The sequence below is a fragment of the Dermacentor silvarum genome, chromosome 8, assembly GCF_013339745.2.
Source record: "Dermacentor silvarum isolate Dsil-2018 chromosome 8, BIME_Dsil_1.4, whole genome shotgun sequence".
In the NCBI taxonomy this organism is placed as follows: domain Eukaryota; kingdom Metazoa; phylum Arthropoda; class Arachnida; order Ixodida; family Ixodidae; genus Dermacentor; species Dermacentor silvarum.
In genome coordinates, this window is record NC_051161.1 from 99,307,642 (window position 1) to 99,379,295 (window position 71,654).

A 71,654-nucleotide genomic window follows, 5' to 3' on the forward strand; every position below is an offset into this window, starting at 1 on the left:
ATAGTATGACAAGAGTGTATGACGAACATAAATGATAGGTTATGACATGAATATCATGACATGTGTGTCATGTAGGTCATGACACAGCTGCCTACGTCTTGGTGCTCTCCTGGTCGTTTCAATAACTTGGTAGGTACCAAAATTGGCATAGTATGACAAGAGTGTATGACGAACATAAATGATTGGTCATGACATGAATTTCGTGACATGCGTGTCATGTAGGTCATAAAACAGCCGCCTAAAATGACAATGACCCAGCGAAAAAAATATGAACACTCAAAAACCACCCAAAATGGGTTCTGACGTGGGCAGTAAGTGAAGGAAACACTGAAGGACGATGTTAGAAGTGATTGTCATGAGCATGATTCAGCAAAAATGACAATGGCTCAGCAAAAAAATTTAAGCTCAAGAACCACTGAAATTCGTTCGGACGTGGGACCTAAGTGAAGGAACCAATAAACGATGGTGGTAGCTAGAAGTCATAGCCATGAGCATGACTCAGCGAAAATGAGATTGACTCAGCCAAAAAAATTTAATCTAGAGAACCACTGAAATGGGTTCGGACGTGGAAACTAAGTGAATGAAACATTAAAGGATGATGGTAGAAGTCCTTGTCATGAGCTTGACTCAGCAAAAATGACAGTGGCACAGCGGAAATGATTAACACTCAAAAACCACTGAAAGGGGTTCGGACGTGGTTACTAAGTGAAGGAAACACTAAAGGACGGTGGTAGCTGTCATAGTCATGACAATGACTCAGCAAAAATGACAAACACTCGGCGAAAAACATTAACACTCAGAAACCAATGTAATTGGTTCAGATGTGGTGCTAAGTGAAAGGAAAAGGCTAAAGATTGATGGTCGAAGTCACAGTCATGAGCATGACTAAGGCTTTCGCCTTAAGGTCTCTTAGGCCTAGCTAAAGGGACTCCTCAGGACTCATGACGTGAATGTCATCACATGCGTGTCATTTAGGTCATAAAACAGCCGCCTAAGTCTTGGTGCTATCATGGTCGTTTCGTTAACTTGGTTGGCTCCCCGCACACTGCTTCGCATAACGTCGACTCCCACAGGGCGTGGGATCTGCCGGCTTTTTTTAAAGAAATCGATACTCTAGATAAAACTAGTGCTCCCACTAGCAGCAGATGATACTCAGATTGCAGTCCTGGAGAGACAGAGAGTAAACTTTATTGGGAAAAGGCAAAAAAGAAGGAAGATGTATATGGAGCCCCTAGTCCAGGGCCCCACTGGCTTGAGCGGCTCACTGGGCTTGGTCCAAGAGAGCCAGCTGACTGTCCTGTTCCTCGTCCCCATGCCATGCCTCCCACTGCCTTAGGAAGCGTTTTTTTAGTAAATTTGTGTGTGTTAGCTTGTGGAGGTCTTCTGGCGCACATGAGTGTGATGTGTGCCAATGTAGGCTTTTCGCCACACCACGGACATTTATGTGCGTACGCTTCGCCATGTATTTGTCTCAGCTTGTGTCAAGATAAGTGTTTGTTTCAAGTCGGCGCCAGTCTGTCGTTTGCCTTCTGGTCAATTTTGGATGGGGCCGGCGGAACTCCCGTCTTTCCTGTCTTTGTTGTTCCAAGATATCTCTCGCAGTCGTTGGAAAGTCCCTACGTGGCTGGTCCGACGCTCGGATATTTAGTACTCAAGCTATTCGGTCCACCCTCGTATTTCCCTCCATGCCTTCGTGTGTCGGGCTGTGAGGCTGTGAAAATTCCATAGCTTATTGCATAAGATCCTAAACAGCGCCCGGGGTGCCGCCCCTGACAGGAAGAGGCGACACGCCGCCTGTGAGTCCGTGAGGACAGCCTGCGGATGTACCTCTGCATTCGGCGTCCTTCAAAGCTAAAGCTACCGCGGTTGCATCAGCCGTTGCCTTGAATGCGATTTTCACTGATGCCCCGTACTACCGTTCCTGACACGTGGCGACTGCGATGTGTATGCCACATCCTGAGTAACTTGCGTCCGTGTAGTAGACGTCCGGCTTGTCTTCTAAACTCCTTCACAATGCTCGCACCCGAGCCTCTCGTCTTCCCCCGTGGTACGTCGGGTTCATATTTTTGGGGGATTGGCGCCACGCATATACGCGCCCGAATTTCCCTATCGAGGAGTGATGTATCGTCTGCGCTATAAAACGGACGAGGTGCATACCGCAGTCTATTTAGAACAGTTCTCCCTTGTTTGGTTTTGCCTAACCTGTCTCTCTCTGAGACACAAGAACGGCCGCTGCGTGCTCTTCGAAGGTGTTGTACACCCCTAGCTTCTCCATCCATTCCGTGCTGGTGCTCTGAGGGAGCCCAAGGGCAGCCTTATATGCTCGTCGTAATATAATGTCCAACTGTTTAATCTCTTGTGCGGTGGTGTTTAAGTACGGGATGCTATACGTGACTCGACTGACGACAAAAGCGTGCACTAGTCTAATTGTCTCGTCCTCCGAAAAGTCTTGTCAACTGCGCGTGACCCTGCGGATCATTTTCGCCACATTCGGCAGCGTGAAAGGTTCCGACCTTGTGGATCCTATTCCTATGGTCGCCCTACGATTACACAGGAAGCTCTTTGCGTATTGATATATTCACCCCCCACAGCCCACTGACTCCAGGCCCTGCAGAATGGCCTCGTGAGATATTGTATCGAAGGCTTTCCGCAAGTCTAAGGCCAGCACTACGTTGTCATCGGCCCCAATATGTGGGTGTAGTACCTCCTGCTGTAAAGCTAGGAAAACATCCTACGAAGATATGTTGGGACGGAAACCAAACACGTTCGCGGGAAAAAGGTCGTTTGTCTCCATGTGGTCCGCGAGTCGAGTTTGTACTACTTTTTCGAAGAGCTTTCCTACACAGGAGGTCAGGGATATAGGCCTGAGATTTTGTATATCTCGAGGCTTGCCCGGTTTCGGAATCAAGATGATGTGGGCCGATTTCCATTCAATGGGGACCTCTCCTCCTTCTATCTATACCTGTTCATTTCTGTATTTGGTGAGCTCCTCCAAACTCTCGTGGCGGAGGTTCCGGATTATGGCATTTGTGATCTGATCCGGTCCCGGTGCCGTGTTCCTTTGAAAGGATTGAGCCGCCGCATACAACTCAGCCACGGTAATTGGGGCGTCCATATCCGGCTGGGGCGGACCCTCGTACCGCTCTTTGCGACGCATTATATGTCACCTTCAGTTGGTCCCATATAAAAAAAGTTGTCGCAGTTTCACCTGAAAGGCGAAGCATCAATTGCGATAGCAAATTTGTAGAGAGCTATACGGAGTAATGATAGTAGCTTTATCAGCTGTATAATTTTGGACATGCAGCAGCACCGGCAACACGCAGAACTGTTGTCGACGCCGCGGGCGTTTTGCCCGCGTTCGCACAAAATGCGTGCGGCGTTGGTGACTGTTGCCGGAGCCTCTGATATAAATAGGCACTTGGTGCCGCAGCTAAACGTCGCCTCCCTTCCCTCCCCCTCCCCCTCCCCCCCACGGCCTTTCGTGCGTCAGAAGAAGGCGCGTTTGCTCTACATATATGGTGATTGTAAAGGAGGAAAGAGACGCCTACTTCTGCAGCCCTTAAGGGAGCACAGCACAGAACGCGCGTTTGTTCTCCGCCGTGCGTTCACTCCCCGTGAAAGCGCGCGTCCCTCGCGCCCTTTCATTCGCACGTACAGCGTTCGGCGGCGCGCGGCGACGATTTCATCTCTATTGACGTCATACGGAACCTCACGGCGACGGCGACGGCGACGCCGACGGCAGAAATCTGCTTTGGAGTGTCCATATAATTGCTATCGCAATAAAATGCTTGAGCTTTTGGATCAAGTCCTCTGGGTCGCCTGCGTACTCGTTTTCTATTAGTTTTAGCGTTTTCTGTGCAGCCGTCTTAGTTCCCCCCAGGTTCATCATGCTGCGGAGGACATACCACGTTTTCTTCGTCCCCAGCGTTCCCCTGAGCGAGTCGCAAAATTGGCGCCAATTCCCCTCATATAGTTCCTGCGCATACGAATTCGCCTGCTCGGCCAGTTGAGCGGTCCTTATCTTAAGCTTGCGGTTCATCCTTTGCCTCTTCCATCTTCTGGGCAACCCACTATGGGCTTTCCATAAGTGGACTAGGTGCTTGTCCACCACGGGGTAATTTTCGGTTGTGGCCACTGTCTTTGTCGCTCGTTTTAACGTGTCCCTTAGCTGAGCAGCCCACTCCGCAATGTCCATGATCGATCCTGCCATGACCTGCTGCTCGCGGTATTTTGTCCAGTCTGTCAACCTAACTTAGGTCACCCTCCGTCTTATTCTCGCAGAGTTTACGGATATTCTCAGTATGAAATAATCGCTTCCAAGGTTATCCCCCAGATTTGTCCATCCATACCGCTTCCTCCTTCCTATTCGTAAAGGCTAAGTCGGGTGATGTGTCTCTGGATACACTGTTTCTCGTTCTAGTAGGCATGTCGACCTGGTTGAGAAGTGCGAGATCGTATTTTTCTATGAGATCTAGCAGCGTCCGCCCCTTTGCAGAGTTAACTCTATAACCCCATTCTACGTGTTGCGCATTAAAGTCCCCTAAAATTGTAATCTTATCCTTGCCCATTTCCGTGTTCATCGTTTCCGCCACTATGCTCCCGAAAACCGCGTGTCGCTCGCTGGGGGGGGGGGGGGGCTGTAAGTATTTAAGATTAATTACCGTCTTAGGGTTAATTGTCGGAGTCATGAGGGAGGAAGTGGGAGGAACCTTCTTCAGGAAGCGCAGCAACAGGAAGTGGACCTGGAAAAGCCCTAATGGAGAAACAAGGAATGAAATAGATTTCATACTCTCTGCCGATCCAAGCATAGTGCAGGATGTAGAAGTGTTAGGTAAGGTTAAGTGCAGTGACCATAGGTTAGTGAGGTCTAGGATTTCTCTCAATTTGAAGAGAGAGAGAGTGAAATTAGTCAAGAGGAAACAGGCCAACCTAGAGGCAGTAAGGGTAAAAGCAGACCAATTCAGGCTGGTGCTCGCAAACAAGTATGCAGCTTTAGAACAGGAAGATGAAGATAACATAGAGCTAATGAATGAAACCGTAACTAGGCTGATCTCAGAAGCAGCAATTGAAGTGGGAGGTAAGGCACCAAAGCAACCTGTAGGGAAGCTCTCCCAAGAAACAAAGGACCTAATAAAGAAACGACAAAACATGAAAGTGTCCAACTCAAGAGATCAGATAGAATTCGCTGAACTGTCAAAACTGATCAACAAGAAGAAAGTAAGGGATATTCGAAATTATAACGTGGGAAAAATTGAGGAAGCCGTAAAATATGGACGCAGCATGAAATCAGTAAGAAGAAAACTAGGCATAGGACAAGGCAAGATGTATGCACTGAAAGATAAGCATGGTAATGTCATCAGCAATTTCGATGACATAGTAAAAGCAGCAGAAGAATTCTATACTGACCTGTACAGTAGCCAAAACAGCCAAGCTTCTTCCATTCGAAATAGTGATGAACCGGATACAGAAGCTCCTTCTATAACTAGCGATGAAGTTAAAAGGGCCTTGAAAGACATGACCAGGGGAAAAGCGCCTGGAGAAGATGGAATAACAGTAGATTTGATCAAAGATGGAGGAGATATCATGCTTGAAAAGCTTGCGGCCCTTTATACGCAATGCCTCACAACTTCAAGTGTACCAGAGAGCTGGAAGAACGCCAACATTATACTTATCCATAAGAAGGGAGACGTTAAAGAATTGAAGAATTACAGACCCATTAGCTTGCTTTCAGTATTGTATAAAATATTCACCAAGATAATTTCCAATAGAATCAGGACAACACTTGACTTCAGTCAACCAAGAGAACAGGCTGGCTTCAGGAAGGGATATTCTACGATGGACCATATCCATGCCATCAATCAGGTAATCGAGAAATCTGCGGAGTACAATCAACCTCTCTATATGGCTTTCATAGATTATGAAAAGGCATTCGATTCAGTAGAGATATCAGCAGTCATAGAGGCATTGCGTAATCAAGGAGTGGAGGAGGCATACGTGAATATCTTGGCAAATATCTACAAGGATTCCACAGCTACCTTGGTTCTCCACAAGAAAAGTAGAAAGATACCTATCAAGAAAGGGGTCAGGCAAGGAGACACAATCTCTCCAATGCTATTCACTGCATGCTTAGAAGAAGTATTCAAGCTCTTAGACTGGGAAGGATTAGGAGTGAGGATCGATGGCGAATATCTCAGCAACCTTCGGTTTGCAGATGACATCGTCCTATTGAGCAACAATGGAGAGGAATTACAACAAATGATTGAGGACCTTCATCGAGAAAGTGCAAGAATTGGGTTGAAGATGAATATGCAGAAGACAAAAATAATGTTCAATAGCCTGGCAAGGGAACAAGAATTCAGGATCGCCAGTCAGCCTCTAGAATCTGTAAATGAATATGTTTATCTAGGTCAATTACTCACAGGGGACCCTGATCATGAGAAAGAAATTTACAGAAGAATAAAATTAGGTTGGAGTGCATACGGCAGGCATTGCCAAATCCTGACTGGGAGCTTACCACTGTCGTTGAAAAGAAAAGTGTACAATCATTGCATTCTACCGGTGCTAACATACGGGGCAGAAACTTGGAGGTTAACAAAGAAGCTCGAGAACAAGTTAAGGACCGCACAAAGAGCAATGGAACGAAAAATCTTAGGAGTAACGTTAAGAGACAGGAAGAGAGCGGTGTGGATCAGAGAACAAACGGGGGTAGACGATATTCTAGTTGACATTAAGCGGAAGAAATGGAGCTGGGCAGGCCATGTAATGCGTAGGATGGATAACCGGTGGACCATTAGGGTTACAGAATGGATACCAAGAGAAGGGAAGCGCAGTCGAGGACGGCAGAAAGTCAGGTGGGATGATGAGGTCAGAAAATTCGCAGGCGCAAGTTGGAATACGCTAGCGCAAGACAGGGGTAATTGGAGATCGCAGGGAGAGGCCTTCGTCCTGCAGTGGACATAAATATAGGCTGATGATGACCGTCTTAGGGCTTACCCCGTTTGTGCGGCCATACTGTAAATCTCTGATGCTGTACTGGTTCCTCCTGACTGTACTCTACACTCAGCGCCACCTCATTTTTAGCGTATGTGGCTATCTGAGGTATAGTCCAGATGCTCATATAAATCATCGCCCTTAAGGCTCCGGCGAAATTCTCGTATCTCCTGTAGGCAAATAATGTCCAGAGGCACTGGCGCCGACTCAATATTGTGTGAAGTTGGCGTGCTTTCTGCCCAACGTGCAGCAGTTCCACTGCCATATCTCAATGCGTTCTTCGGATCTGATCTTCGGGTGCCTAGCTATGATTGGTACAATCGCTGTCCGTAACCTCTAAGTTCTTGGGTCCTCTCGTGGGGGCCCCCGGACTGTGGCTAGTTCTCTTACGAGTTCCTCCTCCCGCTCCCGTCGCGAGGCACTCATTCATGTGTCGTTTGAACTTATGAAACTCTGCGAACAGCAATTGCATATTCTGTGCCAATTGCTCTGTTGTTACCGGTTGCGCATTGTTTTGTCTGTTGTTAGGTTGTATCTGTGTGATCTGTGTGGTCTTTGTCACCGTCCTCTTTAGAGCTTCAAGCTCAGCCCTCAACTCAGATAAACTACTCTTTAAAAGGAGATTCTCTTCTATCTTACGGTATTCGGGGTGCTGCGTAATTAGTGTACTGGGTGTCTTAGGTCTGGCAGCGGGAGACACGACTTGCGCCCAGCTTACCTGATTCTGTTGCGGTTGGCTCTTTGCCAGCGGGGTCCCAGAGGATGTGGTCTGATTCTGCCCCTTCTGTTCACGACCTTGTTGCTTCTGCTGTGGACGCGGTGTGCGAGGTCTGGACAATGATTTCTGTTGATCCCGCTCCCTGGACGGCGACCGGGTTAGAGAATGTCCGTGATGCCCGCTTTCCTAGAGATTCGGGAAACTCTTGAGTTCCTCGTCCTGGTCCTCTGTGGCAAACCAATGCGGGGGCCTCCTCTGGTGGCCACCTTTCGTTGGACGTCTTCGAACCTGTCCGAGAGGTTTGAGGCGTTTGGGGCAGGCCCTATCTGCCGTCGGATGCTCTCCACCGCAAATGGCATATTTGGGAGAACAGTCATGTCCGTCGGCTGGTTCCCGCGCTCCGCACACGCGGCAAACGGGAAGGTCGGGTTGTGAGCACACGTTTGTGCGATGTCCCACAGCGCAGCAGTTTCTGCAAAACTGCACCGCATTTCTGTATGGCCGGTATGTCTTTTTGCCACTGGAATAATAAACACATCATGGCACGACGTCTCCGAAGAAGGTGATCAGGGCACTCTGCCAATCTCCCAACATTCGAGCGTCCACGATTTCCACCTGCTGGGTACGAAGCCTCCGATGAGCTTTGAGCGTTGCGAATGGCGTATGTGGCTCGATGCCGTGAATGAGTGCACGGACCGTTCCCTCACCAGCTGTCCCGTATGCGTTGATGGGGTGAGGTCGCTCAATAATGCTAAGCGAACTGACCACCTGTACCCTGCGCGCCGTAAACTGGTCAGGTATAGAGACGACGGCAATGTTTGACCCCGGCTTGATGCGTAGTATGAAACCATCACTTGGTACCTTGTTTTGGCAGGCCTCCACTGCGGCTCTCACCATTTCTTGGCTGTTCACATTAGAGCACTGCACGGGCTCGGGCTTACCCGAAAGCTCGGACCCGGCCCGGCCCGCGGGCTGGGCCGGGCCGGGTAGGGCAGTTTTGTCACTGGCTCGGGCACGGCATGTGCTTTTTGACCCGGGCCTGGGCCGGGCTCGGGTATTTTGACGCGGGCCCGGGCCGGGCTCGGACTTTCTGGTGGTGTGCATGTAAAGCGCAGCGACTTATTCTCGCGGGTCTCGACTCTGAAAAACCTGTTGGCCCGGCGCAGCTGGAAGCTAGCAGTGCTACTCCTGTGTACTTCCATTTTCTTCTTCCGTCGTATTTTGAGCTGTTTGAACAGAATGAAAAAGTCCAGAAAGACCAAAGTCGCCTAAAACCAAAGGATGCCATTGTATTTTCTTACCTAAATCAGTGTAATTAATGCTTTCAGCACGGTGCAAGCGCGTTCGCGACTTGCTGATTCTTCAAAGGCGAATTGGTAAAACGATGACTGGTAAGATAATTCGTCACGCGGCTGAAATATGGCACTGCGTCTATCCCACACCAAGGAGAATATACATTTCTACATGGCAGACAAATATCCTAACAGACAGTGTGCAGACTGGAATGCACCACTTGACTCAGAACACCATGCTCTGGTCGTGCAACCAAACCAACGAAAATTTAGCCAGGGATCGGGACAGGCTAAGACAGCGATTCGCAGCCCGGACCTGACCGAGCAACTATGGGCCGTCCAGCAAGCCCAGAACGCGGCCAAAAGGCTCTGCCTGCCGGTCCAAACGTGGGAGCAGCCCATTTTGTGAGGCAACTCACAACTTGCAGGACCTAATAAATGTTTTCCTTCCTTCCTTCCATCCATGATTGCACGCATGTTCCCAACCGGCCGCCTAGCAGCAGCGCATTACGCTGCAAGGCGTAAATGTTTCTGGCGTAAATTCGGAGTTTATCGGAGTTTATTTCTCGTAAATCCCCAATTCTTCGAAATTCGGAGTTAAATTTTGCATTATTCTCAGTGCTCCAAAATCTTAGATCAAATGATATCTGAACACGAAAACATCAGACCACACAAACCGTATTTTTGTTTTCTGGAAGGTTTGAACGCACAAACACTTACACACACAAGCACAAATACTTGAACACAAAACACCCACGTTTGTGCGTATTACAACCTTAAAGCTTGTTCTAATAGACGCAATCATACTTTACGAGGTTGCTGTCACTGATGGAAGCACGCTCCTTCCGATTGATGATTATCAGCTTTGAAGATGCCCTTTCAACGTTTGCGCTAGAAGACTCAGCGCACAGCGAGGAAGCACTGGCCACTGGACCGTGTGAAGTATCCAAAGCGACAGGGGTTCAACAATGTTACTGATTAATTAGCTCTGATAGTTCGCAAAATCACTCATGAGTTGGCTCATGTCGTCAGTTTCAAGAAACAACAACTTAAAAATTAGCGCATATGTTTCGAACGCGCGGGGTAACTCATGCTTCACATTTAGATTCATAATTTGAACACTATGCCAAAACGATTCACTGGTGTACTGGAGTGAATCGAAAAGGTTCCTCTCAACTGCCTGGCTCCACTTTTCAGCGACAGCAGCGTAGTATCCATGAAGGTCTGCGACAGTCGGTGAGTGGTCATACGTCTCCCGCTCCGTGCGCGACAAGCCCTTTGTTAAATGTGCGATGGGTGTGGTCTACGAGACACTGTTGACGTGAGGTAAAGTTGATATCGGCCAAACCGGCTGATGTATCAATGACTGCTTAGAACATGCCCTTTCGATATAGAACGGAACAGGGTTATATTGGCCGTTAAAATCGGAGTTTATCGGATAAATCCGAATTGTGAAAAATTTTACCGGCGAGTGTTTATCGGATTTTTTTTCGGATTTATCCGAAAACACGGAGCCCTAAGCCCATAGTGCACTAGAAAGAATATGGTTGAGTGGGACGAGAGGCTGGGGCGGCGCATGCTTTGCAGTGAGGCGCCCGACGTGGAAAAATACTGTGGCGGCGCTGCGATAGAAGTGGATTGGGCCGCATCAAGTTAGCGCCATTGGAAACTGCTGGCGATACTGCTCGGCAGGGTCATTCGCACTACTTCGAGCGCTGGTAATTGCGTTCAGACCGTTCAAAAGGTGCTCATAATTGCATATGGCATGTATTTATGCCTTAAGAATAAATTAATTTCATTCTCTTTTTTATTTTATTTTTTTAATGCCGCTAGTTGATCTTTTTCGGTCTCGGGCCGGGTTCGGGCCGGTTTCTAGCCGGGCTCGGGCCGGGCTCGGGCCTAAGGTAAAGGGGTGGCGGGCCGGGCCGGGCGGGTAACGTAGAATATTTTCGGGCCCAGGCCGAGCCCGGGTCTCGCCATAAAACTTTGGGTCGGGCTCGGGCGGGTAGCCCAACGTAAAAACGGGCCTGGGCCGGGCCCGGGCTGAAAAAATCGGCCCGTGCAGTGCTCTAGTTCACATTTCTGAGGGGTAGGCCCTGGTGCGGACGGATAATTATCTTCAGATCCTCTCGGGGTAAAGGCGGCCGCCGCCGTCTTCTCGGACGGCCGCGATGTGCGCTAGGCTTAGCTTCGGCGCCCTGCGACGCGTTTCCTTCGTGCGACTGCTTGCGCTCCTTTGCTTGTTTCCGCTTTTCGTGTAAAGACAGGACCCTCTCCCATCATGCTTCTATCGCGGCGTCGTCTGTAGGAACGGCGTCTCGCGTATTATCGCTATCTCTGTCCACCGTGCTATCTTCGTGATTGGGTGACGTGCGGTATGTTCGAATGTCATTAAAGTCCATACCTTCGTCGTCGACAGATGACCTCGGAATGTGCCGATGCGGAAGGCCCCCCGGCGCTAGTGCCTGCCATCAAGCTCGTCGTCGGTGCCTTGATCGCCTTCTCCATGCGCACACCCGCCGGCGTCGCCTGTCGCTGCCCTACTCGTCGTTAGGGTTAGCGGGGCCGCCAAGTCGTGGAAGTGGGGAAAATGGTCGTACAATGCCGATAACTAGTCCGGTTGACCCGAAATTGGTGTCGTCGGATTCCGGAGCACTTCCCGGATAAGATAGTCTAAGTCTTTGGTTGGTCCCTGGAGGTGGTCCACCCAAAAACTATCGAGAAAGCGGGCGCGATGTGAACGCATCCTTTACGCGTCCTCCCTCCGTAGCATTCCCAGTCCTGGAGAAAGCGTGAAATATCTCCCACATTTTCAAGCGGCGTGCAGTTCGGCGTGAATCATTACCTTTTTTCAAAGGAAGTGGTAGAAAATGTGAACACACATTGCGTCACATTTTCTTTACGACGTTTATGCAGGACATCCCAGGCTAAAAGCCATATACAGTAACAGAAGGTACTTTCACTCTTTTGGACTCTGCGTTATCAGATGACTTAAACAAGAACGAGTAAGTTGAAAGTCACAGAGGCCACCAGGACGACTGCGATAGTCTACATAACAGAAACCACTACAAGAATAGCGGTTATCGTGATTCATTACTCCCTCGACATGGAAAAATCCCAATAGCTGGTTGGAAGATTATTTGGAATATCCATCGTGCGGGCACCACGGCGGCGAGATCGGTTTGCGAGTCTCGTCTACTACAGCGTTAGCTACGTTTTGTGGTGCTTCCGCAACATTGCAGAACGATCCCGGCAGCCAAATAGAGCAATGTACCCCAGAGTGCGCAAACTAAGGGTGATAATATGGGGTCATCTTGAAGAACAGCTCTTCAAGCTCGGTGAAGCCGAGTTTCTTCGCCGCTGGTCTACGCGGTACCTAACCGTGTCTCGAGACAAAGTTTTGCTGCAGCCAGAATAATGCCCAAACTTTGTTTGCCTGAGTAGAAACTGTACCAGTCTGTGCTTCGGATGTCATTCATGAATCCGAGGCTGACATTTATGATTTTGCATGTACACTGTCGTAGTGTTTGTGATGTGTCGCAAAGTTAATGTCAAGCAGACGCAATTTACTGTTTTGTTTGCCCATCTGTTCTGTTTCTATGAAGTAGGTTGTATTGCATGTGAGGTACGTTATATTGCATTGTATACGTTCATACAACAGTTGTACGCGTGCCTACGGGTAAATAAATTTCCTTGTCAGCTGAAAAGTGCGCAGGATTATGTGCGGCATTTATCCAGCACTTCAAATTTTCTATTCGAAATGACGGCTTTGACTTTTCATGGAAATAGTAAATGTGGCATGCTCGAGGCGCGATCGGGCACCCTCCGCCGCCATACTATCCCGGCATCGACGACGCATGCGCAACCCACACGTGGAGGGTTAGAAGGTCTCTGGAGACGCACACTGCTTTTGGCAACCGAAACAACAAACCGAAGTCATTTCATGGTCACGCTTGGCTCATTCGGCTCTGTTGGATCCAGGGCAGCGTTCTGGCTTCCGCTGCTGGCACGAGCGTTGTGCGCACACACATAGAGGCTAATTCCCAGTTTGACTTTGGCTGAGCTTGAAGGTCAGATTTACGGAACCAGACGTTGTCTGGGTTTTAGCAGAGCGTTGCTGACGCTCCGCTCCGCTAACGTTTCACGCACTCCGCTGGCTGCATGAACTGCGTTGATTTCGTTTATTTGACGCGCGCGTTTTCAGAGACGCCGGCCACGAGCTCTCAGCGTGGCTGTAAAACTACAAAGCAAGCAGTAGACGTTCCTCTCAAACGGCTTCGTAGCGGAGCGTGGGCAGCGTTCTTCGTTCCGCTATCGATGTAAGCGCTGTGCGCACGCGCATTAGTGTTCCCGCTACGGTTCCGCTGAGCGGCTGTGTGGAAATGGTTGGGATACGCTAGTGTGAGCCGAGGGAATCGTGAACGCTCTCATAAAGCTGTCTTTTAGCGTTTTTAGATCTACTAGCTACTCTAGGTGCAAACCCAAACAACGCCTGGTTCCGTAAATCTCACCTTCAAACTAAGCCAAGGTCATCAAATTGGGACTTAGCCTGACACTACCGGCGGCTGCTGCGTACGCCGCGTGGGCGCCCATATCTTGAAAGAGTTCTGCGATGTAGACAGAGTGCCTGGTCGCGCGGGCCTCATCTTCAAAGTGATCTGGGACGTGGACAAAGTGCGCCGAGTGCTGATAGCTTGGTATAATCTGTGGTTTAGACGCTTAGTTTGCGCTAAAGCGAGACACAGCATGAAGGTCAATTCGCTCGCTGCTGCTGCCGCGTCGAGCAACGTCTGTTTGTCGTCTTCTGGTGCAATTGTAGATGTGGTAGTTGCTGACCAAACTGAGCAGCGTCTGTGTCCTTTCCCAAAGCAAACAAGCGTCAGGAGGTCACCTGGCGCAGGTTACAGACACACTCATACCCGAACCCCTATGTATACTCTTACATATACCCGGATAGAATAAGTCCATACTGTCACCTGTGCGGCGAGCTAACTACACTCAGTCACATTCTCTGGGACTGCGTGGAGGCCCCCTCCCCCAATCTTCTGGTCTCTCCCTCACCTTCATCGTGGGAGAAAGTGCTGCTTAGCTCCGGCCCAGACTGTCCCGCACTCAACCAACACCGAATCACCATGGTGGCTCAACTACGCCGCATGGGCCTGCCTTCAGCCTGCAACACGGACATGCTCTTCCCAGCCCGCAGTTACAGCTGGATATCCAAGGTCGTGCTCTGCTACCTTGCCTATTCGATGCTGGCTGACAGACTGTGAGGGCACCCTGCCCGAGACGATGACGACTACCCTCTCTCTTCCCTTCTTCCACTCTTCCTACTTTCTATCCCCTTTTCCCCGCCCCTCAGATGCTGAGCCGTGCTCCCTATAAGGGCTGCAGAAGCATGCATCTTTTCTCTTTTCCTCAACCTCTACTACAACTACTGTAGCTCCGAGCCGTGGAGCGAGCCGAAGCGGTCGCTGCTGCGCATCGCCTGGTGGCCATCTGGGCTTCCTGAGGAGCCCATGAACTAGCTCCCCACTCTGACGAATAAAGTTCCCTCTCTCTCTCTCTCCCAAAGAAAGCAAAACCGTGCTATCGCTCAACAAACTTGGTTTAATCGCGTTCAACACGGCAAATGTTTTTCAAATTTTACTCGCTTTTTCAGACCACTTGCAATTATAATTCACACCGCCGGTCTTTCGGTATCAATTTGATAAAAACACTTCAATAACATACTTAGTTTCTGGCATATTCGCCCTGCTTTTGAAGATGTTATCCTAAAGCAAAATGCAGGAGTCCTGAAAAGTATTATCTTTAATTGATTGCGTTCAAAATTTCCTAAACGATAATTATATATTAAGTATAAGTTTGCTGATTAACCAGAACAAGCAACGAGGCTTTTCAAGACAGCATATGTTAACCGTACGTATGCTTACTTGGCTCCATTAGTGGCGTGTGTGACAGTACCGGTAGTGCAAACCTATTTGCCCCATTGAGGGTGCTTTTTAGACCGATACTCCAGGTGCAAAGCCAGAAATTGCCTGGTTCCGTAAATCTTACCTTCAAACTCAGCCAAGGTCAAACTGGGTCTAACTTAGCCTGCCACTACCGGCTGCTGCTGCGTACGCCGCGTAGACTCCCATATCTTGAGAGCAATATGCGATGTGGACAAAGATGCGCGGTCGCGCGGGCCTCATCTTGAAAGCGACCTGAGACGTGTACAAAGTGCGCCGAGTGCTGGTATAAGTTGTGGTTTAGACGCTTAGTTCGCGTTAAAGCGAGACGCAACATGAAAGTCAATTCGCTCGTTGCTGCTGCCGCGCCGAGCAACGTCTGTGTGTTGTCTTGTGGTGCAATTGTAGATGCGGTAGTTGCTGACGGCGCCGAGCAGCCTCTGTGTCCTTTTCCAAAGCAAGCAAAACCGTGCTACCGCTCGACAAACTTGGTTTAACCGCGTTCAACCACGCCAAATTTTTTGCTGAGCAGCTGTGTGCATAATACACTGTGGTGTATACACTGGTCTGAGTGGAACAGAGAGTAAACATCAAGATAAATCTATCTAAGCTTTACAGCGAAGCTGTTAGCCTCTAGTTGGTCGGGATTTTTCGTGTCCGCGTGTGCGGTTTTGCTCACACAAAAACAAGCAGCAGCTGGAAGGCGTTGTGTTTGAGCTTCCGTATAAGAGAATTATGTTTTTCGTATATTGGAATTACAATCTGATGCTATAATTTCTGCAGGTTGTGTGTAAGTCGTATTTTACGAATTTCGTAATGCATTTATGAATTCAATTTGTTCAATAACGAACTTGGGCTATGCGGAGGACCAACAAGAATAAGGATATATGCTTTGCTAACGGTTCCGTCACCTATTTCAATAACAATCCGAATCTATTATGTCTACAGCTTCTTTGTAAGTCATACTTTACACTTTCTTCTGACGCAATTTTACATTTAAATATTCATTTAGTGCAATAATGCACTTGCGCTTGACGGAGAGCCTAGAAGAATGAGGACGCATACTGCACTTCTGGACACGTGCGTGCGGGAGTGACGTACGTCGCTTGTCGTGGCGGTGTGTGACGTCGGCAACCACTTTCACAGGGTGGAATGGAGGTCGCTTTTTTTGCATTTAGTGAATACAAAAAATGAGCGCAGCTTGCACTAGTGGTCCAAGGCTGGAGCAAACAGTGGAGCTTGTGATCGACCAAGCTACAGCCAGGGTCGCTATCTCGACGACGTCGGATACTTGTGATGATGTGGATAGTGGCGTGCGGTGGCGAGAAGGCCAGCTTGGAATGATGACTGTATGGCAGCACCAAGAAGAGGATTGGTGATGATGATAATGGATGAAGACCACCACGTGCCATGAACAAAGAAGTGGAAAGAGAGCACGCAGAGCGTGAGAGTGAGCGGCAGCCTCGAACGCAAGCTCGCAAAAACGGCGGCTCCAGGCTCGGGTACCGGCGACTGGGTGTCCAGCTACCATGCGGACCTGGTCGGAGATCCAGCTCGTGGCTGGGCTTTCCTGCGCACCAGCGGCCTGCTGTCATAGCGGCCTGGTGCAGTGCTTCCTGCTTGGACCGGGACGCCTGAGCTACCAGCCTGCTGAGCGAGCCCGAGGACTGGCGACCGGGCGTCCTGCTACCGTGCGGACCTGGTCGTGGATCCCGCTCGTGGCTCTGCTCTCCTGTGTACCAGCGGCCTGCTGTGATAGCGGCCTGGTGCAGTGCTTCCTGCTGGCCACCGGGGCGCCTGAGCTACCTGTCCACTGACCGAGCCCGACGTTATAGCGGCCGAGGCGTTACAGGCCAGGCGTTACTGGCCAGCTACAGCAGTGGCCTGGTGTTCTAACGGCCTGCTGTTTTCCTCTTGCTTCCGCGTCGCGACAAGGTGCGGCGCGACAGCAGCGACGTAGCCACAACGACGCTCCACCGTCACAACCATCGTCACGGGCACCGCAACGACGATGCACACGGGCGAGTGTTGAATCATGAGTGCTAGGCACGTGTTTTATATGGAAGGACAACTTCCGAACTATAGGCCACGTACATGTGCATGTAAACCGTCTGTATCCTGTTAGCGTGTTTGTTTAAAGTCTGTGTTTCGTGTAGCAAGCTCCCGTCTGCCGTGTCATTAATAAACGGATCCTGGGCCCAACTGGAAACCGGCGAGTTTGTCGTTGTTTTTCGGCATCACAATACTGAAAGGCATACTCTCGCGTTCTCGTTCTCGGAACTCGGGATCTTAGACTCGACGACGCCTCTTCTCGGCTGCAGCTTCGGTACGGTGTTCTGGATCGGCTCGCGGCCGACGCACAGATTCTCGCTTGGCCGCACGACGCGCTTCAAGACGCGGCCTGCTGAAGCGTTGACATGTCTAGGCGAAGCGAGGCACATGTGGTTGATAGGCAACGCAAAGTGACGTCATGGTTGACGTAGCAGCTCGGCGCAGAAGCGCGGAGCGGCGGCGAAGCGAGGCGCAGCTGCGCCAAATGGTTGCTAGACAACGCGCGGTGATGTCATCGCCGAGCGCAGTTTTTGGTCTACGCAATACAGGCCAACCTCCGGCTTGAACAGCTCCGCTGTTAAAAGCTTAGGGGCAGCTTCACACTAAGTGTTGCGAAGACTGGGCAAACAGCGAAGCTGGTGGGCCTTCCCTAGCTTTACTTTGATTTCAATTGCTTAACTTTGTTTGGCTTGGCTGGTTCTTAGCTTTAACTTTACTTAACTTGGTTTGACTTGGCTGGTTCCTAGCTTTGTCTTGGCTTTACTTTGCTGAACTTGGTTTGGCTTGGCTGGTTCTTCGCCAAACTTAGCCAACTTAGTCTGCGCGCAGTCTTCTAAAGGATACTTTGTATTCCGACATAGCGATGACGCGCGAGCGCGCTCGGCACGGGGAAGTCACGGCAACGAAAACGCAGCCCTCTATAGTCCGGTGCGAGGCGTGGCCGACGAACGCCGAATACGTCGGCTGCGCCACGCGTTGTGGCGAGGGTGACCTGCGAGAGGGTGGTAACCTTGCCGAGTGATGACGTCACGTGCGTCGACTAGCAGCGCCTTGTACCAGCTGTGCGAGGCGTTGCTAGGCAACTCGCGGTGACGTCATCGCCAGGCGCAGTTTTCTGCTAACGTTCCACGGCCGAACCAAATGCTTAAACAGCGCCGCTTTTAAAATTCGGCAGATACACTTAAGACTGCTTATGCGTGGGAATGCGAAAGCATTATAGTCCCGTTAGTGAAATGTTACTTTCCGTGTGTTCCTTGTCCGTGCAAGCTCTCACCTGCGTCCTAATTGCGCCTCGGTAGGGTCAAATTAACACGCTCCAAATGCCGCAACGAGCTCGCTTGCCCGCGAGGAGGTAGAGTTAGTTCTAGTTAACTAGAAAGACTGCTCAGCCGCGATCATTTTACATTAATGATTTTTATTTTATACACTCATTTTATACACTCATGACGTGGCTTCGCCTCCTCCCCATTGGCTGCGACGTGACGTGTGCAATGACGCACGCACTAGCGTATGGTTTAGTCAGCCAGAACCGTGGAGCGTCGGGGAAGCGTGCTCGTCTCGCACCCCAGAGGCTCAGGCTCGATTCCCACCCAGGCCGAAATTTACCGATTTTTCCTTTTCAAAGCAATAAATTTACTTTGTTTGCAGGTACCTCCTTGAGATGTTAGACGTCAATCCGAGCTTTTCTTGACGTGTTTTTGCCCTTTGCGCCGTCGGCCATGTCACTACCATCTTTCGGCCACGCCGACTACGTCGACCAAACATCGCGTAATGGGACATATAATGATATCACATTAACACGCCGAAGATTTGCCGTTGGTTTCGTCTCGCGGACCGTCGATGTGCGACGCCTGTAACGTCCCTGGCGGCGTTCATGATCGTGCCGCCGTTGTACCAAGCGCGGTAACTGCCAGGGGGCTGTTCCTGTCAGCGTTACTGGTAACGTTGGTTACTGCTGCCCAGCAGCTGTTAATTCGCGTGCTGGCTCGTTCCCAAGGAGGTTTTAAAAAATTGCTGCAGTGGAAATGATTTCGCGAAGATGAAGCCGCACCGGCAGCCATCTTAGGAGGCGCACGATAAACCATTAGCTCATGGTGAAGGAGCGCTTTTCTCAAACTTCTCACGAGTTAATCACGTCTTTCGCCAGACAAATACTTCTCTACGTGTATATCTCTATTACTGGTATTAGTATGAAATCTGAACATCTTCGCCAATTTTATTGGAGATAACCTCATCAATACTCAGAAGAATTAAGTTACTATTGGCGTTAGGAAGAAACAGCTTTTATTTTCTAGTTAGCCTAGCATGAAGCAGAGCCCAATCACCTAATCTGTAAGCGGACATCACCAGACAAGGCTATGTTTCAGAGGTGAAGGATGGGCAAGCGTTGGATTCACTGTCCTGGTAAGAAACTACGGGAGCTTCCACTCCAGTAATTTTTTAAACCTCCTTGTTTGTGCCATTGCGCTGCGCCTATTATAAGAGCTTAGATATACCTTGAACACTATGAGAGCTATGACCTCTATGATGATGATGACAGAAACGTTATTTGTGGCTGGGGACGCAAGGCGCTTATTCCAGAGAGTTTGCCTGGCGTAGACCCAGTGCTCACTGGATGCGTGCCACGAGATGCTGCTGGTCTTCTGGAGATGTCGCTTGGGCTAGCCAGGCCGGACCAAGTTGATGCGCAGCTGTGATTGGGGTATTTGGTTAAGATGTGGGGTCAAAAGCCGGGAGACACTCCCATTGGAGGAGCGGTTCGTTGAGGTACCCCGCAAAGTGGGGACTGGTCCGGAAATCAGTAGAGTTGTAGATGTGCTGGGACCGTGCAGGTATTAAAAATGTGCCCGTCTGAGCCTGCCTCTGCAGGATGGCATGCTTGCGTGGAAATGAGGGATGTGGCGGAGGGAAATCACAGCAGCTTGAGCCTCAGCTACTTTAGTTTGCTTTCAGGACGGTTTGAAGGACGTTAGCACGTCGAATGTCTGGCGCCCGTAGTATTTCAGCTCGAATGAGCACGTTAGATATTTCGTGAACAGACATTCCAGCGTGCCATGGGGTGCATATGATATATACACTCTTAGGGCAGTGTTAATGTAGTATGTACGCTTCATCTTTGTGTAATTTGTTGAGCTTGATCTCTCGGCATTCCTCCTTATAGTCTGTAAAAATGAGTGCTGGCTGAGAAAAATAAGGGTAGCTTTGGTGGTGGTGTCGACTGTGATACCACAACGCTTGAGCAAGTGCTTGCAGCTCAGCATTTGTCATATTCAGGTGGACGGATATTTATCTGTAGAAGTAAGTACGACAATGTGGTCGCGATCCAAGACGCAACAGTCACCGACGCTCGCGTCTACATAGTAGACTGCTTCTTTTGCTGTTCATTTGGTCATGCAGACCCATAGCTTTTCTCAGCTGTGTGGGAAAATTGATGGAGAAAATAATTCGTAAGCTAATGTCATGGTTCCTTGAAAGTAGGCGTGCATATCGACAAGAAATGAATGTACGTGTTTTGTCCAAATAGGTCCGCCATCAACAGTGTGATTGATCCGAAGTCATCTGTTGAAGAGGAACTCAATCTTAGACACATTCCAATTTCAATTTTTTTTATGTAAAGGCTGCATTTGTCTCGGTCCGTCACAGTGCAATTCTCGAAGCTTTGGGTAGTCTAGGTTTTAGAGGGGGACTGTACAGATGGATGGGGATTTATTTACAAGGACGACAGCTATTGATGAAGACTCCGAGAGGCTCTACGTCATATTACGCTATTGAGAAAAAAAAAAGGCCACAGTGTGCAGTATTGAGCGATTTAGTGTTTAATATCACTCGTATCCACGTGATGCCCGTGCCCATATGACATGGTATGTGGGTGGCGTCTGCATTTGGAGATGTGTCACGCTTTCGCTACACTACCAAACAGCGACTACAAAAAGCACTGGCCAAGATATCGGCTTATTTGAGACCCAGAGGCATTCACCTTTCCACAGATAAAAGTGTTGCAATGAACTTTACTCAGAGGCACAGGGATCGGTACCAACTGGTACTTGGTAGCCGCGCCATTCGATATGTGAAAACTCAAAGGTTCCTTGGTGTAGTGGTAGATAGAAACCTTACATGGTCGCACTGTTAAAGAAGCTGGGCGGGAAGATCTCCGCCGTAGGTCAAATATTCAGATACATGGTTGGATTGCAATGGGGCAGCAACTGCCGGTCAATGGTGCTTCTTCATAAAGCTTAAGTAGACGGTACATTGCGCTACTGCCTGCATATTCTTCATCGAATCTCTATCTCGAGAACATGAAAACTGGAAGCAGCATGTAATAATTACCTGAGACTGTGCCTTTGTCTTCCAAAAGGTTTGTCGTGGCTGGGTACTGGGGCAAAGGCAGCATGCTTACCACTTTGTGTTAAGGTAACAAGAAATATGACGTATTCATCATCGCCCATTCTAGATGTTTACGCCACATTCTCCATTCTCCATTTCTTACGCCACATTGCTACAAATGCGCACCAACTCCAGCTTTGGACAGGATGTTGAAGACATCTTCGTTGTGCCGCCAAGCTAGGCGTCATACCTCATACAATCGAATTTTCCTGCTGGGACACTCTTACCTCTTCATGTCGAATTAACTATACCGGGAATCAGGGCGAAAAAGAACATGCCTCAAATCAATATCCTTCAAGCTGGCTTGAGCTATATCATCAAGCATTACTATCATGTGACCCAGGTCTTTATTGATGGTTCATCAAGCCATCAGAGCCCTTCTAGTGGCGTTTTCGCTCCGTACATAGGTCAACGGCTCTGGTACTACCTTTAGAGAACAACGTCAAGTGCTACAGCAGAGCTTTATGGAATAAAAAAAGCTGCCCACTAGACATTGCGGCAGCCGCCACTTGTTTGGGCTATATTTGAATATATTTGCAGATTTAACAGCAGCTCTACAAAATGTTTGCAACATGAACAGAACTAAGAACCATGATTATGTAATTCGAGATATCGGCTACCTTCACCACCAGTCCAATGCTGCTGGCAACTCCATTAAATTCCAGTGGGTTCCAGGACATTGTGGTTTTTACAGAAAAGAGATAGAGGATGCTCTTCAGCACAAGAAATACATTATCACATACTTAACGAAGAGAGATGCATCAGCGATGGTGAAATGTCATGCTTGTGTGCAAAAGAAGCGCGGCTCGACCCAAACAAGTCGCAAGCATACCTTCCGTCACTCGGCAGACCGAGATTTGAAATATAAATTTCCGCGTCAACTTCCCTCGTGGCAATAAATTCTGTGTCGTCCTCGCCTGAACACGGCATTTACAAACAGTTATTTGTGCCAACTCGTAAAATCTACCAATTCATACTGTCACATTAGTGGTGCTACAGAAACTGTAGATCATATCATTTTAGAACCCCGGTCCCGTATAAATAAACGAACATTTTATGAAAACAAAATGGACAAAGTTAGTCAGGCATCACTAATGCTTCTTCTTCTTCTTCCTGGGGTTTTACGTGCCAAAACCAGTTCTGATTATGAGGCACGCTGTAGTGGAGGGCTACAGATTAATTTTGACCACCTGGGTTTTTTAACGTGCGCTAGAACGCAAGCACATGGGAGTTTTTGCATTTCGCCTATATCGAAATGCGGCCGCCGCGGCCGAGATTCGATCCCGCGATCTCGTGTTCAGCAGCACAACGCCTTAGCTGACTGAGCCACTCCGGCGGGTATCACTAACGCTGAGAAGCGCCTTAGGTCCTATGACTTGTACTACTAAGAAGTGGCAGGCTTTAAGGTTGTTTGCTTATCTTCGGGATACTGGCTTGCTTGAAAAAGTTTAGAAAATGCTTTATATATACATGCTGTGGGCTAATATGATTTCTGAGGCCGAATAAGACATGACTGGAATAGGGCCAGCATCGAAACGAATAGCTTTCAATAGATTTAGAATAATGAACAGCCGTTGTCGCAGTTATTATAAAACGATATTCACATCCTAGTATTCTTAAATTTAGTTAGTTTCTGCCATTACATAGTACATAGTATGAACGTTGTTTAATGAAAACACAAATGGGGCATTAGGATCGAACAAGTGGTTTCTTCGCATGCAGAGGAGTCTTCAGGAAGTGCGAATGCTCACTGTATAGCCTGTAAAGTGCGGTTACCAAAACGACCTAGTCTGCTCTAGTACGCAAGTTTTCACGTTTATAGAATAGAACACTGTTTATTCTGACATGTGTACTCATACATCAATGTATCATGGCACCGAAATGACACAAATGGAAACAGACAAAGCATTATTCCTGACTATGCCTTCTCGAAGTCTATGCTATGTTCGGGGGGGTAAAGACTGGCCTAGCGTTCGCTCCAATTTTATCCTTAATTTGGTCTACTTGACGCTATGATATTGTCACGAGCGGCGATCCTGTGGTCGGTGCTTGGACGATGACGACGACGACGGGTGGTTTTCTGGTGTGCACGCGCTCTCCTGAACGATTGCTGCAGCGTTGTGCGCCTTACCCTGTAAATATATTCATTGTATATATATTCTCTCCGTAAAAATGTTGTCATGGGAAACGGTATAACTGAAAATATATTTACAAAATATCTACAGCGAGCTGTAGCACTGCCAAGATGGCCGAAAGACAATCTCTTCAGTCGTCGTCTTCTTCACCCAAATGGTCAACGTCATCTTTGTCCCATTGCGCGCAGTCTCGCAACATTACCCTCCGGCCGGAAAAGCGCCGACTCAGCGCCTAAGCAGGGTGGTGGGCGCGAGGTATGGTTTGAGGCGGGCCACGTGCACGACGTCTGAGGAAGGAGAAGACGTGTTAGGATCGAGTGGAGCTGTTTCATAAGTGACATCTGTCAATTGTCGCAGGACGCGATAGGGGCCAGAGTATCTCCAAAGTAGTTTTTCAGAAAGGCCAACGCGCCGAGACGGAGACCAGACAAGGACAAGATCACCCGCACTGAAGCGGGCGTCCCGGTGGTGGGCGTCGTACAACAACTTCTGCCGTGACTGCGACGCAGTGAGGCGAAGACGGGCAATGTGACGTGACTTTTCTGCTGTAGCAATGGCGTCGCGCGCGTAGGCAGTGCATCAGGGGTCGAAATAAGTTTGTCGAAAGGGAACGTTGGTTCTCGTCCGTATAGAAGATAGAAGGGAGAGTAGCCGGCGGTGTCATGGCGTGAGGAGTTAAAGGCAAAGGTGACAAAAGGTAGCGCAGTGTCCCAGTCATGGTGATCAGACGAAACATACATAGAGAGCATATCAGTGATAGTGCGATTTAGACCTTCAGTAAGACCGTTCGTTTGGGGTGGTACGCAGTCGTAAGTTTGTGTTTGGTGGCACAAGAACGAAGTAAGTCTTGAATGACTTTAGATAAGAAGTAGCGACCCCGGTCGGTGAGAAGCTGACGAGGAGCGCCGTGATGTAAAATTACGTCTTGCATCAAGAAGTCGGCGACGTCTGTAGCGCAACTGGTCGGGAGAGGTCTTGTGATAGCGTAACGGGTCGCATAATCCGTAGCAACGTCAATCCATTTATTGCCAGCGGTGGAGAAAGGGAAGGGGCCGAGAAGGTCGAGGCCAACACGAAAAAATGGCTCGGCGGGTATGTCAATAGGCTGGAGGAGCCCAGCTGGAGGAAGAGATGACCTCTTCCGGCGTTGGCACGACGCGCAGGCAGCGACATAACGTTGAACAGAACGGTAGAGACCGGGCCAGAAAAAGCGTCGCCGTACACGGTCATACGTCCTGGAAACACCAAGGTAGCCGGCTGTTGGGACCTCATGCAGTTGCTCGAGTATGGTCGCCCGAAGGTTTGCGGGAACGACGAGTAGTAGTTCCTGTCCCTCGGGGTGCATGTTACGGCGATATAATGTGCCGTTTACAATGACAAACAGGCGAAGTGACCGGTCTGACAAGCCAGACTGCAGGCCGTTGATGAGATCATTTAGAGACGTGTCCCGCCGTTGCTCGTCACCAATGTGGCTGAAAGCGGAGAGCGAGAAAAGGCCAAGTGGTGTATCCTCCGTGGTAGCTTCGGGGGCATCAACGTGGTGCCGAGACAAGCAGTCGGCATCCTGGTGTAGTCGGCCAGACTTTTACACCACAGTGTACGTGAATTCCAGGAGGCGTAGAGCCCAGCGACCTAGACGCCCAGTTGGGTCCTTGAGGCTCTAAAGCCAGCACAGAGCGTGGTGGTCAGTGGTAACAGTAAAAGGCCGCCCGTATTAGTAGGGGCGAAATTTGCTAACTGCCCAAACAAGAGCGAGGCACTCGCGCTCGGTAATGGAATAATTGTGCTCGGCAGGGGAAAGAAGCCGGCTGGCGTACGCAATAACTCGATCAAAACCACATTGGCATCGCGCTAAAACAGCACCAATGTCATAGCCACTCGCGTCTGTGCGTACTTCAGTTGGAGCATTGGGATCAAAGTGGGCGAGAATCAGCGGGGTAGTGAGTAGCGTGATAAGGTGTGAAAAGGCTGTGGCTTGAGCGAAACCCCACGAAAACGGAGCGTCTTTTCTGAGAAGATCTGTTAGTGGACGGGCTATGTGAGCAAAATTTCTGACAAATCGTCGGAAATACGAGCACAAGCCCACAAAGCTCCGAACATCCTTGGCACAAGTTGGTACAGGGAACTCGATGACAGCGTTCGAAAGGGGCACGCAGTCGGAAGTTATTTAGCAGCGACATTTCTAAATACATTAATAAAAATACAGGCCCTCAACTTGTATATTGCGCGGCCTCCTGTCTCCATTTCTCTCGCCCACTGACGCAACCCCTCGCTGCCAATGGCAAGAGTTTGAAGTTACTACGTTGCAGAAATTTGCTCACCATGGTTGCCCGTTCCATGCTTATGTACTCTGGCTTGATGGTGGCGTCGTTACCATGGTAACACACCACGTCGAGCCGCACCACGTCGCTCTGTTTCAGTGTTGAAGGGAAGGACGCTGTAAGTAATGAGCTTCCCTGACCATAACGATTGAGAAGCACGGTTGCCAGACCCGGCCGAGCATCCTGGGACTGCGCAGTCTCCTTTTAACGCGCTAGCGTTAAGGGCCCCGTGTCGCAGAAAATACAGTGTCGGCGTCTGGCGTCGGCGGTGTTGTCCATCAGAACAAAATCCTCCCGAACCACAACCACGCAGGCCCTCCGCGTGGCGCCTAGACGTTACTGAACTAATCGAATTTCTAAAAGTAAAATGCATCCCAAAATTAGCAAAGTAAAACTTAAACACAGCCTACAGACATGACAGCGTAGGATTGTAATTTTAATGTACGAGAAAACATAATTATGTTACGCGGGAACTCACACACAAACCCCTTTTTGCTTGCGATGAGTCACTGCTGGTATCTCCTCTGCCTTAGTATGAGCCATTGCGCTACGCTGCACTGTCGACCATGCACCAAGAATTAATCACGGTCTTCCTAGCCACAGACAGCTGCGCTGTAAAAAGAAATGGAGCTGGGAAGGCCATGTACTGCGTAAGGCAGGTAACCGGTGGGCCATTAGAGTGACAGAATGGATGCCAAGGAAAGGGAACCACATTCGAGGGCGGCACAAAGTTAGGTGGGCGATGCCATGAGGGAACTTGCAAGCTAAATTCGCAATCAGCGTGTAAGACTATCGCGTTCCACTCTTAAAGGTGAAGCTTAGGCGTTTTTCTTTTAGGGGCGAAGCACCTTAGGGCCGAGCCTTGTCCCTCGTCGTCCGTTGTCCGTAGCTCTGGTTTGCATGGAAACCGCGAAGGGCGCTGCGGTGCACAAGGGCTATATAAGCGCTGTATAAGCTGTAGTAATGTACAGTATGTATATGCATATGAATATATATATATATATATATATATATATATATATAGTTCACCGTCACGTAGTAGTGACGGTGAAGAAAACAATCGTAAAACTGTGTATGACGAAGCTGGTTGTTTATTGGGCGAACCTATGCCCACAAAAGAAGCAAGCTACACTCAAAGCACAACGATAGCGGCGAACACAGTCGGCGATCGTCAAAAATCTGATCAGCGGCGCGACGCGTCGGCTTTTATACCTGAGTAATCGAAGGTTCCAGATTAATCCGTGATGCCCGCGTGTCTTCCAGAAAGTTCTAGACAATTCGTGTCGGTCACACAATCAGATAACATAAGCGTCGGTGAAAACAGGCAACGAAACGAAGCATCGATAACGTTCTAGAAACTTCCGATACAGGCGCGTCCTGCGCCGAGCGATAACGTTTAACATTTGTCAGCCGGTGGAAAGCAGCCACCGGTGAAAGATAAACATGTATACGTGTCAATACCCTCCCCTTAAAAAGCATCGTCCCGATGCTACAAACACGAAAGCGAAAACAAAACCACGCGTGCAGAAAGGGACAAAAATAACAAAGCAACAAAGCACCTAAGTTCCTCAGCGGGCGTAGAAAGGCTTAAGACGCACCACGTGTATGACTTCAGGTCGTGCGCGGCGCCGCTGAGATTGCGAAATACCGTCCGGCACGACCTCATAGTCCAGTGCGCCAATACGTCGGATGATCGTATATGGTCCGAAATAACGACGTAAGAGGTTCTCGCTAAGTCCTCGTCAGCATATCGGAGTCCAGACAAAAACACGGTCTCCGGGCTGGTACTCGACGTAGCGTCGTCGAAGATTGTAGTGTCGGCTGTCGGTTTTCTGCTGGTTCTTGATGCGCAGGCGGGCGAGCTGTCGACCTTCTTCGGCACGCTGCAAATAGGTGGCAACGTCGAGATTTTCTTCGTCAGAGACATCCGGTAGCATGGCGTCAAGCGTCGTTGCCGGTTTCCTTCCGTAGACCAGGTTGAACGGCGCCATGTGCGTCGTTTCTTGCATGGCCGTGTTGTACGCGAAGGTCACGTACGGAAGGATGGCATCCCACGTCTTGTGTTCGACGTCGACGTACATTGCCAGCATGTCGGCGATGGTCTTATTTAGGCGCTCGGTGAGGCCATTCGTCTGCGGGTGGTAGGCGGTGGTCCGGCGATGGCTTGTCTGGCTATAGCGCAGGATGGCTTGAGTTAGTTCAGCCGTGAAGGCCGTACCTCTGTCGGTGATGAGGACTTCTGGGGCACCGTGACGCAGGAGGATGTTCTCAACGAAGAATAGGGCTACCTCGGCGGCACTGCCTTTGGGCAAGGCTTTTGTTTCGGCGTAGCGGGTGAGGTAGTCCGTAGCTACGACGATCCATTTATTGCCGGACGTCGACGTCGGAAAAAGCCCCAGTAAGTCCATCCCGATCTGCTGGAACGGTCGGCGAGGTGGCTCGATCGGTTGTAGAAGTCCGGCTGGCCTTGTCGGCGGTGTTTTGCGTCGCTGACAGTCTCGGCATGTCCTTACGTAATGGGTGACGTCGGCAGAGAGGCGAGGCCAGTAATATTTTTCGTGTATCCTCGCGAGCGTGCGGGAAAAACCGAGGTGTCCAGCCGTTGGGTCGTCATGGAGAGCTTGCAGAACCTCTGGACGCAATGCTGCGGGTACCACGAGGAGGTAGTTGGCTCGGAGAGGCGAGAAGTTCTTCTTTAGGAGAATGTCGTTTTGCAAGAAAAACGACGCCAATCCTCGCCTGAACACCTTCGGCACAATGGCGGTCTTGCCTTCCAGGTAGTCTACAAGGCTCCTTAGTTCCGGGTCGGCTCGCTGTTGTTCAGCGAATTCGTCGGCACTGATGGGTCCCAAGAAAGTGTCGTCATCCTGGTCGTCTTGTGGCGGCGGTTTGACGGGGGCGCGAGACAAGCAGTCGGCGTCAGAGTGCTTTCGCCCGGACTTGTAAACGACGGTGATGTCGAATGCTTGAAGTCTTAGACTCCATCGTGCGAGGCGACCTGAAGGATCCTTCAAGTTAGCTAGCCAACACAAGGAGTGGTGGTCGCTCACAACTTTAAAGGGCCTGCCATAGAGGTAGGGACGAAACTTTGATGTAGCCCAGATGATGGCGAGGCACTCCTTTTCTGTTGTGGAATAATTTGCTTCCGCCTTCGATAGCGACCGGCTAGCGTAACTTACAACCCTTTATAGTGCGTCAGTCCTCTGCACAATAACGGCGCCGAGTCCTACGCTGCTTGCGTCGGTGTGGACTTCGGTATCGGCGTTTTCGTCGAAATGCGCAAGTATTGGCCGCGATTGCAGGCGTCGCTTCAGTTCTTCAAATGCTTCGACTTGCGGCGTCTCCCACTTGAACTCGACGTCGGCCTTCGTGAGGTACGTCAGTGGCTCAGCGATCCGCGAAAAGTCCTTGACGAAGCGCCTGTAATAGGCGCACAGTCCAAGAAATCTACGCACGGCCTTCTTGTCGGCGGGCGGAGGAAAGTTGGAGATGGCTGCAGTTTTCTGAGGGTCGGGGTGCACTCCAGACTTGTTGATGACGTGGCCCAAGAACAAGAGCTCCTCATATGCGAAGTGGCACTTTTGTGGCTTTAACGTGAGTCCGGAGGTTTTGATTGCTTGAAGAACTGTTTCAAGGCGCCGCAGGTGTTCTTCGAAGCTTGAGGGAAACACAACGACGTCGTCCAAATAGACGAGGCAAGTCTGCCACTTCAAGCCTGCCAGTACTGTATCCATGACGCGTTGGAAAGTCGCAGGTGCCGAGCAAAGAACAAACGGCATGACCTTGAACTCGAACAGTCCGTCTGGTGTTATAAACGCAGTCTTCTCCCGGTCCCTCTCGTCGACTTCGATTTGCCAGTAGCCGGTTTTGAGGTCCATCGACGAAAAATACTTTGCGTTGTAGAGTCTATCCAAGGCGTCGTCAATCCGTGGGAGAGGGTATACGTCCTTCTTCGTGATCTTGTTGAGGCGACGATAATCGACGCAGAAACGTAGAGTTCCATCCTTCTTCTTCACTAACACCACGGGGGACGCCCACGGACTCTTGGACGGCTGGATGATGTCGTCGCGTAGCGTTTCGTCGACTTGTTGCCTTATGGCTTCACGTTCGCGCGCCGAAACTCGGTACGGGCTCTGACGGAGTGGGTGGACATTTTCGTCGGTGATGATGCGGTGCTTGGCGACAGGGGTTTGTCGAACTTTTGACGACGACGAGAAGCAGTCCTTGTATTGCAGGAGCAGAGCTTTTAGTTGTTCTTTCTTATGCCTGGGAAGGTTCTGATTGACGTCGAAAGTTGGTTCAGGTATTATAGTCGTCGTTGCAGGTGCACTGGAATCCGTGAAGGCGAAAGCACTGCTGGCTTGTACTATTTCGTCGATGTAGGCGACCGTGGTGCCTTTGTTAATGTGCTTGTATTCGGGGCTGAAGTTCGTGAGCATCACCCTTGCTTTCCCTGCACGTAGCTCAGCTATGCCTCTAGCGACGCAAATTTCACGGTCGAGCAGTAGGTGATGATCGCCCTCGATGATGCCCTCCATGTCGGCAGGCACTTCGGTACCGACGGAAATCATCACGCTGGAGCGAGGCGGAACGGTGACTTGTTCTTCAAGCACATTCGAGGCATGGTAACTTATGCTTGTATCCGGTGGTATCGCGTTGTGCGTTGAAAGCGTTATCGACTTGGATCTTAAGTCGATGACTGCACCGTATTGGTTTAGAAAGTCCATGCCTAGGATGACATCCCTGGAGCAGTGCTGCAGGATTACGAAGCTCTCCGGGTAAGTGCGGTTGTTTACCGTGACTCGGGCTGTGCAGATTCCAGCCGGCGTTATTAGGTGGCCTCCCGCTGTCCGGATATCGGGTCCTTGCCAGGCCGTCTTCACCTTCTTTAACTTGGCGGCGAACGCGCCACTGAAGACGGAATAGTCGGCGCCAGTGTCGACGAGAGCGGTGACGTTATGACTATCGATGAGCACGTCTAAATCGGTAGACCGTCGTCTAGCATTACGGTTAAGTCGTGGCGTCGGATCACGGCTGCGTCGGCTTGCTCCGCTGCTGCTACGTCGCGTCGGCCGGTCTTCTTGCGGCGGCGAAGTGCTGTCAAGGCTGTAGCTAGGCGGCGTGCTGATATCTCGTCGTGATGATTCGCGAATCGTCGTCGTCGTCGGCGGCGGCGGCGGAGGATCTTCGGCATTGCGTCGTACAGCAACCGCACCTCCATCGGTTGCTGCCTTTAGTTTCCCAGGTAAGGGCTGGGATATCGGCCCCGGGTGGGACCGGTGTACTGACGGCGATGCGGCGAGATGTAGCGGCCTGGTGACGGCGAGCGTGAGGGTCGTCGGGGTTGCCACTGGGCTCCGGCGAGGTAGTCGGCAATGTCGCGCGGTCGTTCACCCCGCACTGGACGTGGCGCGTTGACGGCGAACCCTCGTAGGCCCATCTCGCGGTATGGGCATCGGCGGTAGATATGACCAGCTTCCCCGCAGTGATAGCAGAGCGGGCGGTGGTCGGGGGCGCGCCAAATGTCCGTCTTTCTCGGGTAGCTGCGCTGGACGACGGACGGGAGTGCTGGCGGCGGTGGTGGTGGACGTCGGAACTGCGGCGTTACGGGGCCCTGGCGCGAGCGCGGAGGGGGGCCTTGACGACGGGCGACGGCGGCGTAGGTCAGCGCTTCCGGCTCGGGTGGTGAAGGGTGCCGCGTCGCCAGACCTGGTGGCCCATACTCGCCGACGCGAGCTAGATCTACCCTTAGGCCTAGCGGGCCAACGCCCGCTTCGGATCTTCTCGAGCCGATAAAAAAGAAGAAAATGTCCTAGCGGCTAGGGAAAGGTGTCCGGATGGAGTTCCGGATCGCAAGTTCTTGGTTGTCCGACACAATGTCGGTGACGATCTCGAAGTAATCCGGTCAGGGAGAGCACATGTTCGGCGGAGCTCAAGCGACGCACATCCGCTCACTCCGAACGCTCAGGCCACACTACTTGCGTGCTCACTTCTTTATAACATAGAGCATTGATCAGAGGCCAGAGGCGGAAAAGCAGCTTAGCGACCCTCCCGTGTTTTTGTCTATAGTGGTAGTGCTTGTTTTCACGGCTGTATCTGTTTGCGTTAGTATAAAAAATTACACCTAATAAAAATAAAACGAAATTTAAGTTTACCAAGTTCTTGCTGCAGTGCTTTCTGCAACTTAGTTTTTATCCAACCACGGAGGAGCGAGTGGTGATGTCGATGATGCTTCTGGTGAGCATCACTGCGTGATGAACCGGTCCGCAGCGATGTAGTGATTGGTTTGCGTGAATAAAATAATAAATATTTTGATATCGGTGCTTTAACCTACGATAAAATGTCTCCAACCATCGGTGTACGCAACCTGAAACAGAAACACGGTGACTCGAAAAGTGTTCGAGGGCCACTTTGAAGTCTACTGGTTATTCCATAGAGGTAGTGGGTTTTATTGCCTCTCGGGGTTATTCAATTATTCAGGGTGCTTGCGTTGTACTTCACCCACAGGAATATTTTCGTGGCAGTTCATGACTTGCTCTGGGACATAAAATTATCCTGACAACTTCATAAACTCAATTATTTGATAATTTTTTAAAATTTGCTAAATATTCCCTTAAATCGTAAAAATGCCTGCAGTCTTCCTTTTCTTCTGAAACCCAGACCGCATACTTGAGGACGGCCCATTGCCTGCCGAACATTATTTGCGTTACTTCCAATTATTTGCGATTTTGTTGCATTGTCCTCAATTGTTCGCACTTTCAGATTGTCAACGTTGCTTATTTTTAGAGAACATTCTTTTCTCCTTGGCAGCTCACCGTGACGCCTTAAACAAGAAAATTTATGTAAATAAGCGACGACAGCCGACAATGTAAAGTTGTCGTTGTGGTTCTTGTCTGAAATCATGACTCATAACCACGAAGTGATTGGCCTGGCAGCGTTTTTGGAATATGCAGAAGCTACAACGCATGGCAACCGCAGAGCCATGCTATTGGCTTACACGCCTGAGGGACTCAATGATGTCACTTCAAGCAACGGCGCCAAGCTACTACTCGCGTTCTTGGTGCTCTATCGCTAGACGCCTGGCTCTCCTTCCCCAACGCCACGGTTGTGCCAACGTGTTGTGTTCGGACTGATCGTACTGTTTTTCTCCAAGTGTTTTGTTCTTAACGGCTGTACGCACGTGTTCTGCGGCTAGTGTCACGCGTGACCTTTTTTTTTTTCTTTCTACCGGCTGTGCCAACGAGTTGTGTTCGGACTGATCGCACTGCTTTTCTCCAAGTGTTTTGTTCTTAACGGCTGTACGCACGTGTTCTGCGGCTAGTGTTACACCTGGCTGTTTTTTTTCCTCCGGCTGTGCGCTCATCTGATGTTTGGACTGTTTTTTCTTTGTTTTTTCTCTCCAACTGTTATATTTTTAACGGCTGTACGCACGTGTTCCGCAGCTAGTGTACCGACTGACTCTTTTTTTTTTTTTCATTCTCCGGAGTGTTTTGCACAACCGGCTGTGCCAACGCGGTTGTGCGGCTATGGCCGCTGCGACAGTGATTGTCGGACGTCGACACACTTCGCGATGGAATACGTGAAGGACCACGTCAATTCATGCGCTGATGTTGAAGTCCTTCGTTCCAAAATCACGAATGACGATGACGCCTCTCGACGGATTCTATTTTCCAAGATTGACCTCTAATTCAAGCCCAAGAATTCTGTGCTCGTAACTCCTTGTGTGTATATTGTCCAAAGTGAAAACTGTATAAATTGAAAACTGTATACCATGGTTGTGTCCTTATTCTGGTGTGACTTTCACACAGCTTTTTAGATATGATAATGTTTGTATAGTATGTATTCCAACAAATTAAATGTTTCCCTCTCCGGCTTGGTGTTGACGTGATGTAGTGGTCGCAGAAAAGATCATCTAATTGCAACAGTACTACCCTGTGAACAATCCGCAGGCCAGAAGAAAGCTATACATGGAACGTTATCAATAAGGATGGAGACCAAATCCTTTAGAAGGGGTGCTTTATTGATGATGATACATATTGTCTACTAAAGTGTTCCGATAATGGAGTGCCAGCCAGTATAATGAAAAAAGTATCCCCAGTCAGTGTCCATTATTTCGAATTGCTGTGCTTTAGAAATTGACATAAAGCAGTGCTCTTAAATTACAGTATTTAACTTGCACCATTTCCAATGCTATTAATGGCAGTTGTTCGCCTTAACACGTGCGCACAGCCGGAGAAAAAAAAACAAAACGAGTCAGGCATAACACTAGCTGCAGAACACGTGCGTACAGCCGTTAAAAACAAATAGAGAGGAAAAAAAAACAGTCCGAGTACCCCACGTGCGCACAGCCGGTGGAAAGAAAAAAGCCGGCAGATGCCACACTCTGTGGGAATCGATGTTATGCGAAGCAGTGTGCTGGGAGCCTACCATGTTAACGAAACGACCATGAGAGCACCAAGACATCGGCGGCTCTTTCGTAACCTACATAGCACGCATCTCATGACATTCATGTCATGAGTGCTCAGGAGTCCCTTTAGCTACACCTAAGAGACCTTAAGGCGAAATCCTTGGTCATGCTCATGACTATGACTTCGACCATCAACCTCTAGGCTTTTCCTTGACTTAGTACCACAGCCGAACCCATTCCATTGGTTTTCGAGTGTTAATCTTTTGTTCGGTGAGTCATTGTCATTTTTGCTGAGTCATGCTCAGGAGTCATGACTTTTACTTCTACCAACATCCTTAAGTGTTTCCTTCACTTAGTATCCACGTCAGAACCCATTTCAGTGGCTTTTGAGTGTTTATATCTTTCGCGGAGTAATTATCATGACCTACATGACACGCATGTCATGACATTTATGTCATAGACCTATCATTTATGTTCGTCAGACACTCCTGTCATACTATGCCAATTTTGGTACCTACCAAGATAACGAAACTACCATGACAGCGTCATGATGTAGGCGGCTGTTTCATGACCTACATGTGACGCATGTCATGATATTCATGTCATGACATATCATGTATGTTCGTCATATGCTCTTGTCATAGTGTGCCAATTTTGGGACATACCATTTTAACGAAACAACCATGAGAGCACAAAGTCGTAGGCGGCTAGATAGATAGATAGATACTGTCAAAGTCGCGAATGTTCGCCAAGAAATGCTTCGCATTAAAAAAAAAAAAAAGACACGCGTGACACTAGCCGCAGAACACGTGCGTACAGGCGTTAAGAACAAAACACTAGGAGAAAAACAGTCTGATCAGTCCGGACACAACACGTTGGCACAGCCATGGCACTGGAGAAGAAGAGCCAGGCGTCTAGAGATAGAGCACTGAGAACGAGAGTAGTCTCTTGGCGCCATTGCTTGGAGTGACATCACAGCATCCCGCAGGCGTGTAAGCCAATAGCGTGGCTCTGCGGTTGCCATGCGTTGTGCCTTCTCGATATTCCAAATACGCTGCCGGGCCAATCACACTCGTGGTTATGAGTCATCATTTCAGACAAGAACCACAACGACAACTTTACATTGTCGTCTGTGGTCGCTTATTTACATCAATTTTCTAGTTATAAGGCATCACGGTGAGCAGCCAAGGAGAAAAGAATGTTCTTTAAAAATCAGCAAAGTTGACAAACTCAAAGTGCGAACAAGTGAGGACAATGTAATAAGATCGCAAATAATTGGAAGTAACGGAAATAATGATCGACAGGAAATGGGCCGTCCTCAAATATGCGGTCTGGGTTTCACAAGAAAAGGAAGACTGCAGGTATTTTTACGATTTCAGGGAATATTTAGCAATTTAGAAAATTACCAAATGAATGAGTTTACGAAGTGGTCAGGGGGAATTTTATGTCCCAGAGCAAGTCATGAACTGCCACGAAAATATTCCTGTGGCTGAAGTGCAACGCAAAGACCCTGAATAATAGAATAAACCAAAAGATGTAATATAACCCACTGCCTCTGTAGAATAACCCATAACCCACTACCCCTATGGAATAAGCCCGAGTTGGCGGGAAGCATTCTAGCATCCCGCCCATTTCTGACAGTGGATGCTGCTGGGTATTGCTGCAATCTTGACGAATAGCACACTCACCGAGAATAATAGAAAGAGATACGTGCTCGAAGAAAGGATCGAAGCACTGTATATCAGCAAAAGACCCAATAGACTGACCATTATATGCTGTAACCGACCTTTTCCCTTTATAGCTACTTCGCATCACATATAGGAACAGAGCACATGACTAATGCTAAAGTGTCTGTCGCTACTTGGCCTGCACAATCCATTAAAAGTGCTTGGGATTTGCCTATATACTCGTACACAAACTGAATTACACTCGCTTTTCACTCAATTCATTACATACTTCCTTAGTGTCGGATATGCTTCCTATACGTGTACGCCAAAGGTTTATTTGCACCCCTCCCCCGTTTTCCGTGGGAACTAGTCGAATGTCATTTGGTGTATAGCTGGCAAGTAATTTTTCAATGTTTTCTGCATGCTATCGCGGTATAGCACAGCGTTCCAACAGTCCATATAAGTATATAGACTGTTCAATTGTTCAATTGGGTCTAGTTTATAGAAGCGAGTACCGAACGCATGCTTCTTTCGTGGCGGCGCTTTGAGACGATTGGCACGTGCGTGACGTTACACATCACGTGAGCAGAGGTGCACATGCGCACAAGTTTCCATTTCGCCACAGACGCCGGAATGAAAGGGGCGATTAATAGTCAACCAATGGCGCCGTACTTCTCTCTGTGCACGATCGCACCATCCTTCCCTCGACAAAAATGAGACATTTATGAACTGCTGTCTTCATTTCGACATAGCTTGCGAACAATGTAGTCTAAAATATACACGCTGCGTGACGCTAAAGTAATGACCTCTGTGTTGCAGAAACCTAAGAATTGTATGAGATTACATGCTGCACAGGATGACAATAAAGACAGTGGTGTGCACGGCATTGTGTTTTTACACCGTTTACTTATCCGCTTGAAGACATTTGTACTTCACATACTTCCCAACATATACGTTGAACTCGCATAATTGTCATTGTTATTATTGTTACCATTAGGCTCCTGGAAACAACTCAGTAGCGGGTAACTTCCGTTATAGGTCGAGCAATCAAGTAGTCAACGAAGAAGAAGAATACGTTGGGCCAGAATGTTGCGCCAAGCCTTCGGACTCTTGCTCAAGGGTGCCAAATGGATTTGCTGCTGGCTTCCCGCCCTGTTCGCGATGGCCACGTTTACCGAAGCGTACTACGCCTACTTGGTTGTGTTCTGCGGCCGGTACGTGAAGGAAGACACCCTGCGCTTCGCCTTGGCCGCTGTGTTCCACCTGCTGTTGCTGATGAGCCTGTGGTCGTACGCGCAGACCACGTTCACGCATCAGCCATCCGTGCCTCGCTGCTTTCAGTTGACCAAACACGAATGTCAGGAGCTGACTCGCTGCGCCCAGGACAGGCGTCGCCGGAGCGCGCTACTTGAGACAATGGCCAGCGAACGAGGCGTGCTCACTCGCTTAGCGGGCGGCGCCGTGAGCTGCTGCGACAGCTGCCAGCTAATTAAGCCCGACCGATGTCACCACTGCTCGACCTGCAAAAGGCAAGTAAGGTGTCCGTCTCATTTATTGCGTGTTGCGAGGGTTGCCGTTGCAGCGACTAGCTACGGCTGAAACGTGTACAAATCGAATCCTAGCTATTAGCCAGAAAAAGTGAGATGGCGCACCCCGTGAACATTCTAGAAAAAAGCAGTGAGTAACGTCGCTTGCCACCAAACGGCGCGTCGTTTGGAATGATACGATGGACGACTTAGTGTAATTGAAACGCTTTTAAACTCCAACAGGCCAGCCAAAAAGTTCTTAGTATGTGCATGTATTGCGTGTTTCCTGTCCAAAAAAAAATGGGCACTAAAACAAAGCGTCTGTTGTGTGATGATTTCGATATAGGGCTTTTGTACTAGAGTTCTTGTAGTGCGAATTCTGCCGTCGGTCAAATTGAATGTTTATCTATTGATGTAAAAATGCTGTACTTCGCTCACAGTGGTACGTTTACGAAACCGTTTGAAGCCAGAAGGACGGAGTTTAGGAAAACCCATGTACTAGTCATCATTCCCATGTACCCCGCATCCAGCTCCCGCAAACACTACTGCTGGAATTCCCTCTAGTGATTATTGCGGGAAAATGTCTTCTTCGATCGTGTCTCCACGACTTTCAGACAGAAGCTTTCTCAGTAAACTTTCCCCGACTTTGCTGATCGTGGCGACTGCTGCTGTTGATTGCCTTGCCGAATAGGTCATGCAAGAAAAATATTGTAAGTGCTTGTAAGTGTTTGGTCGATAGGACGTGGGCCAGCGGCTGCGGCAATGGCGGGCGATGTGTCGAATCCTAGAGCACGTGAAGCAGATGGGCCGGTCATCAGGTGTGCGCCAATCGGCTGGATTTTGATAACATGGCCTGAAGGTCGTGTTCGGTCTTGCAGCAGCGACGACAGGGGCGACCGGGATGGTAGCAGCATGACCGTTATCAAAGATGGGTAAAATGCCCATATTCGAGACCTCTTGGCGAACCACGACCTGAATTAGCGAAATTGGAGCCAGATTGTTGCTTTGCATACCGTCATGAGGGGTAATGGGTGCCATGGCCTCGAGTTCTCGACGGACGATCCTGGTGACGTTTTCCGGAGCTTGCGCTTGCCGAAGCGTGGCTAAACCTTCGCATGAGGACGTGGCAGCCGTATTGGGAAGTCGGTCGAAGCGGTGAGTGATACGTTGACTTTGGCCAGCTCAAAACGACGACATTCAGCGATGACCGACTCCACTGTAGAGCAGTTCTTACACAGTAGCAAATTGAATGCGTGATCGGCTATGCCTTTCAGTACGTGGCCCACTTTGTCCGCTTCAGGCATGTCCTTGTCGACCTTGTGGCACAGAGACAACACGTCCTGAATATACGAGATGTACGGCTCTGTGGACGTCTGAGCACGAATTGCGAGCTCCTGCTTGGCCGCTAGTTGTCGTCCGATAGGTCTCCCAAATAGATCGCGTAATTTCTGCTTACAGACGTCCCAACTTGTCAGATCTGCCTCATGGGTCTCGTACCAGAGGAGCGCAGTGCCCCGCAAATAGAAGATGAGATTCGCAAGCATTATCGTCGGGTCCCACTTGTTAGTGCGGCTGACGCGCTCATACATTGTCAGCCATTCATCTACGTCCACGCCGCTTGTGCCGTTGAATGTTCCGGGGTCACGAGGGCGCAAGAGAATGACCGGTGACGTGCCTTGCTCACACTGGGTCGCTTGGTCGGTCATTGTGGTGGCAGCAACGCGCCGTCCGCTGCGAAGATCCAGTTCCCGGTGTTGTAGCGAGCGTACCCCGCGCCTCCACCAAAGATGTTACGGGGAGAATATATATACAATGGATATATTTACAAGGTAAGGCGCACAACGCTACAGCAATCGCTCAGGAGAGCGCGTGCACACCAGAAAGCCACGCAATGGTCGTCGTCATCGTCCAAGCACCGACCACAGGATCGCCGCTCGTGACAATATTGTGCAGATACAAATGCACATTGGCATCCACGTGAAGCGAAGCTTTCGTAGAACGGCTAAATTAATTATATGTAAATTGGTTCAATGCTTCGACTTGTATTTTTTGTAATTCAACGCAGTTGTGTAATCTCATAAAATATTTTGCACAGCTAAGTTCATAACTTTAAGGGGAAGCTCGAGGTCGCGGCGAACTCCAATTTACCTATTGAAACAACGTAAACTGCAGAAATGATCTCATTCCACAGCCGCTATGCAAATTTCGGTTAAATTTATTAAATTTTAGAGCGGTAAATACTAGCCACTGTAAGAAGCGGAATATTTTGTCTAGGAGTTTGAAATACAAAAACATTGCCTAAACGCAGGAGCCAGTAGTTGACAAATTCGTAACTGGATACCGCAGCAAGAGATATCGCATTTCTGTAACTGCGCATGTTCGAGCATATGAAGCGGACAAAAGTGACACATAACTTTAAAACTTACGTTACATTCTTACTTCATTCACGAGGATTCGTCAGAAATTGTACTGACAAACTAGCGGTTCATTTCAGAACGGTTTATAACATATGAATTTTGTCCGGTGAAGATGTATTAATGAGTGCAGCTGGCAGAATAGTGATTTTTTTTATTGATGAGTTGGAGTTGTGTACTTGACACTTGTGTTTCTTGAAATTTGACCATTTTATAAGTTTTTCTACAAAACATGACAGATTAAGCTTACAATCCCTTTCGTACATTTACTAGATTTTACGTTCACATTTTAAATGCCACAATTCTTATCAAAATCAGCAGAATGGTTGCCGACTGCAGTGCAGTGCTTTGCTGTGGTGCTCTGGCTCCTCTGCAGGGTTGATTGAGGGGAGCATCAAGTTTGAATCTCAATGGCTTCCTCGTTTTTGCAGCCAGACGCACCACCCGCATCTCTAGAGACATTCTAATGATGCACGGGCGCTCCACGCATGCGCGTCGGTACATGACAGAAGAACCGTGCATTACAGCGTTGGTATTCAGCATCCGTATAATTACTATCGGAATGAAAGAAAACGCATCCCGTAAATCAAGTAAAGCATTAAAAACACTGGCCATATCGAAATATAAATCCAAATTCTCGCGAAGACCTATTGTACATTCTTCTTTTCGACAAGGATTAGTAACTAATACTGCTGCACAGTTACATAACGATGTGTAAAGATTAGTGCCACCTATCATATCATATAGTGCCACCTTCTCTGCCATGATAAATGCGTTCGTTATCTATGCTGCCTTGCACAAAAAATCGCCTGGCACACGTAAATGGATCAAATAGATAGCGCAAGACTTAAGGAAAGCAATTCCACCCTGTATGTTTTATGTTATAAGGTGAGTACTTGCCACTTGTTGCGAGTACTCGCGGTCAAATAAACTACAAGGTTGATCAAAGAAACCTTGCTTCAGTATCGCATCGGTTCATGGGCACCCCGGCCGTGTTCTAGCAAATCAGTGTTCGTCAGCACACTGACAAAGGAATAGAACCTTCCGCGATAGTGCTACCGCCTAAACAGAAACAGTTCTCACTTCGAGCAATCCTTCTGCGCAGGTGCGTACAGAAAATGGACCACCACTGCCCGTGGTTCAACAACTGCGTCTGCTTCAGCACGTACAAGTTCTTTCTGCTCACGCTGTTCTACTCCGCGTTCCTGGCAGCCTACGTTTTGGCCAGCGTGTCCACATACCTGCTCCACAAGAGCCCTCGCCGCAGACTTCTGCACCGCTCGCGCCACATCAGCTTCCTCGTGGTGATGGGCGGCACAATGTCCGCCGTGCTCGCGCTCTTCCTCGGCATGCACATCTCTCTGGTGATTCGCAATGCCACCACGTTGGAGTCCATGCGGGCGCCCACCTTCAAGCAGACCGGCGACTCGTTCAACCTGGGACGCTACAGAAATTGTCTCGAGGTCAGGTGGCTCGATATTTTTGGACATAGCTCGTACATTATGGGCGAGTGTGGCAGTTGAGGCGAGTTGGTGCATTTTGATTTCAAATGCGTATATAGTGTACGAAAAAAGCGAGGACAAAAAAAAAGAGAGTCGTACCACTACGTGTGTCTCCGACTATATTTCTTGCCCTGTTTTTTTTTTTTTTCGTGTGCTACGCATATGAAGACCTATGGGGTAGATTCAAGCTCTTCAATAAGTGAACAACTCAGAAATGCACCAGTGTATGCATCTCCTGGGATACATGTGCAAATGCGCCGACCAATAACATTTATGGACTATTTTTATCTTTGATTTTCCGGGCAATGCACGCCCCAGCTTAGCCTTGTCCACTCGTTGAGGTGGCGTCAATCTCCCATCCCAAAGGAGGATGGAAACTACATGTCACTGAGGTACACCTGTCAATGCTTACACAAGAGTTGGACATGATTGTTCCAGTATAGCGGTATTCCGATGGGCAGTAAAGGCGGGCCGTGTTATATAGGATAAATGTGCTATATGGATAAATGTAATTGCTGTGGCAAAGGGACAGGCAAACTACTTTTTAAAAAGGGCTGCTGCTATGAAACATATTGCAGGGTGTAAATTAAATCTTGCTGTTGCAGGTGTTCGGCGTGCACATGGCCCTTTGGCTAGTTCCTGTGTTCACCAGCCTAGGCGATGGTTGCCGCTTCCCAACAAAGCTGCACCCAGACGGAACCTACCCCGGCATGGTCGGTTCGTCACAGCGTGCAGCGTCTGGTGACGGCGCGGCGACTCCAGATGCTGGAGCGGGTGGTGAAGCTGGCCTACAAGCCTCTACCGCTGCAATTTCGTTGAAAACGAATGCTGCGTCCTTTATGGGGGAGGGTGCCAGACATGGGGAGTGCCCCTCGACCACATTGGACACCATGGTGCAGATTGCTCGACCGCATTCTGGAGCCGACAGCCTTGAAGCCGTTGGGGTTAGCCCACCCGCCTGCAAGTCTTCCAATGCTGCCACGTACCATAGTTGCGCGGTGGCACAGGCTGCGAACAATGACGACGCCGCACCAACGGAGTTGGTTGGGTCTCAAAGTCGCCGCACACGCCGTAGCGCGCCTTCTCCAGGCGTTGGAGCCTACCGTCGCCGACAGGACGCAGACGAGCGCGCCTCAGTGCTTGTAACCTGACGAACGCAAATGGGTTGCTTCGGGATTCAGAATGATGACTTGTCTTGTACATTTTCGGGCACTACTAAGATTGAGATGTGCTTTAACTTTGGTAGTAAAGTGGCGTTTTCTTGATACGTGATTCTGTATCTGTCGCATAGCACCTAGAGATTTACAGATTGCCTCTTCCCCTTCGGTACAAGAACCCAGTAATAAATCAGATATTTTGCAAATCCTATATTGGTTAAAAAATTTCGAGAATCGTGTTGGATGAAAAAAATCAATAAACAACTGTTTATCTCGTCTATGTTGTTTGCACTGAGTCCTTCAAATATTTTGTCTTGAGAACTAGCTAACTGGACTGGGCTGGAAAAACGTTAATTAGGCCCTGCAGGACGCGCTTAGCACGTAGCGGGCGTCTCCCACGGGATCGACAGGGAATACCCGGCGGCCGCTTGGTGGGCCTGCTGGACGGCCCATTGCTGGTCGGCGAGAAGCGAGCTTCTGAGGGACTTCTCCCACTTGTCCGAGGTAGAGTCGGGATGAGCGTTTTTACACTCCCAAAGCATGTGTGAGAGTGTTGCCGTGTATGCGCACGAGGGGCACGTGTCTCTGGGGTACGCGTCAGGATAGAGAACGTGGAGTTTGGAGGGGTTTGGGTACCTGTCTGTTTGTAATAAGCGTAGGGTTAGCGCCTGCGGCCCTTCTAAGTTTGGGTTGTGGGGGCGGAAAGATGCGGTGTCCAAGCTAGAAGTGTTTTGTGATTTCTTTGTACGTAATGGGTGCATCCCGGTTGGTCTCTATCTCGGCGAGGTGGGGTTGGCCTCGGACGGCACCGTTAGTAAGCGCACACGCTGCGTCGTGGGCGATCTCGTTTAGGTTTGGCGGGGCACCCGGCACCCGGCCGAGATGGGTGGGGAACCAGATGACGGTGTGGTGTTTGAGGGTACTCTGATCCGTGCTGCGGAGGATGCGTAACGCCTGGTCCGAGACGACGCCGCGTTCGAAGGCTTTGATGGCCAGTCTGGAGTCGCTGTAGATGAGTGGACGTTTGCTGTCGAGCACAGCCAGGGCTATGGCTACTTGCTCCGCTACGTCGGGCTCGTGAGTGAAGATCGTGGCGGAGTTGAGGATCCACTGCGAGGATGAGACCGCGACCACGCCGAAGGCTCGGTTGTTGCGATAGGCAGCGGCGTCCACGAACGAGACATCGTTCGTTTTCATGTCTATGCGCCTGAGAAGGGCGGTCGCTCCCGCGAGGCGCCTACCTCTGTTCAGGTCGGGATGCATATTTCGCGGAATGGGAGCGATCGTGATGAGGTCTCAGATCTCGCGGGGGACCGGCGTCAAATCTGGGGGATCCCTGGTCATCGATGAGACAAAGCCGAGCTCGCGCAGAATGTGGCGGCCCGACTTGGTGGTCGTGAGTCGGATCATCTGGGTTCACTCCTGAGCCTCGACAATCTCTTCTAGCGTGTTATGCACGCCGAGCTCCACGAGTTTATTCGTGGAAGTGGTGATAGGGAGACCAAGGGCTCGTTTCACAACCTTTCGAATAAGTGCGTTGAGTTTGTCACGCTCCGCGCGTAGCCAGTTGTGTATGGTGGCGACATACGTAAAGTGGCTGAGAACAAATGCGTGTACAAGACGCAGTAGGTTGTCTTCTTTCAGGCCGTGGTGCCGGTTAATTAGCCACTCTACGTACGAGTCGTATGGCATTGTCAGTCTTAGTCATGAGTTTCTGAACCGTTAGGGTGTTGGTTCCGCGGGACTCGATGATCATACCCAGGACCCTGATGGAGTCGACCTGGAAACTGTACGACCGTCTCTTATGTGGAGTGTGATGTTGTGTTCGGCCGGAGGTTTCCACCACTTGGGCTTGGCGTCACGACGTTTGGTCAAGTATAGCAACATCTCCGACTTGGTGGGAGAGCACTTGAGACCGGTGTGTTCGAGGTAGGACTCGACAGCTTCGATGACTTCCTGCAGGGCGGATTCGATGAAGCGTTCCGACCCCGCAGAGCACCAGATGACTATGTCGTCCGCATAGATGGTGTGGTTTAGCCCGTCGATCTTCGGGAGTCGTTCGGACAGCCCGATCATCACTAGGTTGAAGAGCGTCGGCGAGAGGACGGACCCCTGAGGGGTTCCCCGCTGTACGAGCTCGACTTCTTCCGACACTAGGTCTCCTGCGCGGAGGACGGCCCTGCGCCGGGTGAGGAAGGAGCGGACAAAGTCGTAGAACCGACGCCCGAGCCCGAGGTCTGCGATCGCCTTCAGGATGGACGAGTGGGTGATCGTATCGAATGCCTTTTCTAAATCGAGGCCGAGTATGGCACGCATATCCTGAGTGTTCCTTCCGTTGAGAATCTGATGTTTTAAGAGTAAAATTGCATCTTGGGAGTAAAATTGCATCATGCCCGGGTTGAAAGCCGATCATGTGGTGCGGGACGCAGTCGTGGTCATCCTGAGTGTTCCCTCCGTTGAGAATCTGATGTTTTAAGAGTAACATGGTCACTTGAGTAGATAGCCCGGGTCGGAAGCCGATCATGTGGTGCGGGAAGCAGTCATGGCCTTCGAGATAGCCACCGACCCTGTTGAGGACGACGTGCTCCGCCACCTTGCCCACGCACGGCGTGAGCGAGGTGGGCCGGAGGTGATCTAAGTAAGGTAGGCGCTTTTCCCGGTTTGGGAATAACGATCGCGTGGGCGAGTTTCCAGGCGTTGGGTAGCTCGCCCTTCTTCCATATTTCGTTGATGGTATCGGTGAGGTAAGTGACGGAGGGGTCATGCAAGTTACGTAGGAGCTTGTTGGGGATGCCATCGGGGCCAGGGGCGGAACGGCCATTGAGTTCGTGGAGAGCTCGGCGCACCTCTTCGACGGAAAAGTTGGTGTCTAAGTGGGTGTTGTAGGCATATGTGTTGACGCCTGTGGCAGAAAGGATGTTCCACATCCGCCCCTAGGTTTGTGAGGGGTGGCGCTGGCTAACACTCCCAGGGTGAGTTCTAGTTGAAAAACATAAATACCTCAGAAAGTGGATGGGAAAACGGCTCCGCGGTAGCTCAATGGTGAGAGCATCGCACGCGTAAGGCGAAGACGTGGGTTCGTTCCCCACCTGCGGGCAGTTGTTTTAGGGGCGAAGCTCCTTAGGGTGTGGGTCTGTCCCTCCTCTGTAGTATATAGTAGTAGTAGTAGTCGTCGTCGTAGTAGGTAGCCACGTCTACTTTTATGAAAAAAATCACAGCATATCCATGGGGTGAATGATCATGAGTGGGCGAAGCTCCGGAGGGAATAATCGGATCTCCCGCTTAAGGGGACGCTAGCACAAACGCGTTAGAAACGTGCAGTACTCTCTAGTAAGGGGGAGCGGCCACAGCGTCTTACGCAGCCATTTACACATGCCGGAACGTGCACCGCGTTTGCCGACGCCATCACATGACTGCTAAGAGAGTATACCCCCCGTATTCATAAACGCTCCTCGACTTGAACTTGACTTGCCACCGCCTTGGGCAGCGCGTTCGAAACGCGTTGAAGGCGGTGGCAAGTCAAGTTCAATTCGAGGAGCGTTTATGAATACGGGGGTTATACTCTCTCAGCAGTCATGTGATGGCGTCGGCAAACGCGGTGCACGTTCCGGCATGTGTAAACGGCTGCGTAAGACGCCGTGGCCTCTCCCCCTTACTAGAGAGTACTGCACGTTTCTAACGCGTTTGTGCTAGCGTCCCCTTAAGCGAGAGATGGTGCAATTATAATGAAGGGCGCTGTTATAAAATAGGAATGACGTCACATATGGCGCGTGTCATTGGTGGCAGTCAATCGTTCGATTTAGTGCGGCGAGACTGGGCGAATTACACGGAAGATTCACGGTTTACCGATGATTCCCTCCGGAGCTTCGCCCACTCATCATCATTCACCCCGTGGATATGCGGTGTTTTTTTCATCCACTTTAATTTCTGTTAATTTATAATTTTCTTTATAGAATTAGTAAGTACAAGTTATTTCCCCAATGTGTACTTGGTATCAATGTTTGTTGGCTTCTTATGATATGATTAATAAAAATCGGACCTCTCGGTTTCCTTTCTTCTCGTTCATTACATAACGAGGGCTCGAATCCGGCAAAATTGATGCCTTCAGGTAGCATATGTGGGTTTATTGTCCAGTTGCCATCACCCAAAAAGATCACGTGCTCGTGACGCCTGCGGCAGAAAGGATGTTCCGCATCCGCCCCTAGGTTTGTGAGTGGTGGCGCTCGCTAACACTCCCAGGGTGAGTTCTAGTTGTAAAACATAAATACCTCAGTAAGTGGATGGGAAAACGGCTCCGCGGTAGCTCAATGGCGAGAGCATCACACGCGTAATGCGAAGACGTGAGTTCGTTCCCCACCTGCGGACAGTTGTTTTTTCAGACTTCCGACAACTTCAGAAGAATTGTGAAACGATATGGAGTTGAGGTTGCGTTCTCGGTTCCCCGCAAGCTCGCTGGAATATGCTCGTCTATAGGAGGAAGTACAGATAGGTTCCAAGGGTGTGGAACAAAGCACACCAATTTCCACATAGATCGCAGTGTCGGAGTAGTGCATCAGATACATCTATCATGCTGCAAACTCTACGTAGGTCAAAGTGTGCGCTTGCGTGTACGCTTGAGTGTACGCTTGCGTGAGCATGAATTGTCAATTAAGAATAAAGCGAGTGATCACCTTCCTGTCCACTGCTTGGCATGTCCGTGTAAGCCGATGATGAAAAAAGTGACGATTTTGTGTCGCAGCCGAGATAGCCGAGCGAGAGAGCTACTGGAGGCGTACAATATAAGAAAGCAGGGACAAGACTGTGTCAGCGACACCTCAGTTTTGTCTGAACAACAGTGAGATGCAGTTTATTGACGAGCGTAGGTAGGTTTCGTTTTGCATAATCAAGTTCTTCCATTTTTTTATTGTCATACACGCGCAGTGGCGTATGTCGGGGATGCATTTATAGGGGGCCTTTGAGGAATAAACATTAGTTGCAAGTCTGCGCGCGTCCTTGTTCCTTGCTATCTCTGTGGTCGGTTTGTTCGCGCAGTTAAACAGTGTTCGCGGATATGTACCAACTCGCCCAGCAGCCAGGTCTTCTAATCTTCAAAAGAGGTCAAAAATAGCTCCTGTCACGTCCATTGTACCGCCGGCACCGGTCTCGAGCTGTGTTTCCCCCATTTTTTTATGACATTACAACTGACACTGCTATAATAATGAACTTTTCACCGATTACCGCATCCTTTACTGGCAAAGTAGCACGTATGACGACCTTTGAATGCACCCCTTAACACTATGTCAAACTCTATTAGCACAGGCTAAGCTAAACTTTGAGAATACAAATTCCCGGGGGTCATAATTGCAGCAAATCTAAAATGGGATTCGTACATTGGAAACACTGGTGTACCAGAAATACGCCGCAATATTTTTTTTTCTTTTTGTACAGTTCTTCTCGCTCGCGTCTTGTTTCATTTTGTCTTTTTGGTAACTTGGGAAATGAGGAGTTGCGGGGCATATTTGTGCGACAAAGCACTGCCTCCTGTATATTCAAGTGCACAGTGCCAAATTGGATGCGCGTAAAAATGTACCGTCTTTAAATATGTCTCCTATGTTTGCCAGTAGAAACATTTGACCGTTAACAAACATTAAGTGTTCTTCATTTTTACGTTTTTTTTAATTGGGCATAATTTGATATTGTATTGCCCCCTCTGTGAAACAATTAAGCCTTTGTCTTTTTATATTATTGCATTCATGCCCACCAGCTTTCTGTAACGCAAGCGTACAGTGACACTGCATTCGCGTAAAAATGTACCGTTTTTAAATATGCAACCAATGTTCATTGGTTTAAACTTTTTTTGGCACTCAAGAACCATTGAGTGTCTTTCTTGCATTTTTATTCAGTGGTGTTTAGTTCAGTATATGTTCCCCTTTCTGATACATCTTTTCGCGTTTGATATGATTGTATGAAAACCTGCTGTGCCTTAATTGAAATCAGCAGTATTGAAAGTAAAAATGAATTCAAAAATAATTTTGTGTTCACTTACTGTTTAAATAGAATAAAAGCTTTTTGCTGGCTATGATGGATGCCGTGTTAGGGGCCACGGGTTAATTTCATCATTCAAGGGTTCCTTAAATGTGCATTAGGAATACGGTAGAAGAGGGTATTACAGCGAATCTGATTATGCGACTAGTAACCCTGAAAAAGATGTAAGCCTGGCTTCACGGTTTATTAAAAAAATAACAAAAAAATCACTCACGAAGTTTATATTTTGAGCAAACGTGTGTAAACTGAAGATTTATAAGGAAGGACATGGTGAATTATGTTTTCTAATAAGAATATCAATAAAAATTGCTACGCAGTCGTTTTCAGCCCATTTAGAGGCGTTATACGAAACCTTTACATGGTTTCCCTGCTTGCCTAGTTGAATCAATACAGCTGAGATATCGTATTTATAGAAAATACGGAGCAATTTATGGGTGACGCGCACTGAACATTTTAAGTGCGTAGGCTGAATATGTGCTTTGAAGATAATCACCGAATATTTATCTGGCCCTCTTTCTATGCCTTATACGTACGAGGAATTTAGTTGCTTTAGCCTGGTCTCCTTGGCGAAATTTGCAAGGCACGCTGCTTATACTTTGTTGAAGTTCTTAGCGTGATGTGGGTGACGAACGATAAATCTATATTCGGTGTGGCTTAATTACAGTCTTTATACGACGTTACTTACTCAAGCGATCTGTAGTATCATACAGCCGTTTTACGCAGTGTTTCGCCGAGTAATAAAACAATTGCACAAGACACCAACTTGAATTTCGGCGGAAATAGGAGAAATTTTAAGTAATGTGTGGCAAAATTCCACGTTCATGGCTCAATTAGGAGCGTTGCAAAAATCACCGAACCCTCATCGATTCTTTATTTTCAAGCATCACACGAGGTTTGCAATTCATTTACTCGGTGTCCTAGGTAAATCAAGCAAGACACTTCTAAGAAATGTTTTTATGAAATCAGAGGTGTCTTATGGGTAATGTGTAGTTTGAAGTGAATTCTGGGGTTTTACGCGCCAAAACCACGATTTGATTATGATGCACGCCGTAGTGGGGGACACCGGATAAATTTAGACCGCCAGGGGATCTTTAACTTGCCCCTAAAGCACGGGACACGGGCGTTTCGCATTTCGCCCCTATCGAAATGCGGCCGCCGCTGCCGGGATCTGATCCCGGACCTTATGTTTAGCAACACAACACCATAGCCATTAAGCCACCGCGGTGGGTGGGTAATGTATAGGCAAATTTAGAAGTGTTGTGTTATTTTTGGTCTTTGTAATAAATTACGCGTGCATGTGCTCCGGAGCGTTATGAGTGTGTTTTACGAACGGCGCCAAATTTAGCCCGATGTACGGGCATAACCACGAATTCCGCAGAAATCAAACTTGCGAACATGGGGAAAACTCAGTGGAAAATTTGTGTGCTAAGTAAATGGACGCAGATCAATTGTAGCCTTTGTAAAACATTTTTTTTGAATTTCTCAAAATCTTCATATGGGCATTTTACGCTGTTTATTAAGTTTCCTGAGCGAACTCTTCATTACAAAAAGTGTATATACTGCAAAAATGAGGGCCGCATTATTGGATATTTGCAGGAAAAGTTGAAAGTGGGTGGCTTTATTGCGGCATTTGCAATAAATTACGTATGCAAGTGCTCCATAGCGTTATAAGTTATTTCAACTAGTCGCGCAAAATTTAGGCCGCTGCCGTGGCATTAGTGCAAAAGCCTCGGAAGTCAAATTTAGCGAACTTTGGAGAACGGTATTGACAATTTGTGTGCCTAGTTACATGCTGAGATAAATAAAACTAGCATCGTACACACACACACACACACACACACACACACACACACACACACACACACACACACACACACACACACACACACACACACACACACACACACACACACACACACACACACACACACACACACACACACACACGCATAAATATATATATATATATATATATATATATATATATATATGCAAACATTGTTTTCTGAGCCGCCGCACAAAATGAGAGAGGAGGCCGGCTCGAGCACACGCCTCATACATGATGAGTTTCCGCGGTGGCAATACGGTTTGTTGTGTCCATCAGTATAGCTAACGCAGTGCGCCGCACTAACTTTATATCTGTGGTGTGTTTTCGTGTAAAATTTTTATTTTGCTACACTTGCCAAAGACACATAGTGATTCATACACTTTACTTCGTCACTAGATATAGTGACTGTTGAACCTGTTTTTTTTAACCGAGGCAATTTTTTTGCGAAACTCGCAAGGTTTAGTTTTTTTTTTATTTATTTACAATACCTCAAATACACCGGTTGAAGGGGCTTTACAGTATGGGTGGGCGAACATTAAAATTAGCAGGAACACAATTTGGTATGTAACACGGCAAGCGAAGACAGGCAAACATCTCGATAAATACAATAAGACATAGACATAAACATGGTAAAGATAATGCCACAGGTAATACAAGCAGTGGACACAATCAGGCAAGTGATTCAATGGCAGACGTAAAACGCGCAGGATCAGCATGAACAATGGCGCTGACTGGAAGGTTGTTCCAGTCGACGGCTGTTTCAGAAAAGAAGGAATGAAGATGAGCAGTTGTCCAAGCATGTGGTGGATAAACTGCTTTATGGTGGCTGATACGGCTTGGAATACGGTGCGCTGGTTTGATAAGGGTGTTGCCGGGAGGGAGGGTATGGTAGAGTTTATGATAAAGGCAAAGTCTGAAGGTTTTGCGACGCCTATCTAGTTTGGGAAGATTAGCTTTTGATTTTAGCTGAGTGACACTTGTATGGTACGAGTAGTCTGAAAAGATAAATCTGGCTGCACGATTTTGTACGAAACCCACTGGGGGCTGTGGGTGCTGACCATGGGCGCTGCGGACTGACTGTTCTCATGCAGCATAGGTCAATCAATCACAGTGGAATATAGGCGCCACTGGGTTTCTTGTACCACCACCTGATGGCACTAGCCTCCGCGCTTCCGCGTCAGCGGCGGCGCCGGCCGTGCAGGAGAAAGAAAAAAAAATGTCGCAATTTCACCCGAAAGGCGAAGCATCCATTGCGATAGCAACATAGCAGAGAGCTATACGGAGTAAGGATACTAGTTATATCAGCCGTATTAACGTGGACATGCAGGAGCACCAGCAATGCGCAGAACTGTTGTCGACGCCGTCGCCGTTTTGCCCGCATTCGCACCGAACACTCGCGGCGTTGGTGGCTGTTGCCAGGGCCTCTGGGGGCTGCTCGGAGGTTTTCGACGAGATCAGAACGGGAAACTCGTCGAGGAGCGTCGGAAGTGTTTACCACCTTCTCGCCTCGCAACGTTTTTATGTAAATACGCATTTGGTGCCGCAACTAAACGTCGCCTCCCTCCCTCCCTCCCTCCCTCCCTCCCGTCCTCCCACGGCCTTTCGTGCGACAGAAGAAGTCGCGTTTGCTCTCTCTCTCTCTCTCTCTCTCTCTATATATATATATATATATATATATATATATATATATATGGTAGAAATATATGTATATGGTGATTGTAAAGGAGGAAAGAGACGCTTAATTCTGCAGCCCTTCAGGGAGCACGGCGCAGAACGCGCGTCCCTCGCGTCCTTTCACTCGCACATACAGCGTCCGGCGCGCGGCGGTGATTTCATCGCCGTTGACGTCATACGGAACCTCGCGGCGACGGCGACGTCAGAAATCCGCTTTGAGTGTCCATATAATTGCTATCGCATTAAAAGAAGAACCAGAAAGCTCGCCTTCGCGCATCTACAGCCGCGGCGGTGGCCTTGCATTAGGCTCGAACAGCCACCAGCCAAAGATCGCTCCTTGTGGGTCGGGCATAATGCAAGTAGTAGTGATTTTATCGCAATTTTCTTCTTTAATAAAATCACTAGTACTTGCATTAAGCCCGACCCACATGGAGCGACTTTTTTGTATAAAAGCTTTTTGCGCACATCGCGTACAATGATCGACTCAACACAGCTGTTTCCTAGGTGAACTTGTCTGTGGCGCGAAATGCATTTTGTGAAAAGGGGACAAAAGAGAAGAGACAGTGAAGCGCCACTGTCTCTTCTCTTCTGTCCCCTTTTTACAAAATGCATTTCGCGCTACAGACAAGTTCACCTAGGAAATATCAGCACCAACTTGCCCAAGAAGCAGTTCTTTCAACACAGCTGTCCAGGCGCGACCAGTATGGTTCAGTTGCAGAATAATGGTTCACTTGCAGATACAAAACTATTTTTTCACCGCATTTTACTGGGAATGGAATCACGCTGTTTCTAGCAACACCGAAATCGTGGCGGCGGCGGCTGCCTGTTTTTCGCCGCATGTGGGTGCAGCACGGCGGCGGCACGCTGGCGTTCCGCCGCGCTGGTGCGGGCCGCGCGAAGTTCGCCGTGAAAGTTCGCCCCATGTGGGCCGGACTTAGTCTCTCTACAATGCCTGAATGAACCCTTCCGTGTCACCTTGTGCGGACATTCAATAAACACAAACTGGTGTTTCCACTTGTTATTCGCTCACACAAAGCTTCGCTATATATAGATTCCAGCTCGTTGGATGTGCTGGAATTTTTTTCTTTGGGGCTGGCGTGGAGATGGAAGTTGACTGGTGCCGCTGGTGTTGTTCATGACAGTAAAAACACGTCGCACTGTTTCACAACAGAGGTGCGAGAGATAAATATCTGACCCTTTTTATGTTTCGTTTAGTTGAGAACCAATGTTTACGGGGGAATATACGACGCCTCTATAACCGTCGTTGCAGGCATAATGTCACTGATTGATCTCACTTGACGTACAGCAGATCAGGAGCTGTAATAGGAGTCGCCGCCGGCACTAGTCGTGTTCTCCGTAGCAGCGTTGGTCGAGAGTTTGGGCGATGAGGCCGAGTTACCAGTCGGACTTCGAGACGGTGACTTGGATGTCGTGGGCGACCCGACGAGCTCGTTGTGCAAGTGGTGCGGTGCTTCGGTTGTGGTCTCGTTGCGGAGCTCCTGTCCGCTGGACGCCACCAAGTACAGGAGCACGCCAAGCCCGGTGAGGAAGAGTATGCCAACGTAGACGGCCACGAATGGCGACAGCGACTTATAATTTTGGTCCTGCTCGTGCGTCTTCTCGGTGAGCGCGCGAGAACCGGGCTTGGACGTCGGCGCCGGGGCTGCATGACTCACATGGTTCTCGTGCGGTCGATGCTGATTGGCTTCCGGCAGCCCTAACGCTTTGCCGGTCGCTGGTGGTTTGGTGTGAGACGCCCTCCTGAAAGCCTGGGAGGGTAGGCACGCCTTGAACGGCACTAGGAAGGCGGAATCGGACATCTTGCTTGCTTGCTTCCTAAATTATGGCGCGTACCCACTACGTCGGATTGGTCGAGAAGCCGGCGGTTAAACGGGTGAGGCTGCGGAAGAAAACGTGAGAGAAAAAGTATATGTGAGGGAAGAGTTTAAGTTATACAATGAAACACAGTAATGTTAGAGCCATTTTCTTGTTATAGGAAAACGTCGGCTTTTTGAAAAGACAGCTAGCTAGAAGCTAATAAAATGTCATAAATTGAAGTTGTAATTTTATAAAATAATAAATAATAATTCAGTAAAGTAATTTAAATTGGAACTGTGACATAATAAATAATAAAACAGTAAATTAAATTGGTATTCTCGTAGTGTCACAAAGGAACTCGCATACGGCCATGCATACGTCTCTGGCTAAAACCTAAAGTAGATGCTCCAAACGAGAGAATATTTCCAGTGTTTACAGCAATGCCTAATTTTCGGAATAGAATTTCGAAGTATTTTTTTTCCTCTGGATTGCGAATCGACGGCAAGTTAACATAAAGTTATCGATCGTTTCAGGTTCTTTGCAGAAATGATATAGAGGGGACAGCGCCAGACCAGACCCGTGTTGATAAACATTTAGTGGTGTAATACGGCATCGTAATTTTGTGAGGCAGATTCCCAATTTACGTGTATAGGACACCATTGATTGTCCCGAGAGTAAAGTAAATGGTTTAAGTCAGTTATTTGGAATGCCTGTTTTGCTGAGTATTTTGAAAGATAATTTTTGAAATCTAACCGCGGTGATGTAACCAGAAGTCGACAGAACATACACGAATGGTCCATCTAGAAATGTACGTGCAAGTGTGTCGGTCATTTCATTTAAAAACAAACTACGGTGACCTGGCACCGATCAAGCGCACCAGACGTTAGGTCGAAGGGACTAATGATTCCAGTTCATTCAAAACTGTACCGTCTGAGGATGAGGTGAGTGCTGTGCACACCGCAACGAATTGGTCACTATTACAGCTGTCGAAGAACTTACTGTAAGTTTTCGAAAAGCTAAGGTAATCGCTAATAATTCTGCCTGAAAAATGAGTGTGGAATCAAGAAGTCGCATTGTATACGACCAGGATAGCGCCTCAGAAAAAATGCCTACACTCGCTTTTTCTTCCGACATTGACGCATGTGTCCCTATAACATTATTGATTTTTAATTGCGCTAAATTATCTTGTAATAAACAGCTTAAATATTTAGTGGGCAGGATTTTAGCACTGGAAGGAAATATGTCGTCAAATTCAATGTTATTAGTATTTACGGGCTTTTTTTTTCGGGGTGGGGGAGGGGGAGTATGAGCTTAGGTACCTGAAATTTTAATGGTTCTAGTTCTGCTTGCACGAAAAGACCATGCGGATTGTATAGACGGGACCATGTTTCTTCAAAGATAATAATACATACTTAATAAATGCGTACTGCGATTGTCTGAACGAACATGCGTAAAGGTTTACGTAGGTTTTTACCGCAAGAATGCGGAATCTGCTACCAAGCGTGGGCAATTGGGCTTCTTGAATTTTACATTATCAGCAAAAGATTTTGGCAAACCAAGACTAATCCGCAGAGACTCTCGCTCTAGAAGAACAAACGTTGTATGCGAGGAAAAAAATGACTGCGGAAGTCACAGAAGTCTGGCTCAACACGGCAAGAACTATAGAAACAGGCTTTGTGCTTCACCAAGACAGCCACTAAGGCTTCGGATTGAGCGGCTGTTTGCTGAGCACCTATGAAGGCACGGACAGGGAAATAATCGTCCAAACTTGAGGTTAGTGCTGGCGAGGAAGAGCAAAGGGTGACGATAAAGAAAGGTTGAGGGTTGGCGAGGGTTGCCACAGTCATATCTTTGGGCAACATCACAGGATCTGGGATTGTGTTGCAGGCTGACAGAATAGCGTGGCCAAGTGAAAACCGGACGAGAGAAGCGGCGATAAGAATTCCGCGAGAAATACAGCGGAAAGAACGGGCGACTTGAGCCTCTTCGTCGACGATCTGACTGGATGTGACGGCCACAACGTCTTTGTGACCAGGAGGCAGGACGTAGTCTACAGTGACAGCCAAGTTCAAGTGTGAAGGTGGAGAGTCCGTAATAGGTGCAAGCGCAGTATCCCTGATGTGTACAACTTTCTCTCTACATTAAATGACAGCTGAAGCAGAGTGTAGAAGAAGAAGAAGATGTTTATTTTCCAGATTATTATGCACAAGTGACAAACACTTGTCGGACCTGTAGCCGAAGGCTAGTTGAAGGTCCGATAAAAAAATATAAAGGAAATCCTAGCAGAGCAGGAATAAAAAAGAGCTATAGTAAATGTATATACAAAGTTGTTGATTGTCAATTCACAAATCAACTAAAAGTAAGTCAATACACCAGAGTATCACAGAACAATGTAAGGGGCACAGTTCAAATACAGGAGAATACCTATCTCAATTAAAAGATGTACACTATGATGTCAATTTCTTTTACGTATCCCACAAAAATGCGAAACAAATCGATTAGTACTGAACTGATTGATAAGGCATACAATTTTCGAAATTAAATACGTACATAATTAGCAAAACGAGACCATATGACATTTCAATGCTTAATAAAACAACACAATCGCGTAACAATAATTACATAGAATAAGTAGAAAATAGTTTAAGAAATGTAATTCATCTAGCTTTGTGCAGATGTATCTAGGAATTCATGATTTACTCTGTATTTAACAGAGTAAAATACAGAGTAAATCACAGTATCTTGGCCTGGGTCTTCCTCTGTAGGAAGACCCAGGCCAAGATAATTTGATGGATATATGTGGGATGTTATTGAAGAGGCCCTAAATGAAGCCAGACAGGAGCCCAAATGAAAATGCAAATTAAGAGGCAAATTCGAAGAATATCTTTCGCCTTAGAATATCCTCAGTCCAGGGAGAGTGTTGAGACGCAGGAGCAGAGCAGTAGACGTTGGCCGTCGTAGGACGGCAGTGGCGTGATATCCGCTGCTCGCTTGCCAGTTGAAAACTTGCTGGCAACAACCTGTGGATCGACGAAAGGCTACGAGGCCACCGGTCTCGTTACCCACGTTTGAAGAAGCCCTGTGGCACAGCTGGTTCCATATGGTGCGCAGTTGAGGTAGACCCATTAGCCGTAGGCCAGATGGTGTTACGGCTTCAGCAATTACCTTTAAAACGAATATCTGGCGTAAAATGTTAAGCGTAACATTAGGAGACCGGAATACAGCGGTATTAGAGAGAAAATGGGGGTAGGTGATATTCAACTTGAGATTAGGAGAAAAAAATTAAGCTAGAGAGACCACGCATTGTGTAGGCAGATAACAGGTGGTCTATTAGAGTTATAGATAGATGTCAAAGGAAGGCAAGCGCAGTCGAGGACGGAAGATAATTAGGAGGTATGGTGAACTTAATATTATTTTGTAGGCACAATTTGGGATTTGGCGAAAACAGGGGCAATTGGAGATCGCTGGAAGAGGACTTTGTCCTGTAGTGGACATAAAATTAGGCTGATGATTGAGTGTAACGCAGAAAATATTAATAAGAATGACAGGAGTGTGTGCGTTCCGCTTGATCATAGTAACAACAGTTTGTATTGGTGAACCGCACAATAATGTGGAAAGTCGGTTCCAATTATACTCCTGTCCGCGCTTCTTCCGTCGCTTCCGTTACCACGGGATAGGTGAGTAGTGAGCGGTGGCTGATAAAGAAATATATTTGTGCAAAAGGAATCCTTATATTTTCGTCACACTTGGCGCAGGAAGCGACTTGAAGAACGATAACAAAATATTGTGGCATTTTATGTGCTTTATTACGATCAGCCTATAAGGCACGCCACAGTGGAGTACTTCAGAATAATTCTGACCACCTGGGGTTCTTTATCATGCACCTACGCCTTAGTAGACGAGTGTATTTGAATTTTCCCCTGTCGATGTGGAGTCACTGGGGCGGCTATGGCGCTCACGACCTCCAAGTCAACAATGCAACATGGGCTATCGCGGCAGGTGTTAGAAAAAAAAACAAAAAAAAAAACTTCGGCCGAGCCCATCTCATGATTACTGTCGACGGTAATGCGTTTAGGATTGAATCAATATAATGACACAACGCAGTGTTACTGTCCAAACAAGTTATGTACGTGGCGCGTAGTGCAGCGTGATTCCTGTTTCGCGCTTCTCTAAGAACAATCGGCACCCTCTAGCGCCGCCGCAGCGAAGCCTCCGAAATGCCTGTCGCGCCTATGCATCCGAACGCTGAGCAAGCTATCAGGCGTCAAGCGGGCTCATCTCTCGCGCTTATTTCTAGACAGGTTGTGCCATCTAGTGGCGCGGCCGAGAAGTCCGCGCGTGGCCTTCGAGACCACAGGCGCAGTGCGACGGTGCCGGCCAACGCCCAGAATTGTTCCCTCGCTTGCAGCACACTCATTGGAACATACTCAGTGATCCAAGTTAGTGAGTCATTCATTTAAAAGCGGCACATGCGCAGTGAATTCATGGAGCAGCTCGTTGAAACGTTGGCGGGAAAGGCGTTCATTGAAAAGCGGCACGCACCCAGTGCATTTGTGAGGCAGGCTGCTAATGTGTCGGGTTGCATTCCTTGCGGAATCGTCGTGATGCGGGTTCGATTCCCCCTCAGCATCGAAGAAATTTAATGGCTTTATATTCATCATTGTTGAGGGGGAGATTCTCAGTGGCACGTTATCTAGTTATCCAAGTTGGCGTCAAAGACGTTCATTGAAGAGCGGCGCGCGCCCCATGACCCTAGTTGGCATCAAAGGTCCATTGAAGACTAGCACAGACCGAGTGGCACATACCCACTGCTCCAAGTAGGAGTATAAGAGTTTCACTGAATAGCGATACAAACCCAGCCCCACATCTAGTGACCCATGTCGGAGCCGGAGAGGTTCTTTGAGGATCAGCGCACATGTACACATTGCCACATACTCAATGACCCAGGTTGGTCGGACAGTTAGTCTCGAACTCTGTTCCCTCAGCAAAGCAGCCCGATCCGCTTATGCATTCTACCTATAGACTATCCTGAAACCCGAAAAGGCAGGTTAACGGTTGTATCTAAACATACATACATACATATATAAACAAATACAAAAAGTTCGCCTTTGTGCATAGCACTCGCCGCCAGCGTTTTCGGCTAAACATTTCGGTTACATAAGCTACAGTTGCCGGCAAGCGTGAGGAGCAGTCGGGAATCTTTGAATGCTATCGCGTTCCAGTTTAAAATGCGAAGCTTCTGCGTCTTCCAAGTTTTTTGAACGGAATACCTCGCCTCATCAAGCTTAAGACGGTTAAACAACTTTTCGTACATCAGACTGAACAAAGACACCCAACCGAGGGCCGAACGTGGAACTTTTACAAGTTTAGTAGAAGCAAAACTCTTTGAAATATGTTCTCGGATGTGTGACTTGTAATATTTCCTGTCAATTAAAAAATTTTTCTCACCTTAGGATCATCGTCTTTATTTCGGATGTGCGAAAAAGAATTTTCTATTTGCAAGTATAGCTAATTGAATCTTCTAAATTTTGAGAGATATAAACAAGCGCATAATGCTTTTAATGGTCGCGTTTCCAGCCAAATCATTAGCGAGCTGTTCCATGAATACATTCGGTATGTGCCGCTCTTCAATAAACCGCTCGCTGACTTGGGTCACTGCGTATGTGCGACTGAGTGTGTAGCTGTTTAAGCCAGCCGTAATTTGTGGTGCTGGCCAAGAAACTACCGCGCCGTAGCCATGGCAACCCGGAGGAGGAGGAGGAAACCGCGTGCTCACGCGGTCTCCTCCTCGCCAGCTCCCTGCCTTCCCAACCCCCGCCTCTCTTCTCTCCGCGGCGCGCTGAGCCAGGAGAAAAAAAGAAAAGAAAGGCAAAAGCTTGCACTAGGCCGCGCAAAGCTCAAGCCACAGCGAAGCTGGCCGATTGATATCGAGCTGGCCTAGCCTCCAATGCGTTCAACGTCGGCAAGCAGCAGCGTTTCTTCGCACTGTGCCAACCTTGGTTAGCCTGCCTGCGTTTGTGGCATGCCAGCAACGCTGTCGCTCGTAAGCACTGACGCGTCCAGCGCTAGTCAGGCGACACTGTAGCACTAAATACAGAGGAATCGGTCAGTTGGAGACAAATTCAAACCGGCACGTATCGTAATTTGCACATACTCAGTGAAATACATCCTACGTCATACGCTTCTCGCTGCGCATGGTGTTCAGCTAAAGCAACCTTATTTCATATCACGTGGGCATGTCAGGCTATCACCGTCGTACCCACCATACATCCTACGGCGGAGCGATGGGAAGAGCTGCTGGCCAGCGAGAGCCTGGACGATCAGCTGAGTCTGACTGACCGGGCCCGCAGAGCGGCAGCTGCAAGCGGAGCCCTGGACTGAGGTCCCCCCACCGCAAGTAAGAACCTCCGACCACCTGGAGTCTCTCTGCAGCAATTTTAGGGTCAATAAGTAAGTTTTCACTACCACCTTGTCACGCGAAATGTCGCCAACGCGTTCGGCGTCGCCAAAATTGGTTAGCCTTCCTTCGTTCGTGGCATGCAAGGAGCGCTGTCGCTCGTAGGCGCCGACACGTCCAGCGCTAGTCACGCGAAATGTCGCGAAAGGGAAGGTACCTCCGAAAATGATCGCTCGAGAACCAAGTAAATACCTAGCAGTAGCAGCCAGTAAGTTTCGTTGTGCCTAAGCTTTGCGCGACAGAATGCAAACTTGCCCGTTTGCATTCCTAGCCAAGCCCGTTTCGCGCGGCACATCAAGAGCCGTGCTGCGCATGCGCAAGGATCAGTGATGTCACATGGCTTGCGCACCGGAGCCGGCACCTCTCGCGCACTCGCGCGCGCGGCTCACCGCCGCCGGTCTGCGCATTCCAGAGGAGTGACGTCGTAGCCGTGGTAGACGCACTGGCGCCGGCGCGCGCTCGCTGTGTAGTCGCCGTCTGACACTGCGCTGGAGCCGCTGCGCTTCTGACTGGCGTTTTCCAGTGTGGTATAGCCATGGAGAAGGAGAGCGCAAATGATTATGCCAGTCGTGTTGACACTACCAGAAGCTCGGGAGTCTGCATCTATGTCAGGAATGGGATTGCTGCTAGTGAACTGCCAAACGTAGCGGTGCCTAAGGGTAAAGCCTGTGCCGCTCAGCTTGACGAAAGTGGTGTGGTGTGATAAGCCGTGTATGTGCCACCGAACAATTCCGTTAAAGACACTGTAGACGTAGTAGCTACGTGTATACCTAGTCGGGCGGCAAGTGAACTGTGTGGTGGCTGGTGACTTCAATCGTGCTCCAGACTCTCTTTGTGTTCCTTTGAAGGACAAGTTTAACCTCGACTTAGCCAGTGTTCCAACTGCACAGACGACCCAATGGGGAAGCACCATTGATCTTGTCTATCAGAGACAGACAGACAACTCCAAATACTGTGTTTGGGCCATATAGACGGCAGCGTGTTACTTCACTGATCACCGAGCCGTCTTTGTGGCAATAGAGAAGCAACGTGACGTTGAGCAAAAATAAATATACATGTGCCACATAATACGTATACCGCGTGTGTGTCATTGGAGCAGCAGTAAGCATGACAATCAAGCTAATCCTTGACAATCTAAACAACCAGGAAAGCTAAGAATAATCAGCTGAACCTTTGCTAACGCTACGTATATCCTGGCATAGCCGAGCTAAGCCACTGCAACTTTTTTTTTTTTTATTGCCGGTCCTGCGACGCATATAAAGCAAGAATCTATAAGGCACGGTGGCGTGCTCATGGTAGTATTATCTCACGCCAAGAATATGAATGGCATTAAGAATTGTCTCTGGCTGCCAAGGCCAAAGTTAACTTTAAGATAGTGAATTAGGTTCACGTCACCAAGGGTTTCGGGAAACGGGGTCTGTCGGCTGGTCTTTCGCCATTTCGATTCTCACATCTGATAATTTGTCGGAAAGGTTAACCCGCCAATTTAGCCGGCCGCGGCAAGTATGCTTACAAAGGATGTCACCACCCTTGAATAGCACTTGCATGTAGGCTCCCTATCCTGGAACCGCGAAAGAGGCGTCCCGCTGTAACACCTGCCTTACACATAACTCATTTCGACGGTAGCAATAAAGTGCGTCGCCATATTGATTCAATACTAACGCATTACCCTTGACAGTCTTCGTGAGATTGGTTCAGTCGCAATTCTTCCTTAATCACTCTTAGTTCGGGCCGTTGCTGTCGAAGTTTAGCCGAGTCCATGGTTTTGGTGGCAAGTTAATTTGTGTGTGCTTATCGATGCATTGGACGCGGACTACCAGCCATAGTGTAGGGCATATATCTTGCGGTCGACTGGTGTAAGAAAAGGAGGGTTGGATGTTAGTGCGAAACAGTACAGAAAGGAGAATGCTCTGGGGCATTCTCCGTAAATAGAGGGTTCCTTGGGATACCTGCCACATACTTGACAGGCTGGTTTGGCACGTCTGTTCTCAATGTGGTGTATAGAATGCATCGTTGGGCAGAGTAAGTGTCGGCACCTGGTGGATTATTACAGCGTCCTCGCTAGTGTATGTTGTGATGGGGAGGTTAACATGAAGCTGTTGTTTTCGTATTCCTTGACCGATTACGGCTTTGTTGTTTGATGCTTGGCTCCGACACTTCTGGGGCAATAAGTTTCGGATGACTTTACGTGGTCACTCGGCGGGATGTGATCGCGATATAAGGCATAAAACCGTTCACTGCCCTCTATTTCCTGGTGTCAGATGCCTGAGCTGAGTGTGAGTGCAAGGCTTTCATCTTGAAGGTTTAGAAGATGCACAGGCGTCTAATGTGGCCACCTTCATATACAGTTTGGGTCACGTGACCAGTCACTACAAGTAGCCCCATACTGGGGAACTTGGCATTACACGTGGTAGAGCAATATCGCCTCACTAACCCCCTCCCATTGGAAGTGCGGCGCGGCGTAGAGGCGAGAAACATAGGGTCGGCTGCTCGCTTTGCAGGAGTCGTGAAGGTTTTGTTGCTCTGCTCTCGTAGTGCAAGCATTTACGTATATATATATATATATATATATATATATATATATATATATATATATATATATATATATATATATATATATATATAGAGCAGGCGCAGGGTGGAAGCGACCTTGTGGTGTAGCGCGGAGTAACATGACGTAGTGATGCCGGCTGCAGCGCCCCATGTTCTGTCCATTCTTTTATTGGGATGAGTGGGAACTGCTTGGATTCCTTTCTTAGGCGACTTTTCATTGCCGCTACAATTTTCGTGGTTAATTTTTTCACTAAAACTTGGTGAATAAGTCAAGGGAAAGTGGTAAGAAGGAGCCAAGACGTCTTTCGCTGTGGCGTGCTGTTTATGACGAAATTGCTAAAATCTGGAGAAGTTTGTTCGTTTCGTAATAAAACAAAATACATCCCACTGTCTGGAGTGTGCTTATTTCGGAAAGAATTGAGGTTGGCAAGAACAAGTAGTGTCAACTGATTCCTGACGAACCTCTTCAACTCTGGAACAAACAATTACGGCAGTACCTAAGCGATATGAAACAATGTTCAGGACGACAACATATGACGTAGATTGGAGATTAATAAAGATGTCATGAAATGAGTTGCATAAGAAAGGCATTAAAGCATAACAAAATACTTTTTTAATTGTTAAATGGGCTGGAAGTACGGATTCGTCTTACCGGTTAACTTAACAGGTGCTTGAACTGATTGAAAAAGTGCGCGAGACCTCCTTAATTTTATGAGCTGCCTCAATGCAACAGACTTGGCTGCCATTGTGGCACTTCCACTTAATTTATGGCTGAAAAAGTGGCGCCTCAGTACACTGCAAAACGCCAACTATCGGTCACGAAACACCCTCGCTTTAGCACTTTTAGCCATCCAGTTCTACAGCGTATACAGCAAAAAGGCCTCATCACTGATTCCAATTGGTTTAGAAAGCTGTTCCAGTGTTTTTATTGGTCATAAAACCATCCTAAAACAATATTCACGTGTCACATTGTATACGATAATAACACAGCGCATTTCGATTCTGAGCAATGAAGCGAATAATGATTGCGGTAGCTTTTGCTTTCAAGAGTTGAGGTAACAAGGAGAACTTCGAGCAACCAATTGTCTGGGAGTCGCGTTCGCATTGGTGACTCTCCTCTTTATTCTGTTGCTTTGACAATGTGGGTTAAACATTAGCGTTTCACAGACGCTGCACGTTTATCTTAGAGGTATCCAAAGCTTTTGTTAAATGGCTCAGTAAAGGTACGGATGAGTGGCCACTCGGTATTATGGCAGACACCCTCGTAGTCGTCCAGCTCGATGTCGTAGATAACAACAGGACGTCGGGCCATCTCGTAGCGATACGACGTTACGAGGCGGTGCCTCAGTTGTTCAGGCCCAGCGAAGGCCGCCATCTGGGAGAAGAACGTTACATCAAAGAATGAAGCTTTCGCTTGGGGAGAGCAAATCAGTCATTGAAATTAGAGTTCCATTGTGTACCCTTAGTAATCAAGTATCGATGTTACGACTCAAAATGAGAGCAAGAGATTACGTTTAAGTTACCCGTCACATTCAAACCCATAGCCTGTATTTTTAATTATTCTTCTGAATTATGTCCTCTGAGGCAGAGAGCGACATCTGGCGCTTTGCAAGATCTCTCGGGTAATTGCTGAATGCTTACGGGTATATTAAGCAGCATCTCAGCGTAAGCAGAGTGCTCGTAACCACAACGCTTTATTCCTAGGCTGACGACCGCATATTTCCGGATCCAACTGAAGATTCAGAGTCCTCATTGTTTGGGGGAAAGAGACACCATAGTAAATATAGCGCCATCGGTTATTTTCTAGAAACAATGAGCTTTGTGTGGCGAACAGATGACGAGCATTCGCGCGCACTGCCAGAATAACTTGTGTAATCGGCGCTTCAGTTGTGGCGATTATACTGTCTCTCACTTTCTTATCTTTATATTCAAAAGCCCTCGCTCGCACCAGTTAAATACATTCGCGGTGGCTAGTTAAAAGAGATTGAAGGCTTTCATCTCGGGGGTTTAGAAGATGCATAGGCTAGAGCACTGCACGGGCCGATTTTTTCAGCCGGGGCCCGGCCCGGGCCCGATTTTAGATCGGGCTGCCTGCCCGAGCCCGACCAAAAGATTTATGGCGAGACCCGGGCCCGGCCCGGGCCCGGAAATAATCTACGTTACCCGCCCGGTCCGGCCCGCTACCCCTTTACCTTAGGCCCGAGCCCGGCCCGAGCCCGACTCGAAACCGGCGCGAACCCGGCCCGAGACCGAAAAAGACCACCGAGTGGCATTTAAAAAATAAAATAAAGACGAGAATCAAAGGAACTTATTATTAATGCATAAATACATGTCATATGCAATTATGAACACCATTTTAGCGGTCTGAACGCAAATACCAGCGTGCAAAGTAGTACGAATGACCCTGCCGAGCAGTATCGCCAGCAGTTTCCAACGGCGCGACTTTGATGCGGCCCAATCAACTTCTATCGCCACCCGCCGTGGTGGCTCAGTCAGCTAAGGCTTTGCGCTGCTGAGCACGAGATTGCGGGATCGAATTCCGGCCGCAGCGGCCGCATTTCGATGCAGGAGAAATGCAAAAACGCCCGTGTGCTTGCATTGTAGTGCACGTTAAAGAACGCCAGGTGGTCAAAATTAATCCGGAGCCCTCCACTACGGCGTGCCTCATAATCAGAACTGGTTTTGGCACGTAAAACCCCAGAAAGATGAAAATGACTTCTATCGCCACGCCGCCACAGTATTTTTCCACGTCGGGTGCCTCACTGCAAAGCATGCGCCGCCCCAGCCGCTTGCCCCACTCAACCGTATTCCAGCAGACTATAACCGAAGCGGCGCCACGACCGCTCGTGAGCGCAGCGCATAGATGAAGTAAATGGAGAAAGAAAGCTTCTCGTTCCTCCATGGTGCAGCATAATGCGCTGCTGCTAGGTGGCCAGTTGAGAACATGCGTGCAATCATGGATGGACGCAGTGCCATATTTCAGCCGCGTGACGAATTATCATATCTTACCAGTCATCGTTTTACCAATTCGCCTTTGACGAATCAGCAAGTCGCGAACGCGCTTACACCGCGCTGGAAGAACTAATTACATTGATTTAGGTAAGGAATACAATGGCATCCTTTCATTTGAGGCGACTTCGGTCTTTCTGGACTTTTACATTCTGGTGAAACAGCGCAAAATACGACGGAAGAAGAAAAGGGGAGTACACAGGAGTAGCACTGCTAGCTTCCAGCTGCGCCGGGGCAAGAGGTTTTTCAGACTCGAGACGCGTGAGGATTACTCGCTGCACGTTACATGCACACCACCAGAAAGTCCGAGCCCGGCCCGGGCCCACGTCGAAATACCCGAGCCCGGCCCGGGCCCGGTTCAAAAAGCCCATACCGTGTCCGAGCCCGGCCCGAGCCCGTGAAAAAACTGCTTTCGGGTAAGCCCGAGCCCGTGCAGTGCTCTAGCACAGGCGTCTGTCTAACGTAGTTACAAGCACCTTCTTACCTTTCTTCGAGTCTCATACCGTATAATTGTGCTCTTATTGCCTTCATGAAGTGTGGAAAATAGTGAGAAACGAGCTACACAGACTCCTCCACCAGAATGCTATAGGCAATCGTGCTATTACTGTGCCAGCTACGCAATTGTAACGGCTCGTGCAATGCTTCAGGTGATACACAACCACCAAAAGAGCAGCAGAAGCCGGAAAAGATGTGGGATGAATATATCAGAAAACTGACGTACTTTAGTAAGTGTAGAAAATTGGTTTCATTGAACTAAATAAACAAATCGTCCAGGTCAACCTCGAACAAGCCAAGTTACTTTCACGCGAGTACGCAGCACAAACAATTCCTGATACTGACCTCGTGTCCGGAATGGTTTCCTCCCGTCACAGACAAAACGCAATCGTCTGTTTTATCCACTATGGTTAAATTGCACACATCCTTGTAGCTCTTCTTCATTAAGCCTTGCGCGAAATCATAGAAGCGACTCAACTGCACGCCCGGCTTCCAAAGTTCTTTCGTCTTACTGAAGTACACGTCCGCGCCGAGCTGCATATAAAAGATAGTCGGACATTATAGTCACATGATTTTGAAGATGATTTTCTGCACTCTCAAGCAGCGTGAAAAGCTGCCTACTTGCGGAAAGATAAAATAAAAATAAACACTATAAAAGGGTTTGCGCGAAGTGATAGCGAACAAATCGCGCAGGAACTTCCGACAATTACTATCAAAGTAAACCAATTTTTTTCCCATAATAATGGATGCAATACGACATTCACCAGCAACCAGCAACAATAAACTCAAACTCAACCTATTGGACAACTTAATGAATCTCAGACGGAGACTCAAGAAGATACATCAACACAGGAAGTACTGGATGAATACAAGGAAACAACTATCTTCGATTCCCCTTTGTCAAGCTGACACTGAAGGACAAAAAGTGAAGATCATTGACCCAGGCTGATGGGGATAATTTCAATTCCGGGAAAAAAGGAACGCTGTCCTTCTAGAGCGCCCCACCACCACTTGTATGTCTTGAGACATCCTAAAGCTCTTGCGCTTCAGCACATGAGTCGGAAAGATTTCTAGTAGTTGGCATTGTAAGACAAACGCGCATCTAAACTATTTTTTTTGCGGGACACGTGTCCTTTGCATCGGCCGCAAAAACGGGTGAAAAAGCCAAAGAAACAATTTCGTTTAGGAAGCTATCGTCCTGTAACTAGATTTGCTTGCTTGCAAATGATATTCAATGTTAACGCAAACATTATGGTGTCTAAGGCTACAGTGCTATAGCTGATGGGCATGCTGCAGGGCAGAGTAGAAGTGTTAATTGGATATAAGGTCAGCAACGACGGCAGAATGAGCGACTTTAATTGCAAAAACGGGCGACATGGCCAGTCGGTTCCCGTGAGGAAATGCCAACAGAACAGCCACTGCGCCGCTAAAGAGGTATCCACCCCCGAGATCCTTCGAGATTAGATCGGTGCCTTAAGCGAATGGCTTCGTGGTGAGGGAAATAGATGGGTGATTACTTGGCATGCTCCGAAACGCTGGGTTGTAGCCTGAAGGACAGCTATGTAGCAGCAAAAAATTTGCACGCAGGCGTTCAACAATGGTAACTATTTCTGATAGCCGCTTTGAAATAAATATGCAAGCTTAAATTACTGTGAGACTCAAAGCATCAAGAGGTGGCTGCAGTCTTTACTATGGCTACCACGAAGCTATCTGTGACGGAGACAGAAAAACCAAAGTGTCATAGTTGTTATGTGTGGTGTGAGACTACCTGATTACGGCTGTGGTCACCTTAACCAACGCTGCAAATAAAGAAAGCATTATCACTCAGGTGAAGCACAGAATCGAATGCGTTTCTTCACCTTCGTAAAAAATGCGTTTCTCTCGGGACATTGTGCATTCATAGCCACATCTCTGTGCCATGTCAGCAGAGTGCACATGTGGGATCACACTCACCGCTATGGTATAGGCCAGCCGTTTGCTGAAACGTGGCTCCAGGAGTAGTCGGACGGCCGAGAATGCCATAGCAGCTTCATCTGGACCACCAGTGCAGGACACCAGGCCGCGAGCTCGCAGCCTGCGTTTAGTTGTCCCCACCCGTCGCGATAATTAGTTTCGTATTTTTTAAAGCCTGTGATCAGGCAAATTATTCGCATAGAGACCTATACTGCTTCTTAATTCAATGTGCGCCAAATCTTCGGCGTGGGGACCCTTGATACACACACACACACCCTCAAGAGCTACACGGTCTAGGCGTGCTTTGAACTGTCGCTAATTCAGCCCTTCTACCTGCGTCACCAAGTGTTGCGTCACTCGGAACTACCAAGCCAGAATGCCGAAACATGGGGATGTCAATCTTGGCGCCGCCGTTTCTGCATGATTCGGCTGGCGCTGTGTCACTGGATGGAGCTCATCAGAGTCTGCGAGGAGCTAGACGAATGGTGGTACGCCGAGCAGAAAGTCCGAGATGTGCATGTCAGCGCCAGCACCCCGATCTGCAAAGTTTCGTCCTCAACCTCCCGGCGATGCTGCGTGACAAAGCACCGCCTAAGGACGGCAGAAGCGCCATAGCCATGATCTGGCATGTCAAGGCTCCAGCATTTGGGTTTGTCTCGGGGCTCGGCGTGGAATCCCCGTCAAGCAATTCAAGCTGGCGCCGGTAGAAACACTGCATGCCAGTCGGCCTTTACTGAGCCACGGGTGGTTTGGGCGGCAATTTGTAGCAATGCCTTCCGCTTGATTCTATAGAACTCTTACCATCCATCGTTCACGGCTGGCTGATTCCATTGCTAACACGGGTGGAGCGTTGCTCTGACCAGTGACGACGCTAAAAAAATTAAATTTAGGAGATTTACGTTTCAAAACCATGATAATAATATGGGGCACGCAGTAGTCTGGGACTCCTGGTTAATTTGGACCCTCTGAGGGATTTTTAACGGAAAGCCAAAGCACGGGACACGGACGTTTTTTTTTTTTTGCGTTTCGCCCCCGTGGAAATGCGGCCGTCGCTGCCGGGATTTGATTCCACCATCTCGTGGTTAGCAGCGCAACACCATAGCCGCTAAGCCACCGCGGTGAGTAGTGATGAATTGAGAAAAGCGCGAAGAGAAGTAGGATTGATGACTGCAAAGGCATCACTGTACATTATCAGCAACTCGCGTTCACACTGCCATGCATACAGCCTTCTTCTTTCCATTTAACGTAATGCCTTTGATGTCCTCATTATAGTTCGTTGTTCAGGTCTTAGCTTTATTGAGGACTCGGATTTTAACTACATTCTTGTTATTTACACTCGAATTCTGGCATTTTGTGTTAGCACTAGCAGAACACAATAAACCTAAGCTTTTCTTTCAGGGATATCTAAGCTGCTAGTTATGACATGGGAGTCTATGACATGGGAGTCTATGCCATATGCGCTAGAACAAACCTTTATTCTTTATAAATGTTATTCTCATAGTCATGGTCGCCTCCTCTGACTACTTGGTTAATTGCACGTACTGCCGCACAAATTACATCATTATTAAGTATGGGCGGTTCAAAGAGGCGGCGGGCGGTGGCAGGCTGGTTGTAGGAAGAGGGTGCGTTTCACTTTAGTACACGACACTTTTAATAGCGGAGCTGTTTAAGCTAGAGGTTGGCCCGTATAGCGTAGACCAGAAACTGCGCCTGGCGATGACGTCACCGCGTGTTGCCTAGCAACCACTTGGCGCAGCTGCGCCTCGCTGAGCCACCGCTCCGCACCACCGCGCCGAGCTGCTACGACCGCGCACCTGCTCCGACTAGCCATGGCGTCACTTCGCGTCGCCTAGCAACCACATGTGCCTCGCTTCGCCTAGACATGTCAACGCTTCGCTAGGCCGCGTCGTCGCTTCGCCAAGCTACGCTACCGCCTAGTTACACGCTTTGCCCAGCCGTGTCAACAGTTGGATGATCGTGGGGAGGCGGAGCTTAGTTGTGACGTCACTAGGGAGATAAAGCTCGGAGCCGCCGCGACGGTGGCAGAACTCTCGTCGACTCTGTGCCGACTACATGTAGCCTTGGCACTGGGACGACCAAGGAAGATGGAGACTCCCGAAGAAGAAGCCGCTCATTTTGAAGCGTGTCGTGCGGCCAAGCGAGAATCTGCGCGTCTAACGCCTAAGTGCGCCTGACTAACGCCTGAATAAGCTAGGTTGATCACAAGTTCCGCTGTTTGCTCTAGCCTTGCATCACTAGTGCAAGTTGCGCTCCCAGCTAACTATCAGGGACAATTCTAGCAAGTTTTGTGCACAAGCGCACTATGTGCCATTTAAAAAAATGCAGATACAGCCTCTGAACGTCTTGAGAGCCTGGTTACAAATAAGTTTTCTAAAAATCAATGGCTGCTGTATGACTGCTTTCCAAACGCGCTAAATAAATGGCTTGCCTCCAGAAATGTCAGAAGCTTCGGAAGAAGAAAAGAAAATGGCCCGCAAATATATGCAAAGTGCCTCGAGCGGTGAGTCGGGCGGCAATTTTGCGATTATTCGCGGGCTTCCTTCACGCTCGGAAAAACACTGTAATGTAAAACGCATTGAGAAAAAGCAAGCTTTGTCGGAAGTTTCTCATGTTGCTCTACAATTTTAGCATTGCCACTATTCATCTGAGTATAATATTTGAGACGTTGATTAACTTTTTTAGAACTAATTATGTAATAAGGCGGCATGCAATAAGTATATATATATATATATATATATATATATATATTCTCTTGATCATGGCCGTTCCTAGAATATTCGACCTGAGGTCGCAAAACGCCTCGAATTGAGTAAACAACTTCTAGAAAGGACAACTTAACTATGAGAACGCAGCAAAAAGTAACGACGACACATGACCTAAGGCAAAATGATGCGTGAAGCTTCAGTCTGAAGGAAACACTTGACGCGGGTATGTAAGTATTTTTACTTATCGCTTTCAATGTCGTAATTGTTGCACTGAGTACTCAACCTGCGTGTTCTAGCATTAAAAGAAGGCGAAATCTAATGTCACTTGTACAAAATAGCTCTTAACCTTCACAGCGCATGCTGGCGTAAGAATGCTTCATTGGACATTGAACCACTGGAGCTTTCTAGTCTGTTACAGATGATATGGCTTCGTATATACGTATCACAAGCAGCATAGTAATGCGAAGGTCTTAAAATGGAGTGGTTGTTGGCATTTTTAACGAGGAAATGATTATGCCAGGCTCCACCAAAAAGTTGTCCACTGAAAAGTACGTCATGCGAACGTCATCACGCATATCGGCGAGATGTCGATACTTTTCTGTTTG

General features: G+C 48.5%; 2 protein-coding genes across 2 annotated transcripts; one reads left to right on the top strand and one right to left on the bottom strand.

Moving 5' to 3' along the window:
* Nucleotides 1-37,011: 37,011 nt before the first annotated feature.
* Nucleotides 37,012-42,604, top strand: LOC119462317 (palmitoyltransferase ZDHHC20-B). The gene is made up of 3 exons (XM_037723660.2): nt 37,012-37,442; nt 40,959-41,316; nt 41,961-42,604. Exons 1-3 carry the CDS (start codon nt 37,075-37,077, stop codon nt 42,504-42,506), a joined length of 1,272 nt encoding a protein of 423 aa, XP_037579588.1. The 5' UTR covers nt 37,012-37,074; the 3' UTR covers nt 42,507-42,604.
* A 21,189-nt stretch (nt 42,605-63,793) lies between these two features.
* Nucleotides 63,794-68,464, bottom strand: LOC125947331 (uncharacterized). The gene is made up of 3 exons (XM_049671806.1): nt 68,324-68,464; nt 66,716-66,904; nt 63,794-64,241 (listed from the first exon to the last, which is right to left on the bottom strand). Exons 1-3 carry the CDS (start codon nt 68,390-68,392, stop codon nt 64,050-64,052), a joined length of 450 nt encoding a protein of 149 aa, XP_049527763.1. The 5' UTR covers nt 68,393-68,464; the 3' UTR covers nt 63,794-64,049.
* Between the last annotated feature and the right edge of the window lie 3,190 nt (nt 68,465-71,654).

Excerpts from the sequence above, each read along its gene's own strand:
- LOC119462317 (XM_037723660.2), top strand. The coding sequence starts at position 37,075 with ATGGCCACGTTTACCGAAGCGTACTACGCCTACTTGGTTGTGTTCTGC. Across the intron at positions 37,443-40,958 it reads CACTGCTCGACCTGCAAAAG|GTGCGTACAGAAAATGGACC; the intron begins GCAAGTAAGGTG and ends CCTTCTGCGCAG. Across the intron at positions 41,317-41,960 it reads GCTACAGAAATTGTCTCGAG|GTGTTCGGCGTGCACATGGC; the intron begins GTCAGGTGGCTC and ends TTGCTGTTGCAG.
- LOC125947331 (XM_049671806.1), bottom strand. The coding sequence starts at position 68,392 with ATGGCATTCTCGGCCGTCCGACTACTCCTGGAGCCACGTTTCAGCAAA. Across the intron at positions 66,905-68,323 it reads GGCTGGCCTATACCATAGCG|CTCGGCGCGGACGTGTACTT; the intron begins GTGAGTGTGATC and ends TTTTATATGCAG. Across the intron at positions 64,242-66,715 it reads GAAACCATTCCGGACACGAG|ATGGCGGCCTTCGCTGGGCC; the intron begins GTCAGTATCAGG and ends TTCTTCTCCCAG.